The sequence below is a fragment of the Oncorhynchus masou genome, chromosome 30 (assembly GCF_036934945.1).
Source record: "Oncorhynchus masou masou isolate Uvic2021 chromosome 30, UVic_Omas_1.1, whole genome shotgun sequence".
In the NCBI taxonomy this organism is placed as follows: Eukaryota; Metazoa; Chordata; class Actinopteri; order Salmoniformes; family Salmonidae; genus Oncorhynchus; species Oncorhynchus masou.
In genome coordinates, this window is record NC_088241.1 from 21674136 (window position 1) to 21732252 (window position 58117).

At 43.0% G+C, this 58117-nt stretch overlaps 3 protein-coding genes across 5 annotated transcripts; 1 reads left to right on the plus strand and 2 right to left on the minus strand.

Moving 5' to 3' along the window:
• Positions 1–294: 294 nt before the first annotated feature.
• Positions 295–3346, minus strand: si:ch211-225p5.8 (uncharacterized protein LOC555567 homolog). The gene is made up of 6 exons (XM_064949848.1): positions 2867–3346; positions 2390–2556; positions 1830–2067; positions 1292–1466; positions 1008–1062; positions 295–785 (listed from the first exon to the last, which is right to left on the minus strand). Exons 1-5 carry the CDS (start codon positions 2910–2912, stop codon positions 1017–1019), a joined length of 672 nt encoding a protein of 223 aa, XP_064805920.1. The 5' UTR covers positions 2913–3346; the 3' UTR covers positions 295–785; positions 1008–1016.
• A 1380-nt stretch (positions 3347–4726) lies between these two features.
• Positions 4727–41412, plus strand: LOC135522337 (protein Aster-A-like). Of its 3 annotated transcripts, XM_064948486.1 has the most exons (21): positions 4727–5064; positions 5671–5863; positions 9090–10244; positions 18830–19046; positions 22268–22288; positions 23136–23220; positions 23341–23444; positions 23774–23869; positions 26784–26864; positions 28594–28712; positions 29064–29361; positions 29838–29994; positions 30913–31059; positions 33641–33762; positions 34182–34324; positions 34943–35046; positions 35338–35556; positions 35845–35923; positions 36651–36758; positions 38643–38763; positions 38919–41412. In XM_064948486.1, the coding sequence occupies exons 3-21, from the start codon at positions 9769–9771 to the stop codon at positions 39018–39020; spliced, it is 2799 nt and encodes a 932-aa protein (XP_064804558.1). In that variant the 5' UTR covers positions 4727–5064; positions 5671–5863; positions 9090–9768; the 3' UTR covers positions 39021–41412. The 3 variants fall into 3 exon arrangements, with proteins under 3 accessions (XP_064804558.1, XP_064804560.1, XP_064804559.1); XM_064948488.1 differs by lacking the exons at positions 4727–5064; positions 5671–5863; positions 9090–10244 and adding an exon at positions 6573–7168; XM_064948487.1 differs by lacking the exons at positions 4727–5064; positions 5671–5863; positions 9090–10244 and adding an exon at positions 15906–16123.
• Positions 41413–42301: 889 nt separating this feature from the next.
• Positions 42302–54093, minus strand: LOC135522338 (sodium channel subunit beta-1-like). The gene is made up of 5 exons (XM_064948490.1): positions 53899–54093; positions 51131–51368; positions 44696–44837; positions 44436–44507; positions 42302–44154 (listed from the first exon to the last, which is right to left on the minus strand). The coding sequence occupies exons 1-4, from the start codon at positions 54091–54093 to the stop codon at positions 44441–44443; spliced, it is 642 nt and encodes a 213-aa protein (XP_064804562.1). The 3' UTR covers positions 42302–44154; positions 44436–44440.
• Positions 54094–58117: the final 4024 nt, after the last annotated feature.

Here is a 58117-nt window from a genome sequence, read left to right on the forward strand (position 1 = left end):
GATCACACCTTTGATCACACATTGGATACATTTTCTGCCAATTTTGTTGGGTACTGTATGTGTATTGCCTAATGTGAAAACTGTGAATCTACTGTATTTAACAGTACTGTAACATATTACTTTCAGAACATCTAAGGGTGATTTGAAACACCTTATCTTGCATTATTTGCTATTGGATTAACTGGTAATTAAAACAACTAATTTGAAAAGATATTGTTGTGTTTCTGTGATTTGAAACCAATTCTCATTACATTTCACAATAAACTTGAATCAATGGTTGTGTGGTGAGAGATGTTTATAATCCAAATGAATGGACAATGACAGGTTTTGAATGAAAGACTTGCTGCATTACAAGTGTGACCAGTTTGGTATTTTGTTCTAAGAGTTCTGAAAATGTACCACATACTTGTGAAAATAGCGATTTAAAAAATCTGTAATAACATGGTTGCAGATGAGACCTATGTAGATGCACGGTTGTTCCTGCCAAAGCTTTCTATGTAGCTCAGGTGGAACCATCTGTAATCAGAGCTTTGTCAGAACTGTTGATCCATCACGTGATGACATTCTCTGTTGAGCTGACACACTAAGGCTATTCGCCACCACCTGTTAATCTCATCACCACTCACACCAGCTGCAACTACCTGGTACAGTAAATCAAGTACATTGTAAACTGCATGTGTTACACACTATGCTAAGACATTCACATTCTATTTCTATGATATAATAGCCTTGTAGTGTAGTGGTAACAGTTGCTTGTGACAGAGTTCTCCACCTTTGATGTTTACCTGTTAGATACACACAAACAAAACACATCAAGATCGAACATCTGCTTTAAGAATAGCAATGGAAAAAAGCTTTTGATTGCAGTAAATTGTGTCCTAATTTAGAATGGGGAAAGTAATTCAATTTATTCTCTGCAGTCAGCGGTCTACAGTCATATCTACGGTACAATCAAGTATATAAAATTACACTTTCAATCATGTGAGAGGATTTCAAAACAAACTCACTGAAACAAGTCACTCCAGAAGCACTCCGTCACAATTGTCCTTTGAGTCTAAAGCTCTGGAAATGTAAAAAAAAATAGACTGAGTTAATTGTCAGGAATCAAAAGAGATGGAGGGATGACGAGAGAGAAATAATGACATAGAAAGTGAAGTTACAGTATCTGGTATAGAGTAGAATGGAGAATATGTACCATAGACATACTTTGATTCACAAATTACACAATCTCTATGGTGTGTACATTTGCACAGTATAAGGTATAAATTAGCAAATATTTAAGGGCTCTCACTCTTTTATTAGGGCCAGTTTTTGGGCCCTCAGGGCTTTGCGGGCATCCCGTGCCTCATGTTCAGCCCAGATCTTGTTGTAGCAGTGGATCAGCACCACGATCATCCACAGCTGCAGCACCACAATTAGCACGTACATCATGATCTCTGACACCACCGACAACAGCTCCCGATTGGCTAGGAGGAGGAGAGGGAGTGCTTTGCAGAGATCATGTGTACTTTACTGTATACATTAATTTCTATAGCGTGCATGTAGAGTTCAAGGTGAATCTGAGTACTTTTAAGTAAGAAAAGGAAATGTGGATAATTAACAGTATTTTTGGATTCATCCTATCATCACATAAACATGTGTTACATAAGATGCAATGTTTTTTTACTAAGAGGGAAAAGAGTCTAAATATACAGCGTGGTCAGACTGTGAAAACCATGAAGGAAGAACTTCAGGACTTTGTCACATACACAACAAAGACCATTAAAGAGAGATTGATTTAAAAAGCAATAGATAGTAGAAACATTGTTCATTGGGGGGATCCCCATTACCTTCGGCCACCACAGTAAGCTCCACCTCCTTTTCCACTGTGATATATTCATTATCCAATGGGAGGAAGAGGGTGCGCTGGAAGGTGCAGCGGTAGGTGCCTGTGTCATTAAATGTGACGTTGTGAATGAAGATGGCTCCTATCTGTACATCCTTACTCCCCATTGTTCCTTGCCACTCTAGCCGGTCATTAAATTCTTCATGGAGGGTGTTGGGGTGTGGGTGGTCATAGTGAAAGATCTTGAAAGAAAGTAGAACACCCACACAGTGTTTATACACTCCCAGATTATAAATTACGTAATATTTCACCCATGGTATTACACATGCATTCCTCTATAACAAATTGTTCCATATTGTCATTTTTAGCCTTTCTACTGTCTTGGTAGTCAAGTCACATTTTATTTACAGTGCATTTAACAAGTCTCATTACACTTTACAAAAACATTATACACTGACATAATACACACTCATTAGTACATAATACACACTAATTAATACATAATACACACTAATTAATATATAATACACTTTACAGCTAGTACTATGTAGTAGGCCTACTTACGTGGATATACTCCTCCTCTCCTGTGGCTCTGAAGTGCCAGTCAACCGTGGTTTGGGCCTGGACCTCCTCTCTCCTCTTACAGGAGATGCAGCCCATGAGGAAGCTCTCCCCGGCCACTGCCTCTGTCATGGAGTCCACCTCTGCACAGCCCCCATGACAATGTGGCACTTGAGTAACCAGGGGATCATGGTGCCAGAAAAAGAGTAAGAGGAGTGGGGATTAGACAGCAGTTTGACATGATGATTTGCCCAAGATCAGTGGGGTTATAAATAACAACAACACTAACATGATCAGGAACAATACATCTTATTGATAATTATAATGATGTATACTATAATAAACAAGCTAATATTTACGCATTTTGTCGGCTACATATAATTTTATAACAGCAGTACACACTTGACTTTTGCCTTAGGCCACAGCCTTATAATGTGTTATGCAGGCTGATTCGTTATCTTTTTTTAATGGAAAACTTACCACAAAGAACAAAGACCAGGAGTGACGATAATAACTGTTGTATCATTTTTCTTCCAAAACTCTTGCCAGCAAATGAATAGAATAAAATTATTATCTTGCTTTACTCCCCACGAGTTTCTCCTTGCATGAAACGGAGTGAACTATTTTCCAATAGGTTGCTATGTTGTTAACTTCGCCATTGTTAATCAATACTTTTCCCACCTTATTCTGGCATGTTCTGATTTCCGCTTAATCAGGGTTGGTTTGACATTTCCAATTGATAACTGTTCAGATAAAAACGGATTGAAGTTGATGTATGATCTCTATCAATTAATCGGAGTTTATTACTTATTCATTTGCCTCAAGCTACGCGAATAATAACAATACAGAAGCTATCGATGCTGTTTTCAGCCTACAGTCTAGTCTACACAGTATGAGTTCGTATTTTACAATGCTATTTTTAGATCGTGTGAATACATGCCTGTCTTGAATGTCCAACAGTTTTAGCGCACCCAGGCCAAGGCGAAAGAGAAGTTGAAATCAATGTACTAGTATTGCATGATAGCCAAGCCAACCAAACCTTTCTAATGCAAATCATCGCCAACTAATTACCATATGGGGCTGTTTTTAATTAAGTTTTGTTTTAACCAACAATCTATTCTTATTTTATCAATCAATTAAATTGTTCTTTCTTTGGATTTTTTTCAGTGGCCTATGGTTTTGATTGAATGGTCTGTCACTGATCATTCTGGTTTTAATCTCTGAGAATAGATGGACCCTATAGGCAGTAATGAAACTGCAGTTGTAATGCACATTGCCCAATTAACAGTTTGGTTATGAAGGAGGATTATTTAGATAAACATTTTGTCCACACTCTAAGCTGAGAGAAAAACAATCAACGAATAAGTATTCAGTTCACTATCACTGACCAGGAAATGTGACATGATGTCAAATTTGTTAAGCAAATGAGGCAAGATACAGACATGCGTATGTGTATTCAAATGTGTGCCTGTCTATAGTTTGCTTGTAGGACACACATGATGCACAACTCTATAATGTTCCAGAACCTCAAACAATCCATGAATGTATTTGTCATTGTTGGACTTTCCTAGTAGTGTCAGAAGTGGGATGGAAAATAAAGTTATTATATTATATTATGTTTCTAATAACTTCCTTGGCAAAAGCAACATTTTCTTAAACTGTCAGTCTGATGCACAGGCAGGGTTGATGTATCAAATGTCATCAGATATCTGTTATCAGGAATCTGAAGTTCATTCAATGCCAAATTACTTGGAAACACAAGGCTATTGCAATAGAAGGCAAGGTCAACAAAACAGATGATTGAAGGACAACATAATGACAAAAAGACCCAAGGAGCAGATAGACTTTGAGGATCTAATAACATGTCTACCTCACATGTTTTCAAATGTATTTGTTATGTGATGAAATCTCAGCTGGTTAATGAAATGTGCTCTATGATGTACAGTAATTTGATATGCGCAATAACAAGAGATGCAATTCACCTCTGTCAGGGAACGTCTAGGTCTTGTTTGTATGTCTAGGACATTCTCATGTGATGTAACCACACACACACACACACACACACACACACACACACACACACACACACACACACACACACACACACACACACACACACACACACACACACACACACACACACACAGGTTTACTTAGACCTTGAGGGTTGACATCATTAAAGCTTTAAAGCAAATATTGACTCAAGATAAACAGTTACATTTGTGTATGAAAACTGATGCCTGTTGGTGTAGAGGGGGGTATCCATTTGTTATGTTGCTTTCACCTCTCCTGTATAGGACACACACACACACCTACCCTCTCTTTATTCCAAACCACACATGCTGGTGTTTTTTATTTTTAGCCCAGATCTGGTTTCTAGTTCCCCATTCTACGAAGGGAAGCGTTCAGCAACACATCTCTCCGTGACCTGGTTTGCGCAGGCATAAACTCGGATTCTCGTTGAGTCGTTGGCACCATGGAACTGGAGCCGTCCAGGTGTTTATAACCGGATGTAAAATGTAAACCAAAGAGGGAATTCTGAAAATGCAAAGTAATTGCGACCACTATTGTCTATTCTCCAGAATAATTGTCTCGTGAAATAGTCTGATAAACTGAAGCTCGAGTGAAACTTATAAACCCCTGTGAGAGGAGCAGCTTTTACCAGCAACATTATTCAGGTATGGACGTATAATAGTGTGATAGATTTGTTTAAATTTAAAGTGGTTTATTTAACATATTAAATGTAACAAACGAACATACCAACGTATTTTATTGATTTGATATTTCTTTGCATTTTACATACAGCCATGTAGCCCATCTGTCCCTGAAGTATCAATCATGATGTAGACTAAATGTAGACTGAGCAGTCTATTTCTTGAAAAACTTTTCACAAGTTTTTTGAGGTAAATGCTAAGACAACAACGTTATAGCCTAGTTGCACAGGTACCTATACAATATATGCATACACATGGAAACGAGGGTGAGCAGAGAGACCATATTGCAAGTAAATATTGTCACGTGCATGAACACTGTCCATGTCTCTGCCCCTGTCTAGATGTCATACACAAACATTGACCTGTTGTTGACCATTGCACTTTAATATTAACCTAAATATAATACATTTATACATACATCTTGTTAGTCTACTAAAATTCTCAGTTTTATTAATTATTATTATTATTATTATAAAACATAGGTTACTGTATTGTCTGTTTCTGATCGAATGCCCAAGTGGTGAAACCAAATGCTCTTGTTCCTTGTCAATATCCCATTCTTGCTTTCAGTCTTCTACCAGAACAAGGTGACCTGTCTTTCACCCAGGCGCCTGCAGCCGCAAAGTATTCGACTGCATGGATATCGTATCTCTCAGCTTGGCCAGAAATTAATCAATTACAGCTCAGAGAGAGAGTTGCCGATAGCAGCATACACACACAAGCCTTGCAGCAATGGTGGACCACTGTGACCTACCTCATGAAGGTGAGAGCCGGACTAATAAACCTATATTAATCAATAATATCAAGGTTATTTTATGATAATTTAAATATGTGTATTTAGTTGTACTTTTCCTCTGTGTGAAATTTCAAGCGTGCTTAAGTCCATTATTTTGCATATCATTTTTGTGACTGCACACACTTGAATCACAAGAGGGCGCAACAAGTCTATTCCTGGCCTTCATCTATACATTTCTATCTGCATTATTGGACATGGTTTAAACAGCTCCCATGGTATTAAGTCATTAATTGAGAGGCATCACAGATTCACAGATTGTTGTGGGCGCTAGCCATGCACTTTTTATTCTAGTGTTGATCGTTGAGATGGCGTTGATTCAGTCACCTGTGGCTGAATAAAGTTTCACAGTTTTAAGCCCGCCCTACTAGGATAGAGCTTCGTTTGATTCGCTTAAAGTGCTTCCCATCATCATGAGAACCCGTTATTTGTCATCCAGCGTTCTTATCACCAGACTGTACCACAAGTTTTGGGGAAAGGGTTATAATGTAAAATGATTATGTAACAGTGTATTATTATTTAGCAATATTTTTAAGCATTTAGATAAAAATCAACCCACAGTTAAATATTTGTGTTGCTTCGGAAAATAATGTTACATTTTAGAAGTAGTCAGGAAATATACTAATATATATGAGTGTTGATGCCCCCCTTTTAAAAGTTATTGTTTGCCTCTGTTGAGATTCCGCTTCGGTCGCTTTCTGTCTCGCAGAAGATATTTAGCCAAAAGTGGTCGACACAAAAATGGGAAACATTAAAGTTTCCCATATAAGACGCATCATCGATGTTTCAGACAACAAGATAAAAGCACAATAAATCCCAGCAAGCAATGTCGCTAGCGTTAGCAAGCCAGTTATAACGTCAGACCAGCAGACAACGAACCGCGTTACCCGGTGCGTAGCTAGCTGGCTTACGACGTCGTTAGCATAACTAGCTAATGGTTTTGTTAGCTAACTAGCCAACAGTTAGCTCGCTTCAACTAGACATATGTCGGAATAAACAATACGTTGACTGCTTCTATGTTCCACCAGTAGCTAGCTACGTGTATATTTAGCAAGGAAGTCTGGTTAGCTAGCTAACTAGCTTGTCAGTCAGGTCTATTTCGGCGAGCTGCCTGGTGTGTTGGCAGCAGGAGTGGAGGGTTTTACATCTCAAAAGGATGCTGCTGATGGGATCCTGTGAAAAAGTGGATTTTAATATCGCTCCTCGCACTGTCGCTCGGCTTGTCTTCGAAGCCGAGCAAGATAATCGAAATGGGGGAAATTCATCAAATGGGAGGTAGGAACTGAAACCAAATGTTAACCGTTTTGTGTTGTGCAATCAGTCAAATGTAATTACAAAGCCCTTTTTGCATCAGCAGATGTCACAAAGTGCAAAGTGCTTAGACAGAAACCAAGCCTAAAATCACAAACATCAATCAATCAATGCAGGAGATGTAGAAGCACGTTGTTGGGAACTTCCTCAGAGGCTCTGAAGATATTGAAAGCTTGGCAAGACAGTAAGCTGGGCTAATTTGAGCTAACTAGTTACAATAGTGTCTTTTTTTATTGTACCGACCAGAGACTAGATATCTAACGTTAGCTAAGTAGACAGACTGTATTGAATACAGACTGGTTAACGTTACTGTATTGAAAAGCGTTTGAAGTTGACGTTGAAGTTGTGAATAATAGCAACCCAACGGATAACTTCTTGGCCCTGCCTGAACAAAATTGTTGTCATCTATACCATGATCCTATTTTACCCATGCGTTTGTGTCATCATAACTTTTAAGACTGGAGCCAGGTTAGTATTGCACCTACGTAAACATGATTTGGGGAAGTCCTTGGTGTTGATGATTGTTGATAGCCCATCTGAATCTCTGTGGTGTGTTTTATTGCTAGTTTACAAGATATGGCTGTGTGTGAAGCAAAGATCGAGAGTGTCACACGAGTATTACCATGGATTAGCAAACAAGAGCATGCCAAGATTTCTCTTGTGTAAACAGATGACCAAATACACTGTAGGGCTTGGGCTTTGACTAAAACTAGTGCCTGCACTTACCTGCTGGGCGGCAGGTAGCCTAGTGGTTAGAGCATTGGACTTGAACCGAAAGGTTGCAAGATCAAATCCCCGAGCTGACAAGGTAAAAATATGCCCCTGAACAAGGCAGTTAACCCAATGTTCCTAGGCCCATCATTGAAAATAAGAATTTGTTCTTAACTGACTTTGTTAAATAAAGGTAAAAACTATTATAAAAATTAAATTGGTCAAAAGAAGCTAGACAATAGATAAATGCACACACACACATATTATCATGTCTGTGACAATATAACATATGTTCTGCATCATCTATGCTGTCTGGCTGAAAGAGTTGATTTTTGTCTTTGTCGATTTATATTCTCTCTGCCATTTGCTGGTAGCCTAATTTCAGTTTGTGACAAAACACGTGAGTATAGTGTAGAGAATCATTTTACCATCTAAACCGCTGAAATATGTTTTTCATACTCAAAAATATTGTATTTTCAGCTGTTTGAAGCTGGTGTACAAAACCAAAAGTAAAAAATGAAACTTAAGAATGGGGAGCATAGAAATAGTGCACAGATCTACCGCTTCTTAGACATACTATGTGATTTTTGTCGGGTCGTCCCAAAAGTTACGTATTGAAGCTTTAAGAATGAAAAGAGGGGATGTTAATGTGGTTGAGCTGGATCTTGAGATTTGAAGGATGGGAGGTGTTGTTGTGGTGTTTGAGCTAATCTTTGAGATGGGATAAAGGATTGTTGTACGTATTGTGTATGTTTTTTAAAAGTACTTTAATAGCGTAATCTCTCATCATTTGACTCCAAGTGCGCACTATAATCACATTTACTGACTTAATACCAGAAGGGAGCAAAGCCGCAAAATCTGCCTCACAGCAATTTCCAACCAAACGATGCGTCAAAAGCAATCAGACACCACTGATATTGGACACGGAATACATAACTTCCGTTGATCTGTCTTTCTGACGATCAATAATTCAAAACAAGCTGTCTGTGTCATTCAGTACCTTCTTATACCATTTGAGGTCAGATCTCAAAACCAATAGAAATAGATAACATGTATCAAAGTAACTGGGATCATCTTTTGTCCAGAAAATGGATCTCCTACAATGTTAGTTTTTTTCTGTCTATTAAGGGAGAATTAGACTGTTAGCCAATACTACAGTCTCTCTTCTCCTCAGCCCCCTGCAACAGCGGGACATAGATCGTTATCTCTCCCACCGCAAGTTCAACCGTTGCTATAATGAGACCAAATGTGAGACTGCACGGCCTGTGAACTTGGCTCAATGTAAGAGGGAGAGCAGGCACATCGAAGGAGAGACTGAGACATCGGACAGAGGGGGAGTTGCGGAAGAGGAGGAAGTGAGGAACAAAACTACAGACTACTGACAAAGATGCAAAGAAGCCCCACGCACAGAGCATGAGGTGGAGAGTTGGAAAATATTAGAGGGAGAGAAGACTGCGTTGTATTAGCTTTTTTAATTCAATAAGGGTCCCACCCTGGTTTCCTGCTGCAACATTATTGACTGAAATTAGGGGGAGAAGCTAAACGACTATAACCTAGTGTAATACTGTCATGCCCTGCACTACCATGGAGAATAAAACCTGCCTTCCATAATGGCATCTTTCATACTGCACCATCTGGCGTCACTGGAAACATGAGGTACATATACAAATGTTAGCCTAGCAGTCTAGGACCAGTCCACAATTGATTTGTACCAAAAAGCAGAAGTTTACCGATCGTTTCTCAGTCCAACTTCCTCAACATCCTGACCTAGTGTCAGCATAATTTGCTTTGCCACAGCAAGCCTTCATCGGGGTGTTTTGAAGTAAAACAATTGGTCTGAAGAAGCTCTGAGAATGATGACCATGTCTGTGCTGGCCACCGCCGGACCAGAAAGCAGGGTGACCCAGCTCGTCCCCATTCCCACGCTGAACATCCTTCCCCCGTCCTCAGACACCGAGGCCTGGTCCCGCTTTCCCAGCCCTCGGCCTCCCCGCCGCCACCGCCTCACCCACCCCCACCGGAGCAGAGGCCGGACCAAGAAGAGGAGTGATGGAGAACAAGAGGAGTCATCCAAACCCCGGTGGAACGCCACTGAGGAGGAGGGGGTGGAGAGGGTGAAGGGGAGCGCTACTCCTCAAGGAAGCCCCTCACCTCTCCCTTCACCCCTCTTGCCCCCCCACGTGGAGGACACAGTCCTGGGCCCTTCCCTGGACCTCTTGCTACCCCCGCCGTCTCGCATCTCCTGGTCACGTAGCTCGTCTCTCGGCCGGCGCTCACGCTGGTCCCTCAGGAGTCTGCTCAGCAGGGAGTCTGACTGGGACAGCTGCAGGTCAGTGCTCTGCTCTCTCTCTCTCTCCTCTCTAGGACAGCCAGGCAGCCAGAGGCCTCAGGTTCCCTGCACGACTCACCACAGACCCCCCTCAAGGCTCTCCCATCTAGGGATGGGCTCAGTTATCTGCAAGCTGCAGCACATTGGTTCATGGCCTTGTGATGTACTGAATCAGGGAACTGTAACTTAAGGCACTTAGTCCATTTTATATCTAAGCATTAGGTTAAATGATAATTCATAGGCTACATACTTCACTGATATTACATTAGATAAGATGAGGAGACTGATAATGGTGTCACAGATAAATAAATGGCACTGTTTGACAGCGATACAGTTTTCTGTAATGGCACACCACAAGCCAACTATTTAGAAAGGGCACAGCAGAGGGCTTATTGGTTAAGCACTAAAACCACAGAGGGCAGATTATGCTGTTAAAGTCCTGGTGAACTCCAATCTGGGTTATGTCACAGTTTGATTTGGTCAGGCAGGCAGAGGAGCATGTTCATTATGCTCTTATAATCTTTCAGAGAACAAAATCATTATCCCAGGTCACAATATTAAAGGTGCTACCTTGCCATAATTAAAGTAAGCCTGCATCTTAAATTCTATTCTAGATAAATTGTAAAATTGAGGGAGAGAAATAAGCATATGAAGACAAAGGCATGAGGCTGAAAAGAGAGTACGCTAAAGGAAATGTTGGGGAAAATGAGAGATCTATCTGTTGTAGCAGAGAGAGAGACACCTCCGCTTGGTCATTCACAAGGATCAGGGAGGCGGGTTTGTGTGCACCGCTCATCCTGCTTAGAATCCATGACATCACCGCCGGCCAATAGGAGCCCACGCTTTGTCTGATGTCACCTCTGTCCAATTGGAGGGGGTCTCTGGTGGTGCTTCAGTGTCCTCGGTGAGCCTGTTAAAGGACCATCCAGGCAGGCAGAGGGTGTTCCTCTGCTCCACATTAACAGCAGTGCCCTTGTCCTGTTTATTTACCAGTTTTTGTTTTGTTTTAATAAAACATTACTTAGATAGACCTCTGACATAATTTTACACCTAAATTATACTGCCTGTATTTTCTATATAAGGTGGTTAAAGCTATATTAATTAGTTGAAACAATAACAATGGCCACCCCGCCTCTGATTTGGTAAAAAGCTTAGGGATGGGCCTGGATAAATGTAACTGCTTTTAAATGAATTGACCGAGCTATGGATATAAGGACAAAATTATAGTTTTTGCTTTTACATTGTTTACAGTAAAACATTTTTTTTAGAGCTAATATCAGTTCTGATGGGGTACGACATAAGTTATAATCGTCAAGAATCAATGGCTATATATACAGTTGAAGTCGGAAGTTTACATACACTTAGGTTGAAGTCATTAAAACTCATTTTTTCAACCACTATACAAATGTCTTGTTAACAAATTATAGTTTTGGCAAGTCGGTTAGGACATCTACTGTGTGCATGACACAAGTAATTTTTTCCAGCAATTGTTTACAGACAGATTATTTCACTTATTCACTGTATCTCAATACCAGTGGGTCAGAAGTTTACACACAAAGGTGAGTGTGCATTTAAAATGCTTCGAAAATTCCAGAAAATGATTTCATGGCTTTAGAAGCTTTTGATAGGCTAATTGACATAATTTGAGTCAATTGGAGGTGTACCTGTGGATGTATTTCAAGGCCTACCTTCAAACTCAGTGCCTCTTTGCTTGACATCATAGGAAAATCAAAAGAAATCAGCCAATACCTCAGAAAAAATGATTGTAGACCTCCACAAGTCTGGTTCATCCTTGGGAGCAATTTCCAAATGCCTGAAGATATCACGTTCATCTGTACAAACAATAGTATTAACACCATGGGACCACGCAGTCGTCATACCGCTCAATAAGGAGATGCGTTCTGTCTCCTAGAGATGAACGTACGTTGGTGCGAAAAGTGCAAATCAATCCCAGAACCACAGCAAAGGACCTTGTGAAGATGCTAGTGGAAACCGGTACAAAAGTATCTATATCGACAGTGAAACGAGGAAAAAGGGGGAGGCTTGCAAGCTGAAGAACACCATTCCAACTGTGAAGTATGGGGGTGGCAGCATCATGTTGTGGTGGTTCTTTCCTGCAGGAGGGACTGGTGCACTTCACAAAATAGATGGCATCATGAGGAGGGAAATGATGTGGATATATTGAAGCAACATCTCAAGATATCAGTCAGGAAGTTAAAGCTTGGTCGCAAATGGGTCTTCCAAATGGACAATGACCCCAAGCATACTTCCAAAGTTGTGGCAAAATGGCTTAAGGACAACAAAGTCAAGGTATTGGAGTGACCATCACAAAGCCCTGACCTTAATCCTATAGAAAATGTTGGCATTACTGAAAAAGCGTGTGCGAGCAAGGAGGTCTACAAACCTAATTCAGTTACACCAGCTCTGTCAGGAGGAATGGGCCAATATTCACCCAACATATTGTGGAAAGCTACCCAAAATGTTTGACCCAAGTTAAACAGTTTAAAGGCAATGCTACCAAATACTAATTGAGTGTATGTAAACTTCTGACCCACTGGGAATGTGATGAAATAAATAAAAGCTGAAATAAATAATTATCTCTACTATTCTGACATTTCACATTCTTAGAATAAAGTGGTGATCCTAACTGACCTAAGGCAGGGAATTTTTATTAGGATTAAATGTCAGGAATTGTGAAAAACTGAGTTAGCCTTAGCCAAATACATTTAAACTTCTGTTGCATATACAGTTGAAGTCGGAAAAGGCCATTGCTGTGAATGATGGTCATCTTGTCATCAACACTTCATTGATCAAGTTGTGGTGAAATCCAGGCATTTTCTGTTTCATTCCAGTGTTTTGTAACACTGACTCTAAATTAGAACATTTTTTTGCTGACCCTCTGTTTGAGAGGACACGTGAACTTATTAGGCCTGAGACTATTTGGGCTCGTTCCCATTTAGCCTGGACGCATTAATACAATGAGGCACAATATTCTTATATCATTACGACACTAGCCAGTTAATTTAATATCTTTTGGTTACCATTGTTTTTGTCCTGTTGCATGAAAGAAACCCACAGTGTAGATGAGAATAATTGACCATTGACAGCCACACCCTGACGGGGACAGATGATTTAAGGCCAATGAAGGTGTTTTAGTTATGGTTAGGCTAATGACTTCTGCGTGGCCACTGTGGTGGTCTCAACAGACGGCTGATTTCCATGGGGATCTGAATAACAATTTGCATTGGAAGAACATGGAAGGATTCTAATGCATATAATGAGTTATAATACAGTCGGGTATTCAGGGTGTTTAGTGGGGGCGGCAGTTGATTTGAATCGGAGGCCAACAACTCGTGTGTGTGTGTGTGTGTGTGAAGCAGTCTGACGTGGAGAAATGCGAGGCATGTTCCTACAAGATGCTGTGTAGCCACATCTCCCAGTCATTCTATTGTAGAGACTTGGTAGTTAGGCTATTTTAGCCTTAGTCTACCTAAGGTGATATTACCTCTACCTTAAACCTCAGAGAGGCTACAGTCTATAGGCTCCTTTTGTCAGACCCCAACACTTTGTTGGTTGGGGACAGCTGTGTGGTGTGTTTTATCTATCAGAGACCAAGTTGGATTCCTCAGTGGCTTAAAAGCACTTTCCCGTGGTGATCAGACCTCAGTCACTTGCACAACTGCACAACTGTCTAAGCAGTAGCATAATTGTAGCGATAGCCTGAGCGACGGCGCGGCAACTTCTTCCAATATAAGGCTAGTAAATAGCCTAACACGGAACAGTTGGCTATCAGATCTCAGCACCACAGTCATGAAGTCAGTTAACATCTTAAAGATTGCACTTTAACGGTTTAACAAAGTGTTAATGTAAGACAAACGTGACGTGTAAGTTTCCTAGTAACATTTCTCCATAATCTGTTAGGTAACAGAGGATGGATGACAGTAATATGGTGGGTGGGGGGAGGGGTTCATGTTTTCTCCAGCTCCACCACTGTTGCGTGCACACTTGAAGCTGAACAACTAAAACCCATCACATTTATATATATATATATAAATGTGATGGGTTTTAGTTGTTCACACTTGCAACAGTGGTGGAGCTGAAAACATGAACCCCTCCCCCATATTACTGTCATCCATCCTCTGTTACAGATTATGGAGAAATGTTACTAGGAAACTTATACGTTTAAATTAGAAAAAAAAGTAGGTTAGGCATATGTTCTTCACCCGTGGGCTGTTTCTTTTAGTCAACAGTTCGTCAAACATTACTTGCAGAGTGGGATTAACTGAAGTGAAGGGAAAACCACTAGCTGATGCATGTCCTCCCTGTGTGTTTAGGCCTGACCTGCTTGGCAGACGGATATCTAATTGAGTAATTGCCTTTGTACCGTCCCCCCTATTCCCCTCTCTGCTGGCCACATAATCCTAGTTGATAATCCACCGACACACAAAAACAACTGCAGATCAATTGTCTGCAGGCCAGGCCATTGTCTCTATGTAGCCTATATTTGAGGTGTTTGGCGTCGCCCACTGTTCATCATATTTATGTTTGGATTAATGTTGACTAATGAGTTTTGGCTCAGGTCTCCCACTCAGCAGAAAGGCTGCCACTCAGACATTTTTCTGCTAGATAGTTTGGAACAGGGCCTCACCTGAAAAATGTGTGGCGCACAGGCCTAAAACACCACTCATCTAATTAGCCCAAAGAACATTGATCTCTCCCCATCAATGATGTGCAACCACTGCTCTTTGGTAAGTGACTTTCTGTTGAATGGTCCAGGGACCAGATTTGAGCATCCCATCTTCTTTGCCCCCTCACTCGTCTTCACGTTCTCGTTCTTTCTCTTGCTCCCTTCTTCAACCCCTCCCCTCCTGCCTGCCCTATGAATTGAAGAGATTACAGCAGGCACTCCTGGACCTCAGAAAAGCAGATTACAGAGGGAGCGAGCAAGAGAAGGGGGATCTGTACAGCATGGATTATGATGTATCCTACTCAGTGGGTCTCTAATCCAGAGATGGACAGAGCGATTGAGGGTTAAATGTTTGGGTGGGCTTCGGCCAGGTGGACACTGCGGGTAGCACTGTATCATTACAGTCAGTGTGATAAACCATGTTAGCAAATGGCTGTGATATTTTAGTATTACACCATTTCATTACACCATGTTAGGACTATATTTAATCTGTCTACAACTGGCCCTACTTCATGCTTGCATTTTCTCCTCTTTCATAACCTTTCCCAATACTGTCTTTGATTTTAAAATAACTCACAAATACTCCAAAAACCTATTTTATTTGGCTCTCTGTTCAACGCTACACTCTTAGAAGAAAAAAGTTCCAAAAGAGTTCTTTGGCTGTCCATTTAAACTATTTTTAGTTCCAGGTAGAACTCTTTTTGGGTTCCATGCAGAATTCTCTGTGGAAAGGGTTCTACATGGAACCAAAAAGGGTTCTTCAAAGGGTTCTCTGAAGAACCCTTTTAGGTTCTAGATGGCACATATATATATTTTTTTTCCTAAGAGTGCACTGCTACTGTGCATGGCCTCTCTTGTGCCTCCTCCTCCCCCCTTTCTCTGCTGCCTGTGTGTTCAGAACGGATTACTTATGGGCGCAGCTTGTAAACGCAAGCTTGCCCAGACACAGAATAGGAGACTGGTTGAGTTTGGGCTACCTGCCTGCGAGGGAAGGATGTTGGTTATGGGGAAGTGAAACAGGTCGCACATGAAGTGCTGGTTTTTATATCCGACAAAACAGGCATCGGATGGACAGTGTAGCGTCGGCTGGCTCGGCGCTGTGCACACAGGACCGGTGCCCAAGTGATACAGATACTATAAAGCAGCGTGTGGACATCACGTCCAAATTGAAAACACCTCATGACATGGTAGAGTAAGTGGCAATATTATTATTTACGTAATAGGGCAGTCTGCCCTCCAAATGGAAATATTTTGCCTGTTTGTCCTCGTATTTTAAAGATATAGGCTACACTCGTATCCATGTGGATGCGGAACTGAGGGGGGTCAGTGGTTGTGGGCAGTCAGTGATTGCCATTTGAAAGATGGATGGACTGGTAGAAAGGATATGAACGTCGTTTGATTCGAATGGCAATTTCGGAACCCGTGCCTGCCATACGTGTGCGTCTATAGCAGTCGGAAATCAGCGATCTGATTTTGCTCATTTCTGACAGTATCTGTTATTGTGCTTGTATAATTCATATCTCACGTAGGCAGCGCGAGTTCACGGAGTTACATTCTATCGTTGTTTACGTTCTGTTGTCTGACAGGCGCTGTGGATGGTGGTAGCGTTCATTTTGCGACTCATTTTACAGTAGGCTGTGCTTGGATGAAAGTAATCTTTCAAAAACAGAGCTCTAAATAAAATATATGCAATATTGTGGTAGTTCCATTTACACTCATTTGCATCTCTACATTTCGTTTGTAAACTCACTGACAGATTGACACGAGCACGATCATGTCCGGTTCGGGTTACACCAGTGACGTATTTGAAGGGTCACACCCCACAGAATTAGAATACGAGAAAGGACATGAACCTTCTTACGATGGGATAAACTTAAACCATTTTGATCAGGGAGTTGGTCAACCATGGTTTGCTATTTCTGTGATAAATTCTTCAAATTCACAATTTTAAATATTTTTTATCTGCACTGTATGTTAGCTAGCCAGCCAGCTTTTTTTAGAGGAATGATTCCATTAATTTGTCAAATCAACTGCCAATATTGTAACATCCCATTCACACAATGCAGTTAATCCACAGCCATACATACACTGTCTGAAATCAGTTGATGATAGGATTTAGACACGTTGTAAATGTAACAAGTTGGCCTACTGATATTGTATCATATAATAGCACTCTCAGCCTCCCAGAAAAACACACATTTCTACATTTATGGTCTATTTATATTTTAGAGGCTATTTATACCGAAAAGTGCATAAAACCTTTAACTGTATAATTATATGACAGTATTTTACATTGCCATTTCATTCTTTCACATTTTTTGGGGGGGCAGGACCTAGTTTGGGAAACCCTACTGTACTGTACATGGATAAAGTGCTCTGAGAACATTTCTGAATGCACAAATCTGGCAGCAGGCATTGCCTCAAGTGTTGGCTCATTCTTATGTTTTCATTATTCAGAATCACAGCTACTATTGGTGGGTTATTTCACAAGGGGGTTGTTACCTTGGCGATAATGCTGATATTAACCCTTAGTCCACCCCCTTCCCTCAGGTCACCATGACAACCGACAGTTGGACCAGTGTGGTTTTGGCAGTAATGAGAGAAGAGTTAGAGGAAAGGGAAGAAAGACTGCAATGGAGAAGGGGAAGCTGACTGAACTGAGGCTATGGATAGGAAAAAAGAAGAGGGGAACACTGAGAAAAGAGAAACAGAAGGTGCATGAAGAGAGAAATAGAAACAGATGCAAAAGAAGGGGTGAACAATATGATCTAGATGTTGGTGGTAGTGTATAATGCTTGTGGCTGTATACAGTGGAGGGATTACTCTGTGTCTGTGTGTGGGCTATCAGTTATTGCTTGAGATGAACAAAAGGATCAAATGAGCTCACACAGTAGACCACAGTGTCTGTTGAGAGAGACTGTTTGTGTGTGTTTATAGCTAGTTAGTATGATATGATTGTAAGAGTCAAAACAAGGCGGTTGTCAGTTTTCACCAAACTGCAAATTAAGCGCACGTCTGCAACCATGGAAACTTTTGTTTTGGTATCAATACGGCCATTTTTATGGGGCCATACCTGAACTCTGAACATGAGCTGCACATATTATGGCAGCAATATAGGTTTGACCTTGTCTTTTAAATCCCGAATGTCTGCTTTCACTATAAGGAAGACAACAGCATGTTTGTGTAAGCACACTACACACCTAACTTGATAAAAGTGCTCTTCATAAAAACCTCCATTGAACATTTTTGTCCTAATGTGTTTCATGAAGGTGTATTCATTCTTTTTTATTTTTTTTAAATTTTACCTTTATTTAACCAGGCAAGTCAGTTAAGAACAAATTCTTATTTTCAATGACGGCCTGGGAACAGTGGGTTAACTGCGTGGTCAGGGGCAGAACGACAGATTTGTACCTTGTCAGCTCGGGGTTTGAACTCGCAACCTTGGGGTTACTAGTCCAACGCTCTAACCACTAGGCTACCCTGCCACCCCAGTGCCTTGGAAATAAGATCAATTGAGAAACCGCACCTACCTACTGTAGTATTACCAAACAGTGCTTTTTTCCCCATTTATGTTGATGGTAGAGGAAGGATCCACAAGGTTCATACCACTGCACTGCCACAGATAGGATATCTAGGCTATATAGGAATGGACCGTGTCTGACCTCTCTAATCACCACCAATCAGTTGGGAGAAAGGTTAGAGTTAGTGGTTGGTGATTAGTGTGTTTTTAGCTAAATACAAAGCACAGTTCTTCCATCCTTTCCAGCATAGCCAAATGGGCTTAACTACTTACATCCTTGGCCACTGTGAAATCTTGATGATGACATGAACATGAATGTCTATACTCTTTCCCTTAGCCTACCACTAATCTCCCCTCCTCTTCTGTCTCCCTCTTCAGTACCGCCAGTAACTCTCCGCGCAGCACCCCTGGCAGCTCCCCCTCTCTGCGCCGTCGGGTGCTGGGGGGTAGTGGTGGGGGTGGAAGCAGGACCAGTGACGTGGAGGGTGGCCCGGGGGAGCGCAGTGGGGAAAGGAGAGGTTCGGACAGCCCCCTGCCCTCCGCCGCCGCTTCCGCATACCCCGTCGCCTCACGCCATTTCAGCCGCAACGCCAAGGTAAGGGTGCGAATGCCACTCTCCGTCGAATGCCACTCTCATTTTGTTATGTCAACAATATACCGGGGCCATATTCAGTAGGAAAAGGAGGTGGAGCGCTGCAGACAGAAATGTCATGAATAGAGCTGACGTGATTCCTTTGTCTACATGTCAGAGAGGAATTTGTGTATTTCTATACTATATTTCTATTTGAACGTTCCACAACGATGTGTCCTGCTGAATACAGCCCTGCTTAGAGATAAGGACAGCCACACAGTCAGTAGTCATTGGCCGTGTCCGAATACCCATAATTGCTTTATAAATAGTAGGCATTTTGGGAAGGGTCGAAAAGTAACTTTTATAATATGTGAAATGTAGTGCTTTAAATGTCAGGATGTCATACTCATTTCGGAATTTAATCTAGTAGAATTCAATGAACACTATTGAGGAAGAGAATAGTCTTTCGAGGCCCATGTGTGTCTGACAACAGCTGATCAACAGCTGATAATCAGCTGATGGGATGCACTGTCCCAAAATGTATGAATGAAGGGAATAAACGCAATTGCCATTAGATACATTATCCGTAGGATGCCTAGTATGCTGATATTTGTTGCTGACTGCATTTGTTTTTACTAAACAGTAAGTTCGAAATAGTATGTGGTACGATTAGTACACAGTATGGAGATTAATGGCGTCAGCATGCTTCAGTTCGGCTGACGTCTAGCTGTACTCAGCTAACCGAACGTTAAAAGACCTTGGCTGGAAAAACTAGAAAAAAGCTGCAATAGTACTGTTTGTCCATTTTGACACACAATAGCCAGTATACATTTCCTCAAAATAGTCAGAATTACTCGAAGATAACTCAAGAATCTGTCATTAATATGGACCTTTTTTCAGAGGAGACCTGTCGTGCACTTTGACATCTAGATTTTGGACATGGCCACAGTGTTAATTGGAATTGATTGACTGTGTGCATATTGTCAATGCATTAATCATAGGCTAAAAGCCAAATGTTAAAGGCCCAGTGCAGTCAAATACATTATTTTACTGAGTTTTATATACACTGCTCAAAAAAATAAAGGGAACACTTAAACAACACAATGTAACTCCAAGTCAATCACACTTCTGTGAAATCAAACTGTCCACTTAGGAAGCAACACTGATTGACGATAAATTTCACATGCTGTTGTGCAAATGGAATAGACAACAGGTGGACATTTATAGGCAATTAGCAAGACACTCCCAATAAAGGAGTGGTTCTGCAGGTGGTGACCAGGCCACTTCTCAGTTCCTATGCTTCCTGGCTGATGTTTTGGTCACTTTTGAATGCTGGCGGTGCTTTCACTCTAGTGGTAGCATGAGACGGAGTCAACAACCCACACAAGTGGCTCAGGTAGTGCAGCTCATCCAGGATGGCACATCAATGCGAGCTGTGGCAGGAAGGTTTGCTGTGTCTGTCAACGTAGTGTCCAGAGCATGGAGGCGCTACCAGGAGACAGGCCAGTACATCAGGAGACGTGGAGGAGGCCGTAGGAGGGCAACAACCCAGCAGCAGGACCGCTACCTCCGCCTTTGTGCAAGGAGGAGCAGGAAGATCACTGCCAGAGCCCAGCAAAATGACCTCCAGCAGGCCACAAATGTGCATGTGTCTCCTCAAACAGTCAGAAACAGACTCCATGAGGGTGGTATGAGGGCCCGACGTCCACAGGTGGGGGTTGTGCTTACAGCCCAACACTGTGCAGGATGTTTGGCATTTGCCAGAGAACACCAAGATTGACAAATTCGCCACTGGCGCCCTGTGCTCTTCACAGATGAAAGCAGGTTCACACTGAGCACATGTGACAGACGTGACAGAGTCTGGAGACGCCGTGGAGAATGTTCTGCTGCCTGCAACACCCTCCAGCATGACCGGTTTAGCGGTGGGTCAGTCATGGTGTGGCAATTCTTTGGGGGGGCGCACAGCCCTCCATGTGCTCGCCAGAGGTAGCCTGACTGCCATTAGGTACCGAGATGAGATTCTCAGACCCCTTGTGAGACCATATGCTGGTGCGGTTGGCCCTGGGTTCCTCCTAATGCAAGACAATGCTAGACCTCATGTGGCTGGAGTGTGTCAGCAATTCCTGCAAGAGGAAGGCATTGATGCTATGGACTGGCCCGCCCGTTCCCCAGACCTGAATCCAATTGAGCACATCGGGGACATCATGTCTCGCTCCATCCACCAACACCACGTTGCACCACAGACTGTCCAGGAGTTGGCGGATGCTTTAGTCCAGGTCTGGGAGGAGATCCCTCAGGAGACCATCCACCACCTCATCAGGAGCATGCCCAGGCGTTGTAGGGAGGTCATACAGGCACGTGGAGGCCACACACACTACTGAGCCTGATTTTGACTTGTTTTAAGGACATTACATCAAAGTTGGATCAGCCTGTAGTGTGGCTTTCCACTTTAATTTTGAGTGTGACTCCAAATCCAGACCTCCATGGGTTGATAAATTTGATTTCCATTGATAATTTTTGCGTGATTTTTGTTGTCAGCACATTCAACTATGTAAAGAAAAAACTATTTAATAAGAATATTTCATTCATTCAGATATAGGATGTGTTATTTTAGTGTTCCCTTTATTTTTTTGAGCAGTGTGTATATATGTGTGTATATATATATATATATATATATATATATATATATTTTTTTTCCCACATGAGTTTGGAAAAATATTGTGATGATGATGCCATTTTAGTGTAAGAGCTGTTTGAAAAGGCTATCTGGCATTTCAACCTGTTTTTGGTGGGATGGAGTTCCAAACCTCTAACAATAGCAGTTCGTTTTCAGTTTTTCCCTCCCCACTCCTAGACAGTCTTAAAAGAATTCTTGCTTAAGGAATTGCTTTTTGCTAAGAAGCAATTTTTGTTTGTTTTGGATCAAAATGGTAAAAAAAAATCACAGTAAGGTACTTTTTACACAAATTATTTAATATTAAGATAAAAACGGCTGCATCAGACCTTAACACGCAGGAAAGTCAGAGATGATAGAAACACACACCAAGCTTGATAAATGACCAGAACATCAAGGAACGCCATACAGGCCTAATTGCTAGTTTTTCCGCAGTGTCCCTTTTTTAACCTATTCCCCAACTACATGGATGTCAAAATAGATAAGACTCTACATTTACTGTTTAATGATGGAGAAACCTTTTGGATGCTGTTCGTCACTGATTATCTGCCGTTCTTTCTTTCCATTGCAGAAAATGCAGAGCTGGTACAATGTAAGTATACACTTCAAGGAACTGTTCATCAGGGGCTCACACTCCGGTGCACTTTATTCTGCTGATGGTAGCTCCAGTGTTTCCTGGTTGGAGTGCACAGTACAGTATGAAATGGCATTTAACAGTAAAATGGCACCAACAGATGCCGAAAACGGTTTCTGTTAAATTGCCACCTCCCTCATTTAACCATTTCACAAGCTTTGAACTTTAGGTGATTTAACTGTTCAGTCGCCTTAGTGTTCTTCTCATTTACCTACTCAGCCTGCTAGTTTAACCTTAGGGACATAGTATCTGATGTGATCTCACATGCCAGATGTACAGTGGGGTCCAAAGGTATTTGGACAGTGACACATTTTTATTTTTTTGGCTCATATCATTTTGAAATGATACAATGACTATGAGGTTAAAGTGCAGACTGTCAGCAAAGTCTTGTTGGGAGTCACAAGCTTGATGTAGTCATTGCATGCTAGGAATATGGGAACAAATACTACACTTTTGACTACTTTAATATACATATTAGTGAACTTGTCCAAATACCTTTGGTTCTCTAAAATTGGGGGAGGGGAGAGAAGAGACTATGTACAACAACTGCTGTAATTTCTAAACAGCACCTGATATGCACAAAAATACCCTCAAATTAAAGCTGACCGTCTGCACTTTATCCTCAGTCATTGTATCATTTCAAATCCAAAGTGCTGGAGTACAGAGCCAAAACAACATTGCTACTGTCCAAATACTTTTGGAACTCAATGTATATACAATATTCATACTGGTTCTGCAAGACTGGTTCTGCAAGATTATATTTGATAAAGCATAGAAGAGCAACAAAGTAATCTTTCTCTCTCAGGTTCTCAGTCCAACTTATAAACAGCGCAATGAGGATTTCCGTAAACTCTTCAAGAAGCTGCCAGACACGGAACGCCTCATAGTGGGTGAGTGACGCGCGACACTCACAAACACGTACTTTGTGCTGACACTGTGGAAGTGAAGGGCCGATGCTGTGGCTTTGTCAGCCTGACGTCTCTCCTCCAACCTCTTCCTCTCCTCCCCAGACTACTCATGTGCGCTACAGAAAGACATTCTACTCCAGGGGAGACTCTATCTGTCAGAGAACTGGCTCTGCTTCTATAGCAATATCTTCCGCTGGGAAACCACTGTAAGTTATAGACACGCGCACACACACTTTTTGTTCTTCTATTCTCGTCGGGACCTACATTTGATTTCCAATAAAAATCCTATTTTCCCTAAACTTAAACTCAACTCCTAAGCCTAAACCTCACCACTTACCCTAACCCTAATTGTAACCCTAAACCTAACATCTGAGCTTTAAATAGCCTTAATCCTGTGTGTGTGTGTGTGTGTGGGGGGGGGCTAAAAATCTCCTAAAGTCCCTTGTGGGGACTTTGGGAGATTTTAGGTCCCCACAAGGATAGAAGAACCAACCCTCCACACACAGACGCACACTAACCCTCCTGTTCTGTTCAGATCACAATCCTGCTGAAAGATGTGACCACCCTGACCAAGGAGAAGACTGCCAAGGTCATCCCCAACGCCATTCAGATCAGCACCGACCACGACAAGGTGAGCCAAGGGGCTCGATATTCAGTCACAGCCTACTATGACAGTTCAGAGTAGTGGAAGAACAGTAATTAACAGGTGCATCAATGATATGTAAAGAAAAAGGAAATTAACTTTTATTATAGGTTCTTGTAGACAGTATACGTATTGTTTAGCTCAGTGATTGTCAACTGGGGGGAGGGTCGCGGGAGGTTTATTTTGAAAGGATACCGCTGCAGCACTTACTGCTGCTGACTTTACACGCGCAGTGTGTCCGCAGTGGTGAAATGGCTAGCTACGTTCGGATTCGGAGGGTTTTCGCCCTGCGCTCACTCGCTGACCAATCCAATAACGTTCTCGCCCCCCCCCCCACACACACACACACTGATCCAATGAAATTACAGATTGTTATTTTGTTTTAAATGTGACACGTTCACTTAGATAATACAGATCTTTTGACAGCTAGCTTGATCGACGGCTAACTATGCAGGTGTGTTCTGCAAGCCTTGCACATGTGCATAGTTAACTGTCATTTAACTCATGTCGGCTAGCCATATGAGTAAAATCATGGACAAGTTTTTAAAACATGCAGCTCCCTCTTCATCCATTGCTGCATCCCATATGAACACCAAGGCAGACAACCCAGTCCCTGTCAAGAAGAGGAAAAAACACCCCCGACTTCATCAAATATGGTTTTACATATAAGACAGGCAGGGTGAGTGTGGACCGCAGTGTGTCCTATGCAACGAGCTGTTAGCTAATGAGAGCATGAAACCCTTCCAAAATGAAAAGGGATCTGGACACCAAGCATCCAAGACACAAAGATAAGACAGCTGACTTAAAAAAGACAAAAAAAGAAGCAAATGTCAATATCTGGAGTCCTCACAAGATGAATGGAAGAACCTATGCACGGTACAAGAAAAGGCACTTAGCAATGCGCTGGGCCGCAAGGAATGATGCGAAGTGCCAAGAATCCCACACCAGCGCAGAGGATCTCATACTCCCTGCTGTGATTGATATGTGCACTGAAATCTTGGGAGAGTTTGCCGCCAACCAACTTGAAAACCACACCCCTATCCAATGACAGGAGAATCCAGGACATGTCTGAGGGCATAATACGGCAGACATCCAAATGGCCATTACGCCCTGCAGCTTGATGAATCTACAGATTTGGCTCAACATGCAATTCTAATGGTCTATGTCAGACACGCCTGGGATAATAACTTTTAGGAGCAGTTCCTTTTAAGTGCTGATCGGCCCACCAACAACACTGCAAAGCCTGTCTTTAACACAATGGATATGCACTTGGGCTCCGTGGGACTGGCCTGGGATGGGTGCGTCGGTGTGACCACTGATGGGGCAGCTGCCATGTCGGGAAAGCACTCCGGGGTAGCAAAGTGGATCCTGGAGAGAGCACAGAGTGTGACGTGGAACCACTGCTTCCTACATAGGGAGGCGTTGGCAGCGAAGGACCTGGTGCCTGAGCTCCGCGCCACACTCCAGGATGTGATCATGCGTGTCAACTATATCAAAAAGAGTTCTAGGAGAAGCAGGTGTTTCAGGCCTTCTGCAGGGATATGGGGAGGGAGCACCATTAGGTGCTTTATCATGCAGAGGTTCACTGGCTTTCCAGGTGTAAAGTGTTGGGTCGCTTTTATGAGCTTCGAGCAGAGATTGCTGCGTTTTTTTCGGTAAACAAGTCCCCTCTGCCCGAACTTTCCGATTGTGAGGAAACGTTCGCGCAGGTTGCCTACCTGGTGGATATTTTTGATCTAAATTTTCTCCATGTGTCAATGCAAGGGAGGGGGCACAATCAATTTGTACAGGGGGACGAAGTGGAAGCCTTCAAGATGAAGCTTGCCGTTTGGGCTTGCCGTCATGTTTCTAACGGGAGGGATGAACATGTTTCCCAATGCTGATTTCAAGATTCAGAATCCGATCAACAAAGCGCACGGCGACACACCGTTAAATAGCATCTTGTCAAGCTGCAGGGAAAGTTTTGTGACTACTTCCCGGAGGAGAACAGGAGACAAGATGACTGGATACAGGGACCCCTATCGAGTGGAGATGGGAAACATCATGTTGCCAAGTAACGGAGATGCCAGCTGGTGGAGTTGTCATTTGATCGTGGACTGAGCATGTGCTTCCCGGAAATGACAGTTCTGGTGAGTGTAATGGTAGAGTATCCTGCTCTCGCTTGTCATGCAATCAGAATCAAGGTACCGATCAGTCTGAAAGTGGCTTCTCTGCAATGGCAGTGCTGAAAACAAACTAAAATCAGAAAAAAACTGGACAGCCAGCATGACCTCAGAGTTGCCCTGTCAACCATCACCCCAGACTTCAATAATAAATAAACTTATCAAACTAAAGAAACACCCCCAGCTTTCCCACTGATAGGCCCCACAAACACACACAAAATAAATAAACAGGTTAATGACTTATTGTTCACTATGTTAATTATTATTGTTAATTCATTATCATTTTCATATTACATTTTAGTAATCTGGTTAAAAATGTACACCTTTAAAAAAAAAAAAATTAAGGTTGTTTATTTATTGACATTGTAATTGATAATTAAGAATTCCTAATGATGGTGTTTTCTTCTATTTTAAACACTGGTATGTGTTACTTTTCATTGACATCAAAACCAGTCCAATAATGTTATGTTCTGAGTCTGATCATTTATTACACCCCACTCCTGAATTGGTGGTCTAAAATTAAATGACTTATTCTCTTCAATTGGTAAATGTTTTTCAGTTAATATGGCTGTGTGCTTCCTTTTAATACCACAATTGAGAGTCTATTTAGCAAGTGAAACCTGCCCAAAAAGACAGCTACAATACAATATTACAAAATATAATGATCAACATTCCATAATATTGGGTCGCGATTCAATTGTCATATTTGGCCATCATTCCATCTCTGTCGTTTCATCCAGCACTTCTTCACATCTTTCGGGGCGAGGGACCGCAGCTACATGATGATGTTCAGACTGTGGCAGAACGCACTGATGGACAAGGTACCCACCTCCTCTCCCACCTCCAGCTCTCACACTCCTGCCAGTGTGACATTAACTGGGCATATACAGTGCCTTGCGAAAGTATTCGGCCCCCTTGAACTTTGCGAACCTTTTGCCACATTTCAGGCTTCAAACATAAAGATATAAAACTGTATTTTTTTGTGAAGAATCAACAACAAGTGGGACACAATCATGAAGTGGAACGACATTTATTGGATATTTCAAACTTTTTTAACAAATCAAAAACTGAAGAAATTATTCAGCCCCCTTAAGTTAATACTTTGTAGCGCCACCTTTTGCTGCGATTACAGCTGTAAGTCGCTTGGGGTATGTCTCTATCAGTTTTGCACATCGAGAGACTGACATTTTTTCCCATTCCTCCTTGCAAAACAGCTCGAGCTCAGTGAGGTTGGATGGAGAGCATTTGTGACTGGCAGTTTTCAGTTCTTTCCACAGATTCTCGATTGGATTCAGGTCTGGACTTTGACTTGGCCATTCTAACACCTGGATATGTTTATTTTTGAACCATTCCATTGTAGATTTTGCTTTATGTTTTGGATCATTGTCTTGTTGGAAGACAAATCTCCGTCAGTCCAGGTCTTTTGCAGACTCCATCAGGTTTTCCAGAATGGTCCTGTATTTGGCTCCATCCATCTTCCCATCAATTTTAACCATCTTCCCTGTCCCTGCTGAAGAAAAGCAGGCCCAAACCATGATGCCACCACCATGTTTGACAGTGGGGATGGTATGGTCAGGGTGATGAGCTGTGTTGCTTTTATGCCAAACATAACGTTTTGCATTGTTGCCAAAAAGTTCAATTTTGTTTTCATCTGACCAGAGCACCTTCTTCCACATGTTTGGTGTGTCTCCCAGGTGGCTTGTGGCAAACTTTAAATGACACTTTCTTCTTGCCACTCTTCCATAAAGGCCAGATTTGTGCAATATACGACTGTTTGTTGTCCTATGGACAGAGTCTCCCACCTCAGCTGTAGATCTCTGCAGTTCATCCAGAGTGATCATGGGCCTCTTGGATGCATCTCTGATCAGTCTTCTCCTTGTATGAGCTGAAAGTTTAGAGGGACGGCCAGGTCTTGGTAGATTTGCAGTGGTCTGATACTCCTTCCATTTCAATATTATCGCTTGCACAGTGCTCCTTGGGATGTTTAAAGCTTGGGAAATCTTTTTGTATCCAAATCCGGCTTTAAACTTCTTCACAACAGTATCTCGGACCTGCCTGGTGTGTTCCTTGTTCTTCATGATGCTCTCTGCGCTTTTAACGGACCTCTGAGACTATCACAGTGCAGGTGCATTTATACGGAGACTTGATTACACACAGGTGGATTGTATTTATCACCATTAGTCATTTAGGTCAACATTGGATCATTCAGAGATCCTCACTGAACTTCTGGAGAGAGTTTGCTGCACTGAAAGTAAAGGGGCTGAATAATTTTGCACGCCCAATTTTTCAGTTTTTGATTTGTTAAAAAAGTTTGAAATTTCCAATGAATGTCGTTCCACTTCATGATTGTGTCCCACTTGTTGTTGATTCTTCACAAAAAAATACAGTTTTATATCTTTGTTTGAAGCCTGAAATGTGGCAAAAGGTTGCAAAGTTCAAGGGGGCCGAATACTTTCGCAAGGCACTGTATATCACCGTGTCGGAACGAAGGCACAAATTGAGAGGGGGCAAACAATATTATTTATGTTGTTTATGTCTGTTTCCTCTCAGCCTCTGTCCCCAAAGGAGCTGTGGCACATCGTCCATCAGTGTTACGGCACTGAGCTGGGCCTCACCAGTGAAGACGATGACTATGTCTCCCCCACCGGCGAGCACATTAACGGTCTACTGTGAGTGTACATGTTCGCTGTGTGTGAGAAAAAGTCTGAAGTGTGTGTGCGTGCGTGCAACCATTTAGTTTGACGTTGTCCATTAAATTAGATCTCTCGTCCGTTAACTTTGATGTCTCTGGATTATCGATCCCTTCAATTAAAAGCCACGACTGGGATTGTGAATTGTAAATCATGCTGTTTCTCCCTCCTTTTTCTCCTCTCTGTCTTCCCGTCCTTCATTCTCTCGTTTTCGCCCTCTTTCCCCTGTACTGCCCTTTTTCTGTCCCCTTCATCTCTCTCTCTCTCTCTCTCTCTTTCTGTCTCTTGTGTATCGTTCAACCTCTCCTTCCATCCCCCCACACATCTCAGGCCAGTGGAAGAGTCCGTCTCTGTCTCTGACCTGTTGGACCTCAGCTCCTTGGGGGCCATAGCTTCTCTGGGCAGCTCGCCCCCCTCCATGGCAGCCTTGTTCCCCAGTGGCCCCCTCCTAGCCAGCGGTGGTCTGGGCTCCTCTCCTCCCTCCTCATCCACCTGTCTGCCCGTAGACATCCCCGGCAGCCCCTCTCTCGACCCCCCGGACCCCAGCCCGCCTAGCTCCCAGAGCTCCCTGCCCTCCACCACACACACCGCCTCCTTGTCCGCCCCCGCCTCGGCTGCTGCCTCTTTCGTGAGTTTTATTTGATTTCATGCCAGGGAACTACAGGGTTGTAGTCATTAGGGTAAAATGTTTAAAAACTTTGTTTTAAGTGAATATGACCCAGGGCATCGGTGGAGGGGGGGTGTATATAACTTTGAACTGACTTTAGAGATAGTTTCATAATTATGACTGTTCCGTGGTTTATCTTGATAGGATACATATACCCCAGTCATACCCCAGTAGATCAGAGGCGCGTGTTGACTCTAAACAGCCATCCGTCTCGGATGTAATGTTAATGCTGTGTTCCAAATGGCACCCTCTTCCCTATATAGTGTACTACAGGCAATAGGGTGCTATGGCCCTGGTCAAAAGTAGTGCACTATATAGGGAATAGGGTGTTATTTGGGATGTGGGATTGCTGTGCTGGTGTGCGTTTCTGCCTTAATGACCTCACGGCGTGTGGTAACTAACTCTCCCTTTCTCTCCCTTCACATGCCATTTCCTAGTATGTGGAGGAGGGCGGGGACATCCTGTTGGAGTCTGCAAATCACATGATGCCCCCGTCTGCCACCAGCCTGGGAAACCTCTCCTCATTGGACCAGCTCACCAACGACGACGAGCTGCCCACTGACCCCAGCAACTCCTCAGACACACAGGAAGAGGGTGAGTTCCTGGAGCCCACAGGAGAGTAGTTTAATGGAAAAACATTTACGTTTAGGCAAACATAGAAAATACATTTTAATCTGATGCAGACGTGGGAGATTTGAGAGGGAAAGATGGGATTGTAGACACTTCAAAGGTGAAATTCTAATAGTCCGTAAGGTGGTTCTCTCCTCGTCTCCTTTCCTTCCTTCCCACTAATCTGAAAGAAGGTGACAGGTGAAAGCGATTGGTTTCCACTCTGCTGCTTTCAGCTATCCTTTTTTCTCAGATTAGTGTAGATGCAGAAGAGAACGCCAGTTGAAACTACTGCAAATACTCCCTTCCTGTTGATACCATAATAGTAGTCTAGTAGGACCTACATTACTGTAGTCATGGTTCTCTCCTGAGAACAGACTGTTACTTGCTGCATTAAAGGCAAAACTCAAGAGGAAACTCGAGACGTCATCATTCACTTAGCAGATGACAGAGTACTAGGAGCAGAAAAACAATATATAGTGACTGATTTGACCGATAAAGTGCAACGTTCACGTTACAGAAGTCTGATCTGTGCTAGTGTTCGCAACCACAATGTATTTACTTTGAGGCCTGCAAAGTGGGAAGTCTTTTACAGTTCTCTTCTGCTCAAACAGAACTGTGTTAAACTGTGTCTCTCGTCAACAAAAAGGACATTATCCTCCCCATTATCGCTGAAAGTTTTTATATTTAATTGACTTGAAAAGCCATTTCATCTGACACTGGAATTGAAGTTGATTGGCAAGCCAGCTTATCTAGGCCCTGTTTGTCAATGCAGTTGCAACAAATCCTGGGGGGATATAACATTTAAAAAATCTATCATAGAAATTCTGATGATTAGACTTGATCTCACCTGTGGTATCTCTACTATAGTCGTGACGACTGTGTAACTCTGTCCCCGTCCAGACGAGGTGGAGTCGTTCTGTGCGGACCTGGCTGGCCGGCTGCACATCAACATGGTGGTGCGCATGAGCGTGGACAAGCTGCATGACCTGCTCTTCTCCGCAGACACACACTTCATCCAGCATCTCTTCTCCCAGCGCCACTTCACAGGTCCGTACAGTGCAAACGTGTACACACTCTCACACCTGTTCTTCACATACACATTCATATTGTTCCATATTTTAATTTATTTGGATTTCATGTAATGTGACATACACAAAATAGTCCAAATTGGTGAAGTGAAATTTAAAAAATAATTTGTTTCCAAAAATGCAAAATAATTCTAAACGGAAAAGTGGCGTGTGCATATGAATTCACCCCCTTTTCTATGAAGCCCCTAAATAAGATCTGGTGCAACCAATTACCTTCAGAAGTCATATAATTTGTCAAATAAAGTCCACCTGTGTGCAATCTAAGTCACATGATCGGTCACATGATCTCAGTATATTTACACCTGTTCTGAAAGGGCCCAGAGTCTGCAACACCACTAAGCAAGGGGTGGCACCATAAAGACCAAGGAGTTCTCCAAACAGGTCAGGGTCATAGTTGTGGAGAAGTACAGATCAGGGTTGGGTTATGAAAAAATATCAGAAACTTTGAACATCCCACGGAGCACCATTAAATCTATTATTAATAAATGGAATGAACATAGCACCACAGCAAACCTTCCAAGAGAGGGCCGCTCACCAAAACTTACGGACCAGGCAAGGAGGGCATTAATCAGAGAGGCAACGAAGAGACCAAAGATGACCCTGAAGGAGCTGTCCATAGAACCACTTTAAGCCAACACCTCATCACCCCGAGAACACCCTCCTCACAGTGAAGCATGGTGGTGGCAGCATCATGCTATGGGGATGTTTTTCATCGGCATGGACTGGGAAACTGGTCAGAATTGAAGGAATGATGGATGGCGCTAAATACAGATAATTTCTTGAGGGAAACCCGTTTGTCTTCCAGAGATTTGAGACTGGGACGGAGGTTCACCCTCCAGCAGGACAATGACCCTAAGCATACTGCTAAAGAAACACTGGTGGTTTACGGGGAAACATTTAAATGTCTTGGAATGGCCTAGTCAAAGCCCAGACGTCAATCCAATTGAGAATCTGTGGTATGATTTAAAGATTGCTGTACACCAGCAGAACCCATCCAACTTGAAGGAGCTGGAGCAGTTTTGCCTTGAAGAATGGGCAAAAATCCCAGTGGCTAGATGTGCCAAGCTTATAGAGACATACCCCAAGAGACTTGCAGCTGTAATTGCTGTCAAAGGTGGCTCTACAAAGTATTGACTTTGGGGGGGTGAATAGTTATGCTCAGGTGTTCTATTTTTATTATTATTTTTATCGTGAAACAAACAATAAATATTTGACATCTTCAAAGTGGTAGGCATGGTGTTATTAATGGTGTAAATCCAATGATACAAACCCTCAAAAATATATTTTAATTCCAGGTTGTAAGGCAACAAAATAGGAAAAATGCCAAGGGGGTGAATACTTTCGCAAGCCACTGTACATACGCGGAGACACACACACACTCTTTGTTGATCTTACACATGGTTGGCATTGGCAACGTTCTCGTTTTTGTTCCTCTTGAGCCCTCTCCCTTTCTGGTCATTCTGTTTTCATTCCGTTTCCAAATAGCTCCTTACATTTTTTTTAAGTAGAAACGTTGTTTCTAGAGTACATTCCTGTACACACACTAGTTTCCCAGTACTAGTGATAGTCTGCCTAGAAACATGAATAGGCTACAACACGATAGGATGCTAAATGCTTAGTTCATTCCATGTGACTGATCAGCCCTTCCTAAAGTCCACTCCTCCAGGGCTTGTACAGTAAAGCTTTAGGGCTGCGTTCAAGATGGCACCCTATTCCGTATATAGTGCATTTCCTTTGACCAGGGCCCTGGTCAAACGTGGTGCTCTATTTAGGGAATGCGGTGCCGCTTGGGATGCGGCCTAGGAGTGTTACTGCGTGAGACGCTCATTGCCGCCTCTTCCACCCGACCGACTATCTCCTGATACACTGGTGCTCATCTGTAGGACGTCTCTGCTGCTCCACGCAGTATGGCTGTCGTCATGTACGGGGATGGAATGATTGTTATTATCCTCTTAGTGCTTAGACTGGAGCTGTCCCAAATAATGGCATCTTGGCCTATTCCCTACATGAATAATAGGGTGCCATTTGGGATGCGGTCAGGGTCTCCCCCCTCCGCCCCCTTCCTTCCCCTCTTCTCAGACATAGGCCAGTGTGTTGTTGCGCTAATGAGCAGTCCACTGTGTTTGTTTACGCTGTGTTAACCTTCCTCCATCTGTCTCTCTCGCTCTCTTTTTTTTCTTCAACACCTGATATATATGATATTGTCTGTTTTGAGAGAAGCAGTACAGGGCTCTGCATATTCGTTGTTCTTAGCACAGTACCCTAAAGTTGTCGTTTATTAGATGCTGCCATAGAGGCGTGGAGTTGGTTGGTTGGTGGCCTCCCTGGTTTGTGCCCCTGCCAGCTTTTGAGGACATTGTGTGGCTTTAATTAGTGCATTTCCCTCTGAAGCGGTGCCGTGTCCCTCTCGCTTTTCTCTGTCTTCATCTCATTCTGTCCTTTCTCTCGATTTCTCTCACTTACTTTTCTCTCTCTCTCCCTCACACACACTCACTCCCTCCCTCATTCTTTTCCTTGTCCTCTCTCTCTGTCCCTCTCAGACCTGTCTGTTCGCGAGTGGCAGCAGGACAGCTGCAGTGGGAACACCAACCGGATCCTGAGTTACACCATCGCCATCAACAACCCCCTGGGCCCCAAGACCGCCCCCGTAGTGGAAACTCAGGTCAGTCAGTCAGCACGTTGGATTTGACAGTTTAAAAAAAACATTTGGTCAACAATAGTGGTAGCTGGTGTCACGTTAAATCAGACGACTGGCTCATTGTAATGAATGGAACCGGATCAAACATATAGATTTGATGTGTTTGATAGGGTTCCATTCAATTAATTCCAGCCATTACAATGAGCCTGTCCTCCGATTTCTAAAGTGATACCAGCCTCCATTGTCCTCCCATGTTCTGGTTTGAATATCCGGTTCACACAACAACAACACAAAATCTAGGTCACGGCACGGAGACGTTGGAGTTGGGAGTCTCCACTGGGTTGGAGAACAAGACTTGACTTGACTCGCCTTCTGAGGATCGAGACACACCCCCGTAGATCATTCGCTAACGCTGACACCTTTTTTTCCCTCGTTCCATCCAGACGCTGTTTAAGAACAGTGCGCCGGGCGAGTGTTACGTGGTGGACTCGGAGGTCATTACCTCGGGCATCCCCTACCAGGACTACTTCTACACCGTGCACCGCTACTGTCTCACCGCCATCAACAAGAACAAGAGCAGACTCCGGTATATACCTACTTTCACCACCCAGCACATTGAAGAAGGCCTTTTGACTAATAGTTTGTGTATGAGTCGCCTGTGCAGATCAAATGGCAATAGGAACATTTAGTTGTTTTGAAACAACTTTTTTTTTTGTGCTAACAGGCTAACCTACTAAATGTTGTATGTACCAGGTGAACTCACTGCCTTAGAAACCGCGAGCTTATGTTCTTACGTCACATAAAATACACCCGATATGGATGATGTGTCCTTTTTAAACTGTTCTAAGAGGTGCAAGTTTAATTCAAAATCAGATTTATTGGTCACATACACATATTTATCAGATTGCTATTGAGGGCGTAGCGAAATGCTAGAAGCAGAACTGCCAGGTCTGTCGGCGCCATCACACGAGTGGCGGATCGGTGTTCATTATGATACGTTTGTAGCTTCTGTCGTTGGTGAACCGTGTGATCCCTTTAGAGATGTCATATAATACTGTTGTATAATACGTTCTATTTAATTCTGTTGGGGATCCCAGGTATGTGCAGTACCGTGCATTATGTCTAGTGATGCAGAGTGCTTCAGGGATGGCTTACTGTTTACAGTGTGATGGACTCTGAGTTGTGGCTGCTTGTGTGTCTGCAGGGTTTCGTCAGATATCTGCTACAAGAAGCAGCCGTGGAGCCTGGTGAAGGCGCTCATCGAGAAGAACACCTGGAGTGGCATCGAGGAGTACTACAGACACATGGGTGAGACTGACTTACATTGTAGTCTTATTCTCCTACTCGGGATAAAGAAGTGTCTGTGTTCTTATTGTTTACCTCTCTTTTTGGTTCTTTCTGGTTATGTCTCTGTCTCTCTCCCTCTGTCTCTCTCTCCCTCTGTCTCTCTCTCCCTCTGTCTCTCTCTCCCTCTCTCTCTCTCTCCCTCTCTCTCTCTCTCCCTCTCTGTCTCTCTCTCCCTCTCTGTCTCTCTCCCCCTCTCTCTCCCCCTCTCTGTGTTTCTTTGTCGCTGTCTCTCTCTCCCTCCCTCCCTATCAGAGAGTGAGGTGTGTAAGCTGGAGACCCTGCTCCAGTCTGAGGTGTCAGTGGTGACCTCTGGGGATGTGGTGGGGGCAGACTCTGCCAAGACACCCCCGGCCCTGCGGCGACGCAAACGCACCTGCTCCCGGCGCCTGGCGGACCGGGAAAGAGAGGGAGGTGGCGTGGGAGGTGGAGAGCGCGGGGACCGGGGAATAGGAGAGGAGCGGAGAGAGGCGGGTGAGTCAACAGGGTCGTGGTGGTGTCAGGAGATGCATCAGTTAATATTCTTCTGTTTGACACCTGATAAATAAGACCCATATAAAAGATTGTCAAGCAGAGTTCAACGATTACCTCAAATGTGTCAATCAAACTTATTTGTCTCCAGGTTTATGATGATTCATACAGCTAAATGTCAGATGCCACTGGTGTTCCTCTTTGCTTTATACACTGACATCTGCTGGTGTGATTTTGGAACTGCATCCAGGCTCTTCTGGCAGGAAGTAATGCGTTTCTCCCTTTGACCAGGTGGTCAGTACAAGCACGGAGAGCGGTCGCGTGGCGGAGGCAACAGCATCTCTACCATACTGCTCATAGTCAGCTTCATGTGAGTTCTGACCTCGGGGTGTGTGAAAAGAAACGCTGATCGTTTCCCCTAGGGGAATTATCAATGGCCTAATCTTGTCCAGCGTATCAGCTTTAGGATGAATCCATACTTGAGATATGTTTCACACAATCCTCCTATTGACATCAATACATAACCTACACTAAACTCAAGTTGGGATTGGACCTTTTGTGAGTGATTGTGAGTGTTTTTGGGGACTTCTCATCCCTGTGGCATTACCGTAATCACCACAGTATGTAACAAATGAGTCTTGTTTCTTTGTTTCTGTAGTCCATGTCGTCAGTGTTTTGAGGGGTGGGGGGGGGCAGTCAATGAAAATGTATATCTCCTCTGCTTACTGACGGCCTCCAACTGTCTCTCTCTCTCTATCGCTTCATGTGCATAGGATCTGTGTCAGGTACAGTATAATAAGAGACTGGGTGTCACATCGTCAATGTCTCGTTGAATGACTGTTTGGCGTTGTGGCGTCTGCGCTGTCATTTGATGGTCTAGTATGCTCTGTTGTCCAAAAACATTTTGTGCTGTGTTACAGTTTGAGGTGCGCAACCACTTTTCCATTCCTCCTCGAGTTCTCATATTCCCTTTATTCATAACCCAGTCTCGCTCCCTCCGTTTTTGGCCCATACTAACGTCAATACATTTACCCTCTCTCTCTCTCTCGTTCCATGCTGTTTTGTCCTATCACCTCTCCTCTCTCTCTCTCCTCTAGTCTGGTGGTGTTGGTGGCCCTAAACATGCTCTTGTTTTACAAGCTGTGTTCTCTGGAGAGAGCTGCACACACACTGGAGACGTGGCACTCCTTCTCTCTGTCTGACAGGTAACCAAGCCAGGATACATCTTTATATTATAGTCATTACTACTTACCCATCAGAGGACACTGTCCTGTTCTCCTTTTCTTTTTTTTCTTTTCTTTTTTACCCCCCTTTTTCTCCCCAATTTCGTGGTACCCAATTTTTAGTAGTTACTATCTTGCCTCATCGCTGCAACTCCCGTACGGGCTCGGGAGAGACGAAGGTCGAAAGCCATGTGTCGTGTCTGGCTATGCCAGATTAATTGATGTGACATGCTATTCTATAAAATAATTTCTCCGTAATTAATATCACCTGATTGAGCTAATCATGTAAATGTAATTAACTACTAATTAACCTGGTTATCTGCATGAACCCTGACTCACAAGTTGAATCGGCAAAACAAAATTGTGTTTAGTTAGGTATTTAGTAAATAAATAATTAATCACAAAGAATTACACATCCACATAATTAAATCATAACTTGATTACAAATGACATCAGAACAGATATGCGGGCAGAACAGATATGACAGCTTGTTACACAAAAGAAAAGGGCTGGGTTTGAGTGAAAGAGCGGGAAGACTGAGGAACAAAGGGAAGAAGCTGTGCTATCGAAAATACAGCATCTTATGCATTCTAAATTACCGCCCATTTGGAAAGGGAAAATACAATAAATATTTACTCTGAGCTTCGGTAGGTTGGTGTTAGATGGAAGCCGTGTTGCCCAACCGAGTCCTTTGAAGAATGTCTCTAGGTTGTCAATTTTGTTATGTTGTAGTAACATTGTTGGGTGATAGACGGGATACTCTGTCTGTTCCTTCCTAACCCTTGTTTTCATCTGCTGTTGCTAACTCAACGGCTAGGAGGTATCACTTCTGTAGTGAATAAGAGTTCAAAATTCATACCATTCGCTACCAAGCTCACGCTGATGTTGGCTTCGTTCTGTAGTTATTATCTGAACCATCGGACCGTCGTCCTCACATCCTCGGAACAGGAGGTTATATTGTCGTCAATATTCAAACATTTAAATTGAACAACAATTCCATGTGAACTCTGATGTGTAGACTTTCCACTGTAGAGTTTGTCATATCATTGATGCGAATGTCTCAGATGACAACCGAACTGACATCATATTCATTAAGTCTGTTGCTCGGATTACCAGAATATAGTTCATTTCACCCCCCTTCATTTCCCCCCACCTTCTGATGTTCCCAGAATCTCTGTTAACCAAGGGTTTTGCAAATGCAACCTCAGTAGGGTAGAGAGAGGAGAAAGAGGTATTTATGACTGTCGTTTATGTTTATGTTACTGTTTATGACCTAACCCCCAGGCCAACGTCATGACACACGCGTCCTCCGAAACACAACCCACCAAGCCGCACTGCTTGTTAACACAGCACGTATCCAACCCGGAAGCCAGCCGCACCAATGTGTCGGAGGAAACACCGTGCACCTGGCGTGCACCTGGTTAGCGTGCACTGCGCCCGGCCCGCCACAGGAGTCGCTAGTAAGCGATTAGATAAGGATATCCCTTCCGGCCTAACCTGGACGACACTAGGCAAATTGTGCGTTGCCCCATGGACCTCCCGGTTGCGGCCGGCTGCAACAGAGCCTGGGCTCGAACCCAGAGTCTCTGGTGACACAGCGATGCAGTGCCTTAGACCGCTGCGCCACCCAGGAGGCTTCCTGTTCTCCTTTTGATTGAAAACCAGATTTAAACTAGAACTGAATGCACCTCTGATTCCCACTGTTATGTTTTGTTCTATGATTTGTTCTCTTCCGTTGCTCAAGAACAAACCAGCACTTTCATTGGATATTACTTACTACCAGAGATGCATTTTTAGCATGTGAATTAACTGTTCTTCTCTCTCTATCTCTCCCTTTCATTCTTCTCCTCTCTTCTCTCCATCCAGTCCTCTACCCCAGTCTGCAGGAGAGTGGGCCCAGGTGTTGCAGCTCCAGAGACAGTTCCACCAGGCCCAGCTGGGCAAATGGCAACAGATTGTCCAATCCTCAGTCACTCTGCTAGACCAGGTGTGTGTGTGTGTGTGTGTCCAAGCATGTGCACGCATCATTTGCACGCATCGTTCCATAAGGCTTAAAAACGGCTTCACTGTTATTCATGAGTGAGTCATGACGGCTGTCGTAATGACATTAGCCTCCTCCTCTGTCCTCTCTCTCTCCCTCAGATGAAACAGTCGTTGGAAAAGCTCCACCGAGGCGTCGTCACTCCAGAAGTCCAGCAGGATCCCCCCTCGAACCCCACTTCAGAGTCTCTCACTGAGCACTGATCCTCCCTCCCTCCACCCTCCAACCCTCAAGTGGGTATGAATGGACCGCGGGGGGAGAGAACCAAGGTGGAGGTGGCCAGAGGGGGAGGGTCCAGCTGGGCCAATCAGGGAGAGTGACACTCTCTCACCTGATCCCAAGCTCCGCTCCTGCTTCTCTACTCAAAACGGACAGGGAGAGATGTGGGGGATGGGAGGTCCCCACGCCTCAGTCTGAGCAACCTGCAATGAGGTGGGTGGGGAGTGACCTTTGGGGTACTACACTACCCATAACTCCCCACACCTCAGTCTGAGTAACCTGCAATGGTAAAGTCCCACCTTCTCTCACGTCCAGACAGACTGGGAATGTCTTCAGGACTACAGCAATAACATAGCACGGTGAGCCATTCATATCTGCCACAGTCAGGGTTAAAGGCTGGCCAGTTTGTATAGTACCATCTGCTCCTCGCATGCAACCAACCATGCTGCTCACCCTGAACCATCTCCCCTGCTTGAGAATCCAAGAGACATTTTCAAAAGAAAGCGGACGAACTACTGCATTTCAACATATGCAGCCCTGCTGCTGCGTTTCAAATGGACAGACTCTGGTCCAGCGCATTTCATAACGGACTGACTTGACTTGGACCGACTGCATTTCTCAAAATGGGCCAACCCAGATTTAACTTTGCGTTTCAAAATGGATGTACTCTGACATTTGGGAAATTGGGAGCTTTCCCAGCCCTGATAAACAGCTATGGCTCTGTTCCCAGCTGAAGCCAGCCTAGGGGACTTATGTGCCTCAGTGTGAGGGGTCCGCTCAGCTTAGTCCCCCTTGAGCCTCTGGAAATGAGGGACACATGACGAGGGAGGGGAAAGCTCTGATGGATTACAGAAAGTCTCCTGTTTCTAACACTTTTTTTTTTTTTCGTTCTCGCTCTCTCATTCTCTCTCCATCTGGGATCAGCAGCTTCCATCTTAGACTTGATCTGCTATTGGAGAATAATTTCCAAACAATACTTTATTTTTTATTTGTCGACGTTAATAATACAAAAATACTCCTAAATCCTCTACTAGCTCGTTTTTATCGTTAGCTGTCTTTTTGAGGGTGACTGGGTTGTTTCGAGAATTGCGAGCCGAGCGAATGATGAGTGTGCGCGCCAGACCGTTACAGTATTTATTTAGCTCGACTTTGATTTCGAAAAGTCCTGTCCCGCTCTCAACACGAGTGATTTCTTTTTCCCCCTATATGTTCTGTGTTAATGCTTCAGCGCGGACCAAGAAAGAGCTATTAAGTTAATCTTTTATATTTACTGGTCATAGCAATAAGAATATTTGGTGATTTTTATACTACTTTTGAATGTGTAAAAAGTAGTATATCACTAAATTGTGTTTAGGGCAAAATGAGACAAGCAAGCGAAGATCTGGAGTTGGACAAGATGGAGATATATGTGTATTAGAAAGGAGTGTCCTCAACGTCACATTGTCACTGTTACATTTGGTATTATTAAGGTGAATATGATTGAGTTTGTTTTTGTCTGATACTTTTTCTTCTTTTTTTCTTGTAACTTGGTCAACTTCTAATTGTGTTATTGGATTGGACTTGAAGTGTTTCAGGGTTACTGACTGTACTCTGTAGACCCAGGCTCTGCATCCCAAATAGCACCCCATTCCCTTTATAGTGTAGTGCACTACATAGGAAATAATGTGCCCTTTAGGACGCAGACTTTGTAGACCAGATAAACAGAGAGATGCAATAAACTAGTGACTTTCTAGTGTAAACTGGGCTGGACTTAAAAAGGACCAACCAGAAGTGTAGGCCTGGATAAAGGGAAATGTTGCAGTATTGTTTTTTTGTGAGTTCAAATTGATGTTTATATGTTGTTCCTTTTTCATTTTATATCTTTATTTTGTAGTCTGTCTTGTTTCTTATTGTTTTTGTTTGTCGGAGGGTCATCTCATTTTATCTTCTGCTCACTCCCCCAACCTCTGATTCCCGCTCACTATCAAAAACCATCTTGTCTTTTCCTAATTATTTTCCCTTTCATCTCCCCTCCTATTGTCCTTTTCACTCTTCTTCTCTCTCTTCCATCGTTGTACTGCCCCCCCCACTCCTTCCGTCTCTTGCCTGTGCACTGAGTAAGTCAGCTGTGTAAGTGTGTGAGCCTTGCTGTGCACGGCCAAACAGTGAGTGATCAAAGGATGTACTGTATTTATTAGGTTCAGGGAGGAAAGTGGGGTGGGGGGGTCGGGGGAGCAAATGTACTGTAAAAGATTTGATTGTACACAATGCCCTGGAGAGAAATGAAAAGTTCTAAAATATGCAACAACTCATCGGAGTGTTTATTTTTTTTAAAGTGTGTGTGTGTGTGTCATCAACCATTTTCATAAAGTTTAACTAAAAAAGTATTTCAAAACAGCCTGTGTAATTATGTCATCTTTCTGACTTCCCATTGTGTCCAAATTCAAGCTGATCTGTTGGTTTGACCTGTTCAGGCAAAGCATTTAATTGATTTAGATGTCTGCCAATGACAGCGACTTCAGACAAAGTCCATGTAGATCGATACTGTCAATTGACCTACAAACACATTTGTACTACTGGCCTACATCATTACCAAGGAGCAGGAAGACACTGTTATGATGATTTCCTGTGACATTAATAGATCTGCTATATCTATATGTTTAAGGGCGGTTATTGGGTGACTCCCACCTGTACTGCTTCCCCTCTTAGATAATATATCAGCATAATATCTGGCATTTAGCACATGCTTTAACCCAAAGCAACGTAGTCATGCGTGCATTCGTTATCCCTACGAGTGGTCCCGGGAATCCAACCCACTGTTCCGACGTTGCAAGCGCCATGCTGTAACCACTGAGCGTCAGTTAGTTCATGGATAATTTCAAACCTTGTCGGGTTTTTAAAAAAATTTTTTTTTTTTTAAGGGAGACAACTTGAACTCTCCTGTGTTTTTATTGTTTATTAACAGAGACTGTATGAAATTAAGAGGAGACTGAGAGAAGAGGATTGCAATGTAGGGCTGGTAGTCGCTAGGATACGTACATTTTTAAAAACATTTTACTCATTTAGCAGACGCAGTTTGTACATTCATCTTACCATAGCTAGGTGGGACAACCACATATCACAGGTATAGAAAGTACATTTTCTCCCGTCAACGTAGCTATCAGTGAGTCAAAGCTCAAATGGGGGGGGAGAAGGTATATGTGCAGAGGATAGAGGATAGAACTGTAAAGGCCACCCTCAGGCACCTTGTACCTTATGTTAAAGTACATTTTGAAATGGTCAATTAAATATTTAATACGAGTGGTTTTAAAAGGTCAGAAGGGAACGTTTGTTTGACACTCGTCGAAGTCGGTCATGGTCAACGCCACGGTCAACAGACTACATTATCTGCTATCTGATCCTCCTGACTCCCAGTGAGCCCGTCAGTTCCCTGGAAATGTCACATCACCAGTTTCCAGTCAGGTACTCTATCATGAGGTTAGCCACAGCTCAGTGACAGCCAAACAACATGTGACTGCATGCCAGAACAGGCCATTTCTGTCCCACACTTCAGTTGCCTCTATGCTCTTCAGATTGTATTATTACACTCTGTCTGTCTCTCTGTCTTTGTCTGTCTGTGCGTGTGAAAGAGGGTCTTGTCAGAGACCTGAAAAGTTCCCACAAACATTTCCCCAAATATAAAAATCTGACAAGGTAGGAATTGTTTTGATTTAATAAACCAGACATAAAGCCTACTCCATTCTCACATGACAATTATATTAAGGTATAAATCTGACTGTTTTGGCAAGCAACCTTGCCACAGTAGTGTGTACTGGATCAGCTCTCTTCAGTGAACATTTTAAATTACAGCAGAAGTCGATTATTCCCTATTATAAGCCTGTTTTGTTTTCTCCAACATATATTCCGCTATTCAATGTAGAAGTTCTGTGAAAGGTGACTAGACTCTCTAATCTGACCAAACCAGCTTTAAGGTTTTTTAAAGGGAATTTTGAATAATTCTGTATCTTGAACATTAATTACAATTTGTTCACGTGTGGCAGTTATCATGCCATAACAATCCTATTATTATTTCACTTTTCTGTACTTCAAAGGTAAAAAACCTAGACCCCTTAGTAGTTAAACCCAGATCCCAATGAAATTGTACATGAAAGTATGTGTGCAAGATTGCAGTCCACATTAGGCAGTGTTATGCTGCCCCTGGAGGTATAATACAGAATTGACTGCCGAATAGGAATGACAGGGATGTCCATTATTTCAATAGAAGCTAACTGTATTCTGCTCAGTAGGGATTGGTCTTTGACCAGTCAGACATTCCTGCTCTAGGCACACTGAACAAATTATGGTAGTTTCCCACGGCAGTAAAATGGTAGCTAATATCACAAGCCCTTGGTTGTTGTAAATATGATAAGGAAAGTCTAGCAAATAAAGCATGAACCTTTTTAACAGGTAGACAGATGCTGTCAAAACAGAAATAGTTGCTCTGGGTGTGTACAATCCATTACTCCCAGCTAGTCAACCGTGTTAGGCTACTACTCCTCAGGGTACTTATTTCATTCACCTGAATGCATAACCTCAAGTTTTCTTGGAATGTTTTTGAATATACCGCTAGGCTAGTCTGGATCTGCGCATAAATAGCCATGGAAGGTCTGATCAAGACAGGCTACTAAAGCCATTGGGCAAGATTGCAGTTGAGTTCTGACCTCTAATTGCTCTCATACAAGCACACTTTAGAATCCAGACAATGACCCTTTAAGAAACATTAACGCCATTAGTTATGATGTATCAGTAAACATGCAGCTCTACTTCATGTACAATGCTATGTATGAACTAACTTATTATAATGTATCAGTATTACAATGAGGATGTTGGATTGCATAATTAAGCACACATACTGTATTTACAACTCTCCTTGATATTATAGTACTGCTCGATAGTACACTCGTGCTGTATATTTGCTTTTCAACACATGTCCTTTTTCATTGGCTGTTTCACTTCTCATCCATCTGTTCTCTGGACAAGCCTCTTCGCTGGTCCTCCTGGATGGGGTAATGAGATGGTGTCATAATGGAAGTCTGGAAGAAGGGGTGAAGTGTCGAAGGGCTACCGAGAGCTATTCGTTGTTTGGAGATGTTCTTTAACCTGAAATGAAGACAACGTGTAAGAAAACATGGAGATGCCATGAGTCCACTAGTCTTGTGACTGCCTTAAAGGTGAAGTTTCTCCTGGATTTATTTTTGGGGAAGAAACCATCTAATATCAAGTTATAAATTCCTGAACAATCCCTTTTAAAATTCAAATGTAGGTGATTTGGTTATGGGTGCTGATATGAGTTCTCATCAGTGACAGAATAGGAGTAAAGGAAAGAACAGACAACAAATGACCAAGAGTCCAGTTATGGATTATTAGTAGGGGAAACCTACCAGTGCTATTCTGTCACTGCCACCATTGCACAGTTCTCTTTACTCTCCGAAGCTATAGCTAAGTACTCCGCCCTGAGAGACAGAGACCAAGAGAGAGAAGGTGAGGAATAAGAGAGGGGGGCAGTTAGAAAGTAGCAGTTTTAGCTAGGGAATGACATGGCAAGAAAATAATATTTTCAGAGGAAGATTGAGGAAAAAGTGTGTGCTCTTGTGCGAAGGTGTCTGCGATGAATTGGAGCTGTGTGTTTGTGTCTACTCACGCGCTCTCTCTCAATGCTTCCTCGCCTTGTGCTGATATCTTCCTGTAGCAGTAAATCATCTCTACCACCAGCCATACCTGCAGCCCAATGATGGTGACATACATCATCACCTCAGACAAGATGGACGCTATCCCCCTGGTCACTAGAGAATGAGAGGAGGGGTTAAGAAAGAGTCCGCCTTGGGCTTAATTAATTATTAATTAATTAGAAGCTATTTCAATGAAAATGTACAGGCTTCTGAATGTCTGATGCCTCCTGGAAAACATGATGGTACAATTATCCCCAGACATCCACAAGGGTTCAGTGTTTCACTGTAGATGGCCCAGTTTTTCAAGGTCAACATTAATCTCAACTAAAACTGGTGGAATGACCTCAAGTAGCAAGTGAGCTGACTAAGCTTGCTGCCAAACCCAACATTCTAGAGACATTGTATCAACCTTTTGTGGAAGCCTTTAAAATATTACTTAGGATTATGAAAGCTATTTAGCTCTTGGAAGTCATTGACCTCTCCTCTCTTTAGGAGAAAAATCATTCATCCAAATGCAGGTCTATTAAAGCAGTACAGTAGGTCTCTATGTATGTATGTGTGTATGTATGTATGTATGTATGTATGTATGTATGTATGTATGTATGTATGTACACTACCGTTCAAAGTTTGGGGTCACATAGAAATGTCCTCGTTTGTGAAAGAAAAACATTTTTTTTGTCCATTAAAATAACATCAAATTGATCAGAAATACAGTGTAGACATTGCTAATGTTGTAAAAATGTTGACATTTTATTTAACAAGGTAAGCTAATTGAGAACAACTGCGATCTGGCCAAGATAAAGTAAAGCACATAAACAACAACAACACAGAAGTACACATGGAATAAACAAGCGTACATTCATTAACACATAGAAAAAAGAAAGTATATATACAGTGTGTGCAAATGGCGTGAGGAGTTAAGGCAATAAATAGGCCATAGTAGCGAAGTAATTACAATTTAGCAAATGAAAACTGGAGTGATAGATGAGCAGATGGTGATGTGCAAGTAGATATACTGGTCTGCAGAAAAGCATATAAAAACAATATGGGGATGATGTAGGTAGATTAGATGGGCTATGTAGAGCTGCAGCGATCGGTTAGCTGCTCAGATAGCTGATGTTTAAAGTTGGTAAGAGAAATATAAGTGTCCTGCTTCAGCGATTTTTGTAGCTGGAAACGGCTGATTTTTAATGGAATATCTACATAGGCGTACAGAGGCCCATTATCAGCAACCATCACGCCTGTGTTCCAATGGCACGTTGTGTTAGCTAATCCAAGTTTATCGTTTTAAAAGGCTAATTGATGATTAGAAAAACCTTTTGCAATTATGTTAGCAGAGCTGAAAACTGTTGTGCTGAATTAAAGAAGCAATAAAACTGGCCTTTAGACTAGTTAATTATCTGGAGCATCAGCATTTGTGGGTTCGATTACAGGCTCAAAATGATCAAAAACAAAGTCCTTTCTTCTGAAACTCGTCAGTCTATTCTTGTTCTGAGAAATGAAGGATATTCCATGCGAGAAATTGACAAGAAACTGAAATTCTCATGTACTACTTCCTTCACAGAACAGCAAACTGCAAACTGTCCCTAACCAGAATAGAGAGAGGAGTGGGAGGCCCCGGTGCACAACTGAGCAAGAGGACAAGTACATTAGAGTGTCTAGTTTGAGAAAGAGCAGGCAATATGATGGTCTGCGGTTGCTTTGGTGGTGGTAAAGTGAGCAATTTGTACAGGTTAAAAGGGATCTTGAAGAAGTGACCCAAAGCACAGCTCCAACTATGCAATAACTATTTAGGGAAGAAGCAGTCAGCTGATATTCTCTCTGTATTGGAGTGGCCAGCACAGTCATCGGATCTCAACCTTATTGACCTGTTGTGGTAGCAGCATGACCGTATGTCAACCGCATTATCTACCAAGAGAATTCTCTTCGATTATAATCACAGCCGTATATATTCCCCCCCAAGCAGACACATTGATGGCTCTGAACGAACTTTATTTGACTCTTTGCAAACTAGAATCCATACATCCTGAGGCTGCATTCATTGTAGCTGGGGATTTTAACAAGGCTAATCTGAAAACAAGACTCCCTAAATTGTATCAGCATATCGATTGCGCAACCAGGGCTGGCAAAACCTTGGATCATTGTTATTCTAACTTCCGTGGCGCATATAAGGCCCTGCCCGGCCCTCCTTTCGGAAAAGCTGACCACGACTCCATTTTGTTGATCCCTGCCTACAGACAGAAACTAAAACAAGAAGCTCCCACGCTGAGGTCTGTCCAACGCTGGTCCGACCAAGCTGATTCCACACTCCAAGACTGCTTCCATCACGTGGACTGGGATATGTTTCGTATTGCGTCAGACAACAACATTGACGAATACGGTGATTCAGTGTGCGAGTTCATTAGAACGTGCATTGAAGATACCGTTCCCATAGCAACGATTAAAACATTCCCAAACCAGAAACCGTGGATTGATGGCAGCATTCGCGTGAAACTGAAAGCACGAACCACTGCTTTTAATCAGGACAAGGTGACCGGAAACATGACCGAATACAAACAGTGCAGCTATTCCCTCCGCAAAGCAATCAAACAAGCTAAGCGTCAGTATAGAGACAAAGTAGAATCTCAATTCAACGGCTCAGACACAAGAGGTATGTGGCAGGGTCTACAGTCAATCACGGACTACAAAAAGAAAACCAGCCCAGTCACGGACCAGGATGTCTTGCTCCCAGGAAGACTAAATAACTTTTTTGCCCGCTTTGAGGACTATACAGTGCCACTGACACGGCCTGCAACGAAAACATGCGGACTCTCCTTAACTGCAGCCGAGGTGAGTAAAACATTTAAACGTGTTAACCCTCGCAAGGCTGCAGGCCCAGACGGCATCCCCAGCCGCACCCTCAGAGCATGCGCAGACCAGCTGGCTGGTGTGTTTACGGACATATTCAATCAATCCCTATCTCAGTCTGCTGTTCCCACATGCTTCAAGAGGGCCAGCATTGTTCCTGTTCCCAAGAAAGCTAAGGTAACTGAGCTAAACGACTACCGGCCCGTAGCACTCACTTCCGTCATCATGAAGTGCTTTGAGAGACTAGTCAAGGACCATATCACCTCCACCCTACCTGACACCCTAGACCCACTCCAGTTTGCTTACCGCCCAAATAGGTCCACAGACGATGCAATCTCAACCACACTGCACACTGCCCTAACCCATCTGGACAATAGGAATACCTATGTGAGAATGCTGTTCATCGACTACAGCTCGGCATTTAACACCATAGTACCCTCCAAGCTCGTCATCAAGCTCGAGACCCTGGGTCTCGACCCCACCCTGTGCAACTGGGTACTGGACATCCTGACGGGCCGCCCCCAGGTGTTGAGGGTAGGTAACAACATCTCCACCCCGCTGATCCTCAACACTGGGGCCCCACAAGGGTGCGTTCTGAGCCCTCTCCTGTACTCCCTGTTCACCCATAACTGCGTTGCCACGCACGCCTCCAACTCAATCATCAAGTTTGTGGACGACACAACAGTGGTAGGCTTGATTACCAACAACGACGAGACAGCCTACAGGGAGGAGGTGAGGGCCCTCAGAGTGTGGTGTCTGGAAAATAACCTCACACTCAACGTCAACAAAACTAATGGATGGATGGATGGATGGATGGATGTGGATGTATGTAACATGTCTGTTTTTGAATGGTAAGTGACCCCAAACTTTTGAATGGTGTGTGTGTACGTACATACATACGTACATACATACATACATACATACACACTACCATTCAAAAGTTTGGGGTCACTTAGAAATTCTTGTTTCCCATGAAAACAGACATGAAATGATTTGCAAAATGAATAGGAAATATAGTCAAGATGTTGACAAGGTTATGAATATTGGTTTTTGCAGCAATTACAGCCTTGCAGACCTTTGGCATTCTAGTTGTCAATTTGTTGAGGTAATCTGAAGAGATACCCAGAAAATGTGGAATAAGTCAAGGGGTTTGAAAACTTTCTGAAGCACTGTACGTAAGCAAATTACGTACGTACAGTGCTTCAGAAAGTTTTCAAACCCCTTGACTTATTCCACATTTTGTTTTGTTACAGCCTGAATTCAAAATGGGATAAAAACAAATGTATTGCCCGTCGACACAATACACCATAATGACAAAGTGAAATCTTGTTTTTAGAAATGTTAGCAAATTTATTGAAAATGAAATACAGAAATATCTCATTTACAGAAGTATTCACACCACTGAGTCAATACATGTTAGAATCACCTTTAGAATCATGTTAGAATCACCTCATTACAGCTATACGTCTTTCTGGGTAAGTCTCTAAAAGCTTTGCACACCTGGATTCTACAATTTCCCATTATTTTTCAAATTCTTCAAGCTCTGTCAAGTTGGTTGTTGAGCATTGCTAGACAGCCACTTTCAAGTCTTGCCATAGATTTTAAAGCCGATTTAAGTACAAAATAAAACTAAGCCACACAGGAATATTCAATGACGTCTTGGTAAGCAACTATATTTGGCCTTATGTTTTAGGTTATTGCTGAATAGGGAATTCTGTTGGAAAGCAGATTGAACCAGGGTTTCCTCCAGGATTTTGCCTGTGCTGAGCTCTATTACGTTTCTGTTTATCCTAAAAAAACTTCCTAGTCCTTGCCGAGAATAATCATACCCATAACATGATGCAGCCACCACCATGCTTGAAAATATGAAGAGTGGTACTCAGTGATGTGTTGTGTTGGATTTGCCCCAAACATAACACTTTGTATTCAGGACATTGAGTTCATTCCTTTGCCACATTTATTTAGCAGTTTTACTTTAGTGCCTTGTTGCAAACAGGATGCATGTTTTGGAATATTTTTTATTCTGTACAGGCTTCCTTCTTTTCACTCTGACATTTAGGTTAGTACTGTGGAGTAACTACAATGTTGTTGTTCCATTCTCAGTTGTCTCCTATCACAGCCTTCAACTAACTGTTTGAAAGTCACCATTGGCCTCATGGTGAAATCCCTGAGTGGTTTCCTTCCTCTCTGGAAACTGTGTTATTAAGGACACCTGTATCTGTGTAGTGACTTGGTGCATTGATACACCATCCAAGGTGTAATTAATAGCTTCACCATGCTCAAAGGGATATTCAAGGTCTGCTTTTTAAAATTGAATAGGTGCCCTTGTTTGCGAGGCATTGGAAAACCACCCTAATCTTGGTGGTTGAATCTGTGTGTGAAATTCACTGCTTGACTGAAGGACCTTACAATTATCTGTATGTGTGGCGTACAGAGATGTGGTAGTTATTCAAAAATCATGTTAAACACTATTGTTGCACACATAGTGAGTCCATGCAACGTATTATGTGACTTGCTAAGCAAATGTTTACTGAACTTTATTTAGGCTTGCCATAGAAAAGGGGTTGAATACTTATTGACTCAATACATTTCAGCTTTAATTTTGAATTCATTTGTAGACATTTTTTAAAACATGATTCCATTTTCACATTATGGGGTATTGTGTGTAGGCCAGTGACAAAAACATTTGGAAAAATTCAAAGGGTGTGAAAACATTCTGAAGGCACTGTATCTGTCTCTGTATGTACGTGTCTACTGTATGTCTTTCTTGATACAGTATCTACTTAATGGCCAGTTGTCATTGACAGTGATGTGTTGGACAATCATTGGCGTGGCTGTGGCTGAGCCTTTGGATTGGGAGATATGAGCGTTAATGACAGCTGTGACCACTTCTGTGACAGGGCTACTACTACTAACCATCCGTCAACAGCTGTATAGATAATGAGCTGTATGACTGTTTCCTGTTCGTCCCTCTGTCATATGTCCTTGATTTTGATATAAATGCTTCCATTTTGAAACATGGTCCAATCTACCATGGGCTATTGAACCCTGACTCTAAATCAAAATCATATAACCCATGCATAACCCATCATCCACTCTGACAATACTGCAATTTTTGTCAATTCAGGCATGGACATCGAGTGTTTGTCCTCTCTCATCCTCCCTCCCTCCCTCCCTCCCTCCCTCCCTCCCTCCCTCCCTCCCTCCCTCCCTCCCTCCCTCCCTCCCTCCCTCCCTCCCTCCCTCCCTCCCTCCCTCCCTCCCTCCCTCCCTCCCTCCACCCCACCCCCTTCCCCAGCACCCTCTCTCCCCTCCATCTCTTCCCCCTCCCCATGCAGGGTGTAAGTAAGCCTATGTCATGGCACTACTTTCACGAGGGTGATCTTAGTGTACTATTTCCCTCTCTTCCACCCTCCCCTCCCCTCCTCTCTCCCTCGCCCCTATCCCAAGAGGAGGGTGTGTGTCTTCTATACTGTTTGTGTGTGTGTGTTCGTTTGCATGTGTTCGTTTGTGTCTAAGACCTAAGCTTAACCCTGTGAACCCTAAAGCCAAAGCCTTACGTCTTGGCACCACGTTGAGTTGGACAATCTTGGTGGCGTTGGTGTGGAACTCGTAGGAGGTGAAGGTGAGGGTGCGGTTGAAGATGCAGCGGTAGGTGCCCGTGTCGTTCCACGTCACGTTCAGGATGTAGATGGAGCCGTCCTGCAGGTCCTTGGTCTTCTTGCTGCCGTTCCAGTCCAGACGCTCGTAGAAGCGCTCGTCCGGAATGTCGCTCATTAGGTCCTCGTAGCTGTAGATCTATTGGAAAACACAATAGGGGAAAGTGAGAAATACAAGCTTGCAATCCAAACTAATATGCTGTTAACTGGAGCATATCAGTTAGGATTGGCCTTGTGGTTAGAGCGTATGCCCTGAGATTGGAAGGTAGGCCGTTTGAACCTTGGTTGTCTCATACCAAAGACTATTAAAGCATTAAGGAGATGTATTGGGGAAAGGCCTTGCGATAGACTCGCATCCTGTCCAGGGGTGTACTTGTACATCGAGCTGCCTCACGTGAGCGACAGAAACAGGAGATAGGATTCTGCTATTCTGGCTTGGACAAGATTACTTAGTTTTTATTCTAGGCTATATGAGTTTGGTGAGCCAACACACTCATCCTGGGCAGATCATATTAGGATATTAGAATTTTTACATTACTGGATGAAATCTGTGCAGCACTTTTGTCAAAGCACCAATGTTCTGCATCAACAAGGGCTCATATCTCTTGACTAAGTGCTCAATCAGGCACTTTGGTTCTGTTAAGATTTGATTGTGGAGTGATTTCAAAAAAGGGTGAAGTGATTTCTAAAGCAGTTTGGTTACTACAGTATAAGCAGTGGTGGAAAAAGTACCCAATTGTCATACTTGAGTAAAAGTAAAGATACATTAAGAGAAAATAACTCAAGTGAAAGTTACCCATTAAAATCCTACTTGAGTGAAAGTCTAAAAGTATTTGCTTTTAAATATACTATCAAAAGTCAATGCAATTGCTAGAAATATAAATAACTTCTAATTAACTTCTAATTCCTGATCTTGTGAGTCCACCAGATCAGAGGCATTAGGGATTTGGGGTGCCCAGGAATGTTCTCTTGATAAGTGTGTGTGAATTGGACCATTGGACCATTTTCCTGTCCTGCTAAGCATTCAAAATGTAACGAGTACATTTGGGTGTCAGGGAAAATGAATGGAGTAAAAAAAACTTCCAAGTACTTTTGCATCAATTTAAGTATAATTTGCAGTGTTTTTCCTGATACAGCATGCATGTCTATAACATCATGCATGTGTATAACAATTATTGCTATCAATAAGAGATGGTTTTAGTTTTCCTCGGTGTCAGATGTAAACATACACACGTTTCCCTACAAGGAAGGAGTGTGTTCCAACATCAATACAGGGCGGCCATTAGCCGTTAAATCGCTCCAGCACATAAACGCATACATGAGGAGAGAGATCCCACCAGGAAGTGGTGCAGGCAGGCTCTGACTAATACAGCCTCAACAAGGGCTCCTGCTGGGAGTGGCCGCAGCCAGTTGCCTGGTTTGACACTACAATATTTGGAAACTGTGAAACAAAAGTTTGGATGTTAAGGGGTGAATCCGTTTTAGACAAGTGTGCATATTTAAGACAATCTCTTATTGACAGCATTGCATGATTAACATGGCTGTGATGCTCTTTCATGATACATGATAGCGACCATTTCACTGGAGGAAAGACTACTTGTTCTGCTGACATAGAAATTGCCTACTAAATGTATACATGCTTGTTTTGATTGATGTGTTTTGTCTTTTTACTGAATAAGTTCAAATGATCTATCTCCATTGTACAGCACCCATTGGTGTGATGACTTGTTAGTCATTGTGTTCAGTGGGGCTCTCCCATTCATGAATTGCTTATGACACCTCGTTTCACAATTCAAATTTAAACTAAAAGACCTGCATTGTTGCTGATACAATAGACAAGTCAACCTGCTTGGCTACCTCATTGAGCCCTCATGGGGTCGATAACCACAGAATGAATGGGGACACTTTTTAAACTCTGCTGGGAGGGATCACTTATTGTGCACTTGCACACTCCCTGTCATGGATTTAACAGCGGTGGAAACTTCCTCTAGCCAATGTTAACACCAATCCAATTCTTTAAAATCCATGTCGGTGAGTGCGCAAGTGCAAAGTTGAATGATAGCGGTTTTCATAAAAATCAAAGCGCTTCAAAAGCAAAAAACAAACAAGCAATACATCATGAGTAGCCTAGCTATAGTTAGCTAGGTCAAGCAATACATCATGAGTAGCCTAGCTATAGTTAGCGAGGTCAAGCAATACATCATGAGTAGCCTAGCTATAGTTAGCTAGGTCAAGCAATACATCATGAGTAGCCTAGCTATAGTTAGCTATGTCAAGCAATACATCATGAGTAGCCTAGCTATAGTTAGCTAGGTCAAGCAATACATCATGAGTAGCCTAGCTATAGTTAGTTAGGTCAAGAAATACATCATGTCTAGTCAAGCTATAGTTAGTTAGGTCAACCAATAGAGGCAAAGTGTGGAGAATCTAAGGTGTGTCTCAACAATCTATTTTCTCCTGAAGTGTGCACTCATTCACTACTTCCACAGATCTAAAATCACTGTATTGGTGCAGTCATGGGCTAGTGGGCGTACCATATTTCTTCTACCAGTCATTTCCTATCAAATCAGTGAAGGAAAGTGAACAGGTGCACATTTTGCGAGGAGGAGAGATAATTGGGATATAACCCGCTACTGTCCCTATGGGCCCGAAGATCCGTGTCTACTCACTTTTGTGAACTCACTCTCCCCTTTGGGCATGAAGGACCATTCAACAGTGGCCTCGGCGGGCACCTCGCCCCTCATCTTACAGGAGATACAGCCCAGCTTAAAGCCTTCATTGACCACTGCGTCAGTGTCAGAGTCCACCTCCACACACGCTCCATGGCATAGAGACGCTGAGGAGAGATAAAGTACAACAAACATACAGTTGGCCATGGATATTTGGTGCTAGCCATGGATATTTGTCTTTACAGCCCACTGGGTGAATCAACGTTGTTTCCACGTCTTTTCAATGAAATGATGTTGACCCAACGTGGAATAGACGTTGAATTGACGTCTGTGCCCAGTGGGAGTGCACACCTCACACCTCACATCTGTGCAGCACGATAATTTGATCACTATAAACGGTTGGTCAATATAACCACGTTCACTAAAAATGGAGTGCAGTGTACGAGTAAATCTGAAGTAGGCCTGAGAGCCATAATGGGTGTTGACCCTTGTTCATTGATCGATGGCTTGAGAACAGGCTGACACAAGGCCAACGCTCTAGTGATATTGTCTCAATACATTGCAGGCAAACTGTCTCCTAATGCTTATCAATTGAATTGGCAGATAATATGACAATGATATGGACATTATATAATTCAGAGTTTTTGTTTTGCGTGCTTGCTCCTATTGCTCATAGCATGCTTGTCTTTTTTTCAATATCAGAGCATAAATTATTTTCTTCTTTTATTTCCACTCATAATTTCGCTATACGTTTTGTTGTCGTTTTGGTCAATTGTGTTTTTTTTTCAGATTCACATAGTCGATTGACAAATTAGCTAAAAAAGCTACAATGGCTAAGGGTGACCTGGATGTAGAAATTGAGGGGAAATAAACAGATTGCAGTGAGCGACGCTAGTCTCCTTGCAGCCTGACTGCGATGTATATATAAGTAAGCTATTTGCATATATAGACGCATAAGTCTATATATGCCATAATGTCACATACTGTACATCGGCCGAGAGCAACACACCTGTAACTGCAAGTGTTTCTTTCTCACACTGCACCCTGCAGTTTCCACAAAGGCATCTGCACCTGCATCGCTCTCAACCAATGATCTCGTGCTATTTTCAGCTTTGACCTCTGGCGATGCTTTTTTGTTCAACCGTAATGAGATGAAGGGGACAGGATACACATTGCACAGGTGGTCAGATGGAAAGTGACTTGAAAATAAACCAATACATAGTTTGGTTGAATTTCATAGTCACCATTTCATAGTCATCATAATATACTACCTGATATGCACCAATGTGAGAACTCTCTGATTGAAATATTGCAACACTGAATAATTATACAGATGAAGACAGAGAGAGAGAGAGAGAGAATACTGCAGAGAAAGAGGAAGAAACAGAGTGAGGGAGGGAAGAAACAGAGGGAGGGAAGGAAGGGAGGAAAGAGAGAGAGAGTTAACACAGCCGTTTCCAGGAGAGGCAGAGGAGGGGACAGGCGTAATGCTTGCTGATTCACTGCAGAGAGAGGGGGAGGAGGAGGAAAGAAAGTTAACATCACAACAGTTTCATCACATCAGCTACTTCCACATGGGGTGTGGGGGTGGGGGGTGGGGGGGACCGGGAGACAGCCCATGTAGACAGACATGTAGAAAGGGGACAGGGATGGCTGGTTTTGACTGCTCGGAAAGGAAGAGACCCGGAAGGAACACAGACATGAGGACACAACACTGTCACATTTCACACTACCACCATATCATCCAGCAAATGAGAGAGTTGGAAGGGGGTTGGGGGAGGTCGCAAGACGGGAGATAATGCTGATGCACCATTGCTGCAAGACAGCAGAGGAAGGAGAGAGAGAGGGAGAGTGGTGAAAACTGACACAGTGCAGTGTAATTATAGAGTACACAAACAGTAGCAGGCCGTTGTTTGAAGAGGAGTGAAGAGAGGAGAGGAGAGAGGCACAGTGGGGAGGAGTGGATGCTGCTGCCGGCTGTTCATAGCAGAGACAGCGAGAGGAACAGAACATGCAGAGTGTGTAGACTCATCCAAACAAAGTGCAGACTCAGCGACCTATCATCAACCTTCTGCAAACTCATTTCCGGTAATGTGACAGACACAGAGCACAATATCCAAATCCGTTGCGTAATCTGTTGACGGTTGGGCAGAGATTCGCCTTATGCAACTAATATTCCAGAAACTGCAGATTAGATTAGGAGAGGAGGCAGTGTGGGGGATTAGCCTTTGATATCAATTTACTGAATGCCCTCAGTCTGAATGCAACAATACAAAATTGTGAGTTGTAGTTCAGTCCCTGAAAATGCTGTCTATCTGTCAGTCCCTACAGACTGATGTTGGTAAGACAACTGTTAGGAACGGAAGGGATTTGCAAGAGGATGGATGGTCATTCTCTGAGCCAGAGAGGGGATAGATAGAGGGAAAAAGCAGAAAGTATAAAAGAGACTGATCTACAGTAGAGTGAAGGAGGGACAGAGAGAAATAGAGAGAATGAAAGAGGAATCTATAGAGAGAGAGAGAGAGAGAGAGAGAGAGAGAGAGAGAGAGAGAGAGAGAGAGAGAGAAGGGAAGCAGATCACGTCAGTTTCCATGACAAGGTTACCACCCATTCACAGTGGAGATGCACACACACACCCTCAACCTGGGGAAATAGCAAACATCCACGACATGTCCCTGGACACTAACCAAGAAAGAAACTTTCCATAGTAACAAATACGTGTAATGTACTGTTTGTCACATTCATTTTCTCAGAGGAATGGACACATCTAGACCAGCGTCGCATTTGAGGATGCAAGAATTCTTGGATCTGTGTTGACAATGGCCTATTGACACCCCCTACGATTTTTCTATATTTGAATTAGAATCTCCAGGGAAGGAGTTGTGTCCATAGTACTGTACATTGAAGTGTGGTCTGGGGACTTCTATCAGTTTGGGGAAAGAGAGCGAACACACACACACACACACACACACACACACACACACACACACACACACACACACACACACACACACACACACACACACACACACACACACACACACATCAGGAAATCACTTTGGAGCACTATCCTCCTCATTGGTTTCCCTGTCTCCAGGCCCAATACACTGGCTGTTTGTGTGTGGAGATGTTTGTGTGTGTGAACTGCTTCAACCTGAGGCTGAACTGCTTTGACTCATGGGCAGACCCAGAGAGAGAGAGGGAAAGAGGGAGGGAGAGAGAGATGCCGCCATGTCCCCTCTTACGGAGGACCCCGCATCAGTGGTGCCTCCCTGTCTAGACTGAGCGAGAGTAGAGGATCTATGACCAACAGTCAGTTTATCTATCAAATGCATGGCTACCACTGCAGGTGACCCTGGGCATGTGTTTGTCTTGGGTTGTTTCTCTTGTCTCATCGATTGTTGTAATTAGATCGAAACAAATATTTTAGTTCAATCCAAAAATAAAGGCTATGCATACTTTTCTTACATTTAATGGAAAACTTCTTTAATGTTTTTTAGAGTACTGTTTTATCAGTGAGTACATAACAGGTACAAACTTTCTGCCATTATACTAGCTACAGTCAAGTAAAACATACTTAAGAACGTGCAAAGAGCTTATAAAAACACTCCATTCACTGTGTGTGTGTGTGTGCGTGCAATTAGAACATTTGATCATGGTCCAGATTAGTGGATTAGATTAAACGGATAGATTACACCTTCCATCAAATTTACAGATTTGAATAATATATTTCATTTTGAGGCTATTCTGAACACATAGGAAAAGCTTGAACCAGACCACAACTGCAAGGATTTGAATGATCAAAACAGTGCAATGGCTGCTGCATTTCCATTTACAGTCCTCATTCCCAAGATGCTAGCACACACAACTTGAGCCCATCAATCAGGAAAGCCTTTGGGAGGGCTATTTGAAATGGGCAAGTGAAGAAATTATGGTAATCTTAATTGAAGATATGAACTATTGAATTGATCTCATCTCCAAAGTGCTTGAGAGTTTTGGGAGGCTCGCCACTTCCAGTATGGCATTAACAATGACCTCGTCCTCTAGAAATTCCTGCTCGTCCATTTGACAGGCTATGGGTCTATGGGCCTGTGCTGGTCACTCTAACAGCGAGGATGGTCACTCTAACAGCGAGGATTCCTCAAGGCTGCCATTCTTTAGTTTTGATATGTCTTTATGTTTTACACTCTTGTCAACAGCAAGGACAAGCGAGGCAGGT

Bases quoted from the DNA above. Each gene is read 5' to 3' on its own strand.
- LOC135522338 (XM_064948490.1), bottom strand. From the start codon at position 54,093: ATGTTTGTTGTACTTTATCTCTCCTCAGCGTCTCTATGCCATGGAGCG. The intron at 51,369-53,898 runs GTGAGTAGACAC...GTTTTCCAATAG, and splicing joins GGGAGAGTGAGTTCACAAAA to ATCTACAGCTACGAGGACCT. The intron at 44,508-44,695 runs GTGAGTAGACAC...TCTGTCTCTCAG, and splicing joins GAAGCATTGAGAGAGAGCGC to GGCGGAGTACTTAGCTATAG.
- si:ch211-225p5.8 (XM_064949848.1), bottom strand. From the start codon at position 2,912: ATGATACAACAGTTATTATCGTCACTCCTGGTCTTTGTTCTTTGTG. The intron at 2,557-2,866 runs GTAAGTTTTCCA...TGGTTACTCAAG, and splicing joins CCTGGTCTTTGTTCTTTGTG to TGCCACATTGTCATGGGGGC. The intron at 2,068-2,389 runs GTAAGTAGGCCT...CTTTCTTTCAAG, and splicing joins GAGAGGAGGAGTATATCCAC to ATCTTTCACTATGACCACCC.
- LOC135522337 (XM_064948486.1), top strand. From the start codon at position 9,769: ATGATGACCATGTCTGTGCTGGCCACCGCCGGACCAGAAAGCAGGGTG. The intron at 22,289-23,135 runs GTAAGTATACAC...TTTCTCTCTCAG, and splicing joins AAATGCAGAGCTGGTACAAT to GTTCTCAGTCCAACTTATAA. The intron at 35,924-36,650 runs GTGAGTTCTGAC...TCTCTCCTCTAG, and splicing joins CTGCTCATAGTCAGCTTCAT to TCTGGTGGTGTTGGTGGCCC.